Genomic DNA, 72,089 nt, shown 5'->3' with positions numbered 1-72,089 from the left:
CTGAGCAGAAATCACAGAGTAGATAGATCCTATCCTTCTCTTATTACTAAAATACCCCTATTATTAACATTTCATATTAGTTGTTAGATTTGATGAACCAAGCTGGATACATCATTAATTAAATTCATAATTTACATTAGGGTCCATTCTTTGTATTACATACTTTCATGTCTCTACCACCATGGTGTCATATAGAAAATTTACACTGTTGTAAAATACTCAGTGGTCAACTTCTTCATCATGTTCCAATCACATTTCATTTTTGAGACCCTAGCAATCACTTAATTTGTCTGGCATTCATGGATTGGTTTAGTATGTAGACTTCTTCAGATTGACTACTTCACTTAACAGGCAGATAAGCTTCTTTTGTGTCTTTTCATGGCTTCAGTTCTAATTTGTTTTAGTGATGAATAATATTCTATAGTAAAGAAGTGTCACAGTTTGTTCATTCGTTGACTTATTAGACATTTTTGTTGCTTCCAATTTCTGACAATTATGAAAAGTGTTTTCAGAAATACTTGTGTGGAGGTATCTGTGTGGACACAAGTTATCAACTCATTTGGATAAATACCTAGGAGTCCAATTGCATGGTAAGACTATGTTTAGTTTTGCTACAAAATTGTAAAACTGTTCCCCAAAGTGGCAATATTAGGCTCCATTCTCTACCAAACTGAATGAGAGTTCACATTGCTCCATGTCTTTGGCAGCATTTGACATTGTCAGTACTTTGAATTTTAGCTATACTATTAGATGAGTATTTTACTATTTCAATTTGCAATTCTATAAGGAGGTATGATGTTGAATTTGTGTGTGTGTGTTTATTTGCCATTTGTGTATCTTCTTTGGTGGGATAACTGCTCAGATCTCTTGATGACATTTTAATTGAGTTGTTTGTTTTATTATTGAGTTTTAAGAGTTCTTTGTATAATTTGGATACAATATTTTTAGATGTATATTTTGCATAAATATTTTTCTAGAATGTAGGAATGTCTTTTACTTCTCTTAACCTCTTAGTAGTATCTTTGGTAGCAAGAAGTTTCTAATTTTAATTGTGATTAATATCAGTTTTTTCTTTTTTGATCATGCTTTTGGTATTCTATCTAAAACCTTGTCATGAAATTCAAGGGTACCTAGATTTTCTTCTAGATTATGTTCAAAAAATTTTATAGCTTTATATTTTAGCTTTACATCTTTAATAAATTTTGAGTTGTTTTTGTGAAAGGTAACTAGATTAATTGTGTGTGTAGTTGCCCAGTTATTCAAGCATAATTTGTTAATAAATATCTTTTCTCCATTGAACTGCTCTTGCTTCTTTGTCAAAGATCAGTTGAATCTACTTGTGTAACCCTATTTATGGGGACCTTTTTTTACTCTATTGATTTTGTTGTTGATTATTTCACATAACGTGTTTCTTTGATTACTATAGCTATAAGGTATGTTTTAAGGTTGGGTAGTACCAGTTCACTATCAAAATACTACTTTTTCTTTAATATTGTGTTGATTATTCTGGTTTTCAGTCCTTCTCTAGAAACTTTAGAATAAGCTTGGACATATGATCAAAATAATTTTCTGGGATTTTCATTTGAAGTATATTGGATCTATAGATCAATTGGAAGGAAATGACATTTTAATATGATTGAGCATTCTTATCCATGAACACGGAATATCCATTTGATTTATTTATTTAAACTTTGGCACAATTTTTCATCTAGATCATATATATATATATATATAGGTACATTTTTCCTTAAGCTTTTCATTTTTGTGCTATTGTAAATGATGTCATTTATTTAACTTCAATTTTTGTTTATTTTTAGTATATAACAAAGTGATAGACTTTTGTATATTAATTAAACACCATTTTTTACACATTCTGTTATTTACACTAGTCACAGGGGCAGAGACTATGCAAGGTGTAAATATTGAGAGATTCTTTAAGTACCATGAATATAGGAGTTGACCATGTTGGAAAATTATAGATATGAAACAGAAAGCAATAAAAGCCTACTCATAGTCATAGCAATGGTGCTAAAGAAGAAACATTTGAAGTAATTTTTAGTGTGAGCAGAGAGACTTTGAAGCTCAGAAAGACTAGTTCCAACTCTGAAATCTTCTCCACATGTAAAAAGCCATGATTTGCAGCCTATCTCTCAGAAAGCTTTCTGATGGTGTCATGGTCATTTAGGGCTTAGTGACTTTCTTCATGTTTTCTTATTTTGTTCTCTGAACACATTTTAAATATGTTTACTCTGGCTTTTCAATTGTACATAAAAACAATTATAGTGGTAATCCAACCTAAAACACCTTTTAAACATTTAAAATAATATAGTCATGAGACTTAGGAACATTTTATTTCCTAAATTTATGAACTTATTTTTATTGCAGAGAAGTATGGGAGGGGTATCAATAAAAGGTTTCTAAAGAAATAGTATATTAAATTCATAGAATATACTTTGGCAGAAGTTGGAATGAGCATATAATTTCAAGATAAAAAATGATGTAAAATGTCTAAATGATAAAGAGGCTTTTCATATAGCAGCATTCATAACTTGCTATAAATTATGTCTTTTGCACCTCTTTAGGTTATGGGCAGCATTTCAGATGTTACCTTATAAATGCACCAGTAGCATATGATTATTTTTTAAAAGTTGTAGGTTTTCTCGATGGTTTTGTGCATCACCAGTCCAAAGGCCAGACTCTTTCCTTGGTGGTGCTGGGAGGTTTGAATTGCAGTACACTGCTAACTCCACATCTAGGACTATGGGACTAAAACAGAAACTCAACAGCACAACACTTCCCAGGAACAGAAATATGTTTCTAGCTTTTCTTCTGTAAGGCAAGAACAAGGCTGGAGTTTTCATTCCACATCCACACTAGGAAACACATGGCAGTCTTGAGGGAAGATCTAAGGAGAGAGAATGACATCATCAATTGACAACATGGGGATGGAAACCATTTCATTACAGTGTGAAAAAGAATCTGGCCTTAATTTATACCTAGTAAAATCTGATTTTCAACTGTTATCCCAATAGTGCTTGTAAATCTTTTTATTATCTTGGGCCAATTCCCACTTTTATCCATCTCAAAGGTTCTATAAACTTCATTCTGTCTCTCAAATTCAGTACTAATCCTACAACTTCCATCAGTTTTAATCTGGTATTTTTCCTTTCTAGTTCATAAAAGAAAAAGAAAAGGAATATTTTTTGGAACTTTTTGAATCCACATCATCTAAAGGACAGATTTGATATATCATTATTCTTTAATCTCCCTGTTATTTTATTCCTATCTTTTAGTTTTTTTTTAACAATCATACTTCACCAGTTACCCCCCCCCCTTTTTTATTCATGAATGTCTTCATCACTGATGGACCCATTCCCTGGCTTAAATCAGAAGATTCTCCCATGCTTAAAACAACCAAATAACCAAATACTTTTTATAGCCTTTCTTTCCCAACATACTTGTTTTGTTCTAATTTTGAGAGAGTATGGGCTCAGCATCCCCTTCACTCCAGTGATTGGCTTCTTCCTCAAACATTTGATGGTATACTTTTTCATTAAATTCATGCTGGAGTTTCTGATCAGGGTTTCTTCATGTGTGATCTATAGGCACTTAGGAGTTCTTAAGACCACAATGTCAAAACAGCTTCATAATAGTATTAAGATATTATTTATGTCTATTGCTGTTTGGATCAAGAATATCCCCTAAAGGGCTCATGTGTTCATAGGCAGGGCTTTTGGAAGGTGATTGAATAATGGGGAGAGATAGCTGACTTGCTGTTGGGGGTGAGGTCTTGTTGGAAGAGGCAGGTCATTGGAGGCATGATCTGGAAGGGTGTATCTCCTTCCCTGTCTTCTGCTTTCTCTCTCTGTTTCCTGGCTGCCATGACATGAACAACTTTTCTCTGAGGCAAGTACTTCCACCATGCCATTTCTATGTTGGAGCCCACCAAACATGGACTGTCACCAGGAGCCAAAATAAATTTCTCCTTAAAGTTGTGGGTATTGGGCATTGTGTCTCAGTGAAGAAGAAATGGACCAAAATGGGCTGTTAAGTGTGTTGTGATTTGTGCTGATTGTACAAAAGTGATGGATAAGACTATTGGCTATTTAACTTGAAGCAGTGTTGGTTCCAAACCGGACTGGTAGTCAAAATTATGAATTTTATTGAAGCTCAACTATTGAGGACATGTCTTTTAATATTGAGTTTGATAAAGTAGTACATATTTTTAAAATACCTTTTTAAACTTTTGAGACACAGATTCAAAGTAAGTTGTCAAAAACTGACAATATCTGCTGAACTCTTCCACCAGTTACTCCAATAGTAACATTTTTCATAGCTATAGTACAGATAGAAAAACCAGAAATTGATATTGGTACATTCCAAAAAGCTCTTCAAAAGAAGAAAACAGGACACTTGTTTAGAGTTTAAAGATGAACAGAAGTTCAACAAGTGGTCATGCTGGGAGTGAGGTGCACTATAGCAGAAAAAGTGATGCAAATTGTGATTCAAGAAAAATGAAAAATTTCATTGAGTCCTAAAGTAAAAATTGCCAGGAGAATTCACTCAGATGGAAGATGAGATTGGAAAGGGAAAATTGGCCAGTGATAAAAGCTTCTTGTGACAAAATGGAAGGTCTGAATTATTTCCCTGAAGACACTCAGGACATATAAAAGGGTTTAATGCAGATGGGTGGCATAGATGGATTTTTCCTTGGATAATTGTAGGGGTCAACAGGGAATAAAGAATGACAGAAACAAATTTCAAAGTATAGGGAGACTAGGAGGAGATAGGCCTCTAGCGGACACTTTAAGTCTCCATGGTTAACTTGCTTTTATTAAGGAGCAAAAGATGCAGCGGGGGAAAGGGGTTGATGTCATTTGGAGGAACAATAACAGTTGGAAAAATATTTTGAAAAACACAGAACAGGTTAAACTTTTAGAAGGGGAATGTATGTGAAACAAATGGGTTAAACATAACAAAAGGGGACCAAGTTAATGAAAAACTAGTTCTTTCATTTTTTCTGTAAATTTACAAGTGCCTCAAGATGCTATCTTGCCTCAAGAATGCCATGGTTACTCATTTTCCTCTCTCAGCCAAAAGACACAATTTTTTTTTTACTTTCTTTTCAAAATTAATTTTATTGGTACATTTTAGGTATACAATATAATGACATTCATCATTGGAAACTGGCACCTTTATATAATCTCTCTTGGTTCTTATTTTTTCTCCATTCCTCTGCCCTCCCTTCAACCCCTCCATCCCTCCCTATTTACAATGACTTTGTTTATATTTTTTCATTTTCTCCTATTAATTTCATTCCCTTCTTTCCTTTCCCCTACCCCTCCCACTTCTCCTTCCCCTTTCCCCCTTTTCTTCCTATTTCACATTATCTATTATACCTGTTAGTCCTTATTTACACTTTCAGTTTCTCACACTAGAGAAACTATTTGGTATTTACACATGTGAGTCCTATTTATTTCACTTAAGAGTATGGCCTCAATGTACATCCATTTAGCTATAAATGTTGCTAGTTTCTCATTCTTTATGGCTGAGGAATACTCCATTTTATTTAAAAAACCCCACATTTTCTTTACCCAGTCTCCAGTTGATGGGCAATTGGGTTGCTTCAAAGTTTTAGCTATAGAAATTGTGCTACTATGAACATGGGTGCACATATATCACTGTGGTATGATTCTTTTAATTCTTTGGGGAAGATCCCCAGCAGTGGAATAGTGGGATCAAATGGGACTTCCAGGCCTAGGTCTTTGAGGTATCTCCATACTGATTTCCACAGTGTTTGCACCAGTCTACACTCCCACCAGCAGTGGAGCAGTATTCCTCTTTCCCCACAGTCCCACCAGCATCAGTTATTGGTTGATTTCATGATAGTAGCCATTCTTCCTGGGGGGATGTGGAATGTCAGCGTTGTTTTCATTTGCATCTCTTGAATGACTAGTGATGTTAAACATTTTTTCATATGTTTCTTTGCTATTTCTACTTCTTTTTCTGAGAAATGTCTGTTCATTTCAGAGGCCCATTTTTGGATTAGGACTTTAAATTTTGGAGGTCTGATTTTTTAAAGTTCTTTATATATTCTAGATACTAGACCTTTGTCTAAGGAACAGAAGGAGAAGATTTTTTTTCCACATTGTGGGTTGTCTCTTCACACTGTTGCTGGTTTCTCTTGCTGTGGAGAAGCATTTTAGTGAAAAGAGATACCACTTGTTGATAGTTTGTGCTAGTTCATGGGCAGCTGAGGTTTTGTTCATAAAATCTTTTCCTACCCCAATGTCTTCAAGAGTTCTACCTAACCTCTGGTCCAGACAGTTCAGGATTTCTGTTTTAATATTTAGATCTTTAATTCATTTCAATTTTAGTTTAGTGCATGGTAAGAGATATAGGTCTAGTTTTAATCTTTAGTAAGTTGAAACCCAACTTTCCAGTACCATTAATTAAAGAAGCTATCTTTCCTACAGTGATGGTGTTTGGCTCATTTGTGGAAGAAGAGGTGGCTGAGTTTGTCTGGAGTTGTTTCTGCATCTTCTAATCTGTTCCACTGGTCCTCAGGTCTGTTTATTTCCCAGTACCATGCTGTTTTTATTATAGTAGCTTTGTATTATAGTTTTAAGTTGGGGATGGTGATACCCCCTGCCATGTCTCTGTTACCTAGAATTGCTTTTGCTATTCTAGGTCTCTTCTTATTCCAAATGAATTTTTGGATTGTTTTCTTAAGGTTCATGAAGTATGTTGCTGGAATTTCAATTGGGATTGAACTGAATCTATATAGCAGTTTTGGAAGTATGACCATTTTCACTATGTTGATTCTTCCTACCCAGTAGCAAGGGATATCTTTCCATTTTCTTATGTCATCCTCAGTCTCTCTTTTCAGAGTGCTGTAGTTTTCAAAGTAGAGTTCTTTGATTTCTTTTGTTAGGTTGGCTCCTAAGTATCTCAGTTTTTTGGATGCTATTTTGAAAGGAATTGTTTGCCCCATTTCTCTCTCAATGAATCTGTTGTTCATGTAGAGGTAAGCTACTGATTTTTGTGTGTTGACCTTGTATCCAGCTACTTTACTGAATTCAGTTATTAAGTCTAGAAGACTTTTGGTGGAGTTCTTGGAGTCTTCTGTATAGTATCATGTCATCTGCAGATAATGAGAATTTGACTTCTTCATTTCCTATCTTTATCCCTTTTATTTCTTTCTCTTCTCTAATTGCGGTGGCTAATGTTTCCAAGACTATATTGAACAGGAGTGGTGACACTGGACATCCTTGTCTTGTTCCTGATTTTAATGTGAAGGATTTCAGTTTTTGACCATTTGGTATGATATTAGCTATTGCTTTTTCATAGATGGCTTTTATCAGATTGAGGTAGAGACTGACTATTCCAATTTTGTGTAGAGTTTTATCATAAATGCATCTTGAATTTTGTCAAATGCTTTTTCTGCATCTTTTGAGATGACTATATGGTTTTTGTCCTTGGCTCTATTGATACAGTGTATTACATTAATTGATTTGTGTATGTTGAACCATGCTTGCATCCCCAGGATGAATCCCACTTGGTCAGGGTGTATGACCTTCTTGATGATCTTCTGCCTTCTAGTTGCCAGTATCTTATTAAGGATTTTTGCATCTATGTTTATTAGTGAGATTGGCCTATAGTTCTCTTTTTTGATTGGGTCTTTCTCTGCTTTGGGGATCAAGGTGATGCTTGCTTCCAGGAATGAATTCGGGAGTATTGCTTCACTTTCAATTTCATTGAAGAGTTTAAACAGTAGTGTCAGCAGTTCCTCTCTAAATGTCTTGTAGAATTGAGCAGTGAAGCCATCAGGACCTGGGCTTTTTTTAATTGCTAAGTTTTTAATTTTGTTTTCAATTTCATTGATTGATATTGGGTCATTTAGAAGTTTTAGGTCATCTTCACTCAATTTTAGTAATTCATATGCATCTAGGAATCTGTCCATTTCTTCTGTGTTTTCCATCTTATTGGTGTATAGGTTCTCAAAGTAGATATTGATGATCCTCTGGATTTCTACTGAGTCTGTTGTAATTTCACCCTTTTCATTCCTAATTGCATGGATTTGGGCCTTTTCTTTCCTTTTTTGGATAAAGTTGGCTAAGGGTTTGTCAATTCTGTCGATTCTTTTGAAGAACCATCTCTTGACTTCATTGATTTTTTATATTGTTCTCTTAGTCTCCGTTGCATTGATTTCTGCTCTGATCTTTATAATTTCCTCCCTTGTATGAGCTTTGGGTTTGTCGCGCTCTTCTTTTTCTAGAAGCTTGAGGTTCAGCATCAGGTTGCTTTATTGGGCTTGCTGTGTTTTCCTAATATGAACATTTACTGCTATAATTTTCCCTCATAAGACTGCTTTCATTGTGTCTCATGGATTCTGATATGTTTTATTGTCATTGTCATTTAATTGTAGAAACTGATTTCTTTTTAAATTTCCTCTATGATCCATTGGTTATTCAGAAATGTGTTGTTCAATTACCATGTGTTTATGAAATTTTTGAGGTTTCTTTTGCTATTGATCTCCAATTTCATCACACTATGGCCTGATACTATATAGGGGATAACTTCAATTCTTTTGCACTTACTTAAACATTTTCTATGAGCCAGTATGTTGTGTATTGTGGAGAACAACCCATGTGTCGACAAAAAGAATGTGTATTCTGATTCTGTTGGGGTGGAAGACTCTGTAAACATCTGTTAAGTTCATTTGTTCAAGAGTTTGATTGAGTTCTAGTATTTTGTTGTTTATTTTTTGTCTAGTTGACCTATCTGTTTCTGACAGTGGGGTATTGAGGTCTCCCACTACTACTGTATTAGTTCTTATTTGATTTTTCATGTCCATTAGTATTTGTTTTATATAGTTGGGTGCACTAGTGTTTGGTGCATAGACATTTATGATTGTCATCTCTTCCTCTTGGATTATTCCCTTTACAAGGATGTAATGACCTTCTTTTTTTCTCTTAATTGGTGTTGGTTTGAAATCCACTTGATCTGCAAAGAGGATAGCTACTCCTGCTTTTTTGGGGGGAGTTCCTGTTGCTTGGAATGTTGTTTTTCCCTCTGTAACTCTCAGTGTATGAGTTTCTTTTTGAATTAAGTGTGTTTCTTATATGCAGCATATTGTTGGATTTTGCTTCTTGACCCATTCTGCCAGTCTTTTTCTTTTGATTGGTGAATTGAGACCATTAATGTTGATGGTTATACCTGATACATGTTGACTCAACATTGTCATGACTTTTTCTTTTTGTTGTATTCCCCCTCTTTGTGTTCCATTTCTAGTTGTTTTTGATGGATTCATTCTGCTGGGCTTCCTGAGATTGTGATCTTCATTGTCTTTTCCTAGGATATTGTCTAAAATTTTTTGGAGTGCTGGTTTGGTATTCGTGAAGTTCCTAAGGTGCTCTTTGTTATGAAAGTATCTTATTTCTCCAGGATACATCAGTCTTGGTTGGAGGCTGTTTTCCTTTATGGCTTGAAATGTCACTCCAAGCTCTTCTTGCCTTGAGGTTTGTGTTGAGAACTCTGCTGTGATTCTGATGGGCTTTCCTTTGTATGTGATTTGTTTCTTTTCTCTAACTGCTTGTAGAATTTTGTTCTTTTGTTGGAATTTTAACTTTTTTTGAAATCTTTTGTTGAATCTTAACTATTATATGTGTATGTGTAGATTTTTTTTTGATCATGGCTAGTTGGAGTCCTGTATGCCTCACTTATCTGTATGTCAAGTTCTTTTCTACTGCTTGGGAAGTTTTCTGACATCACTTCTGTGAACAGTTTTTTTATGTCATCTTCACTGTCTCCTGTTTCTTCATTGACTCTGATCAGTCTTATGCTATTCTTCTTTGCATCATTTAGTAGCTGCTGGATTGATTTACTATTTTAAAGCAATTTCTCTTTTCCTGGTCACTAATTGTAATCTTATCTTCTATATCTGAAATTCTGTCCTCACATTGGCTCATTCTGCTGTTTAAACTTTCAATGGAGCTTTTAATCTCCTCAAAATCTGTTTGCATCTGTTTTGTTGATTCTATTTGTTTTCTATGTTGGGATTCCACCATGTTCCTCAGGTCCTCTATTTTTTTAATCTTTGTCCACTCTAGATTTATTAATCATGTCTTGCACTATGGGCACAATCTCTGCTGTTATCTGAGAAATTTATTTTTTATTTCAATTTTTCCAGATACTCTTTGTTGCCAGTTCAAGGAGTCCAGGTTCTTGAGTATCAGATTGTTCCATTTTGTTTCCCCTTGGGGTTGCCTTAGGTGATCTGGAAGTCTGGTTTGGAGACTTGTTTATGTGTCTTCTCATTTCAATGGGGGGGATGTGTGTTCTTCTGGCACCTCTGTTGGTCACCTCTTTGGTGTTAAGGGGGCTCTATTCCTCAGAATTTGAGGTAGTGGTATGGCAGCCCAAAAGGCTCAGCTCCTTGGCACTAGGGGTAGGGCTGTGGTCCTCCACCTAAAAGACACAATGTTTTCACTCCCCATATGCCTGCTCTGGGAGCAAGATGCATCAACCTTGATTCAGTGGGCCTGTGTCACATAGGCCCAGTCTCCAACAATGATACTTTCTAGTTTTTGGTAACTATGTGACCTAGTCTCTATTTCAGAGTCATGACTATGGATTTTTTTTGAGGATTGAATGGCTAGTGGTAGAAAGCCCATTAGGAAGTTTTGCAATAATCTAAGACAAAAGATTATGAACTTAATGCAATAGATGAAAGCATAGATTAGAAAAGGAATTTCAAAAGTAGGAAAGAAGCAGAAACTCTAAGGTTCACTTATTAGTCAGTGAGGCAGTAAAAAAGAGCACTGTAGATGCTTAACATATTTCTAGCTTCCCTGACTAGATTTAATGATAATTCCATTCCATTTTACATTGAATTTGGGAATTTTTAAATTTTATTTTTCAAGAAACATCAAAGGTATAGATAGTTGGTTTTAAAGGTATATATTCTGGTGAAGTCATGTTTTACCAGCATAAATTTGGGTGTCATCTACTCAAGAAGTTGTTCAAATAATGTGACTTCTTGAGTGAGAGAATTATTGATATAATAATAAGGGATAAAAGATAGAAATGGGAGAAAAACAGGTGGTGGAAAGAGAGCTGGACTACTACAGTGAGAAAGATGAGAAAAGAGAACAACAAAGAGAATGATCAGTATTTAAAGACAGCAAAAATGTCTAGTGGTACAAAGTTCAGACACTGTTCTTTCCAGAGTGTTTTATACTCTTAAGAATCTAAAATAGCTGTTTTTGTGCATTTTTATAATGTATTAGAAATTTAAACTAAAAGGGTTTAAATATAGATATTTAAAAATATGTAAAATAATATGTTAACTTTAACATAGCCATTTCATATTATAAATAACATATTTTATTAAAAATTTGTTTTACCACAAAACAGTTGTAAAAGAAGCATTGATTTACATTTTTGGAAATTTCTTTCATGTTGGACTTAGTATAATGTCTGGTTATATTTTTATATCTCCATGTGCATTCAGTCTGGAGCACTATATTGTTTTGATTGAAATATATGTAGAAAATCTGGCCTCACACAGGTAAGTAGTTAGAAAATAAAGGAAAAGTTTCATGGAATTTCCAATTAACTCTGAAATTCTGTCATAATACACAGAAACAGAAAATTGTTGGAACTGAGAAATTCCATAAATCTGGAGCTGTGCTTGGTGAAACATTACACTAGAATAATAATATAACTACATTGAAAAGAGATTTAAAGGAAACATCATTATCTTGGCTTAGCTGCTAAGTAATAAAGGTATATAATAAATTATAACCATGGAAAAGGAGTACTAGACATTTAAATCTATATTACCATTAATTTGAGAGCTGTCATGCTAAGAAACTGACATAAAAAGTAGTAAGATGATGCTCCAGAGTTCCAGGTAAAAGCAAACACAAAGCTGTTCTGCAAGGGGGATTCTCTCAGCCTGAACTACACAGATTTCCACTTCTGAAGATGAGTTCATAAATCCAAAACTATAAAAATTCATGGAAAAGATCTCCTAGGATAGTGGGTCAGTGAACAGCCCAAACAGAAAGGTTCAACTCTTCATCATCTCCGCAGGGGAGAAAAATATTTTCACTGACATAATAGAGCCAGTGTTAATAAGCTGATGAAATATATAAATATATTTATTGATCAAATATATTAATGATTACATAATCATGAACATAACAGTGGAATCAAAATCATAAGATATCCCAAAATGCAAAATGATGAATTTTCAGGAAAGACAAGACAAAGTGATAGAACAAGTGGGTGAGCTATGGGTAAATCAACAATAGTCAAGGTCAAAGGTGTCTCAGTGGATGAGGCCTCATATATCTTAATTAGAAAATGGATAACCAAGTTAGAATAAGTCCAGACTTATTCTACAGCCAATAGAACAAAAACTTCCTACATCTTATCCTTCCAATCCTTCTTTCATAGTTACTGAATTGGGAAGTAATACATTTCCTAAATAGAAGTCTTCAAAAATAGTGAATATGCCTGAGTGATATATTTTTACCTCCTTCTTGCTGATGCTACTTAGCCACCTAGCACCTCTCCAAGTGGAAGGTAAGTCTCACGAGAAGAGCATGTCTTCTGCTAATCATCATTTGCAAAGCTTCCAATTGCTCCCTAGGCCAGTGGCTCACTTGGTACTGAAAGACCGAATCCTATTCAACCAGGTGAGGAGTGCTTTTTAGTTCCAGGTGGGTAAGATCTGGAGCCTCTCCTCCTGAGTGGGAGTCTATGAGACACTTTAATGTTGTGCTGGTTCATCCACACCTGGGGTCATGAACCAGCTTGTTTTCAGAAACTGTCAGAGTATAATCTTGGCTCTTTTTTTGGTAAATTCTGAGGCTCATATTTGTACTTAGCAGGAAGAATCAACGAGAAAGAGTCCACCCTATCTTGTCTGGACTGGAAATTCCTCCTTTATTTATAAGTGCCAAATATACAATAGTATAAGAGGTATTCTTTCTTTTTCTTTATAGTATAATATTTTTAACAAGAAAAGATACCCTCAGAATTTTATAGAGAGCTTGTTTGGTTGGGAAAAGGCAACAAGTGAATAAAAGGAGGATATATAAGTAAATAGATCTAGTGAGCCTTGGAAACTGAGTACTAACTGACTCCAGATCTTGCTCAGCTCCTAAGCTACATATTTGGTTTTGTCAACTCCAAGCTTTCTTTTTATCCTTGTGTAAGATGAGCAGTCTGACTTAAATGAACTTTGGGTACTTTCCAGCTCATTCCTATAAGCTTAAATATATATTTAACACATAGCTAATTGTGTATGTGAGGTCAGATTTCCTCCAGAAATTTCTCCCAGCAGTGAGACAATTCAGTTTGTAGCAGACAAGGCAGAGAAACCAGTTCTGGTACACCTACTTTGTCCAGAACCACAATTTGATCATTTGTATACTAATAATTTATTTGTTCATTTGGTTCATTATCACTGGTTAATCAAGTATATTTTGCATGCTTACTTGGTGCTAGTATCATCCTGTAAAATGTAAAATGAGCAAACTATTCTCATGTTTCTCAGACACTCATTCAGCAATATCTGCCAATAAATACACATTAAATAATGTGAATACGTAACTTGAGATGTCAAGACATCAAATGTGTTTGGTCTATGTGTGTGAAATATCCGTGTTGATTCTCTATGAAGCTTCCCAGGAGATCTGGGCCCATTGTTTAAATACAATGATCCCCAAAGCCTTAGCAACCATTTTACTGTTTGGCTTCCATGAGCAAGTGCCAGTTACTGTGCAATCTTTTGTTCTTTAATACACAGGGCAAACATGAATTACAATTGCTGTCACCTTGTCTCTGTTCATTGCACTGTATAATTGGAAGAAGAAATTCTAGCTTGTTTCCTTCCTGTGAAGCATCTAGTTAGGCAACAGACCACTCATGGAACTTGCTCCTAGGGCTGACAGAATTTTGGGATTTAACAACATTTTGTGGGGTCTTGCTTGGTTAATAGCACAGTATCTAATTTCCTAGAGGCTACAGGCTGATAGTGTAGGCTGTGAGAAGCAAATAAACAGAGTCCTCTTAGTTCCAGCATTCAAGACTATTGACACCAAAAAAGACCCTATAAGCAAAATGAGCACCAGTCATAAATTCAATGACAACATAACCTTAAGGGGAGAAAAATGAAAGTTTATTAACAACTTAGAAAGAATGAGTGGCTGAATAGCAGCCTCTGCATGAGGCCAGTTTCAGGCCTCAGTGAATGGTGGTTTCAGGCCTCAGTGAATGGTGATTCCAGGAAAGGAAAGGAGTCTAGAAAATTGTTCAATGCAAACTGCTTTTGTTTGCCACTGAAGAAAATGAGGCTGGAAGAATTTCACCAAGATTGCCCAGGAAATGGAACCAGCAGTCTGACTTCAATCAGACCAAACAGAGGAACAAGGTCTCAGCCTCCAGAACCCAACTGAAGGCTGTTGTCTAACTTTTTTTCTATTTCCCTTCAGCTCACACATATTCTTGTCCTTGGTGTGTGTCTTTCTCACACCATGCACACCCCCACATGCCTTTGCCTTCCATTAGGACCCCTTCACTTTGATTCTAACACCTTCCTCTCTTCTTTCCTTGGTATCTAATGGAAAATTTTAGTGTCCTTATCTTTATTAAATCTGGTACTCTGTTTTGAACCCTTTTTATTTTATAGCTATACATATCAACAATTTTATATTTATCTCTCTAAAAACAGAGTACATTAACTAATTTGCTCTATGACCTTGTTTCATTTACTCTCTGATTTAAATATCAACCATAAGAGGAACCAATTTTCACTCTGATTCATTCCTCCTCTCTTTCTTTCTTTTTCTTAACCTTTTTCTGTCTTCCAGTTTCCCTCTACCTCTCCCTCCCATCCTTTCATCCATTCTTTCTCCTTCCCTCCCTTATTACATCCTTTCTTTGCTTCTGTCTTTTGTTGCTTCCCTCCCTCCTGCTTCCTTCATTTTCTATTCTCCAGTTAAGACTGTATAGTATAGACAAGCCTCAATAACAGAAACATGTAACTCTCACTGTTTCCTGCTCTCTGCTTTATTTAGTACAGAGTGGCAAGCTAAAAACAACCACCCAAATGCCTATCTCCAAGTAAGTTTTTCTTTAATAAGTTGAACTTTGCCTTCCCATCCTGCCAAGGCAAACACTGAAATGGAATCTTCACTGGATCATGGAAACAGAGGGGTGGTGTCAGGATAGCACGAAGAAGGGTGAAATTTTGAGAGACTGAGAAACTTAGAAATTACATCAGCCTTTGTACATTTGCACCAGGATGTTTTAAATCCCTAGGTCTATCAAGGCAATGGCTTAATGGGGTTCATAGGAAAGAAGGTCAGAGAGGCCTAGTTTTTTTTTTTTTTTTTTTTTGGTACCAGAGATCGAACTCAGGACCTTGTACTTGTGAGGCAGGTGCAGTACCACTGAGCTAAAGCCCCAGCCCAGAGAGGCCTAGCTTTGATGGCTAGTGCAATTGGGGCTGCTGGACCCTCCCCTCCCCCAAATCCTGGCAACACCTTAGGCCACCTCCCCACCGTTGTTCTAAGGCCTACTACTCTACCTAAAGGTAGAGATAAGATAAACAAAGACCCCTAAGGCTGCCCTGAAAAATTCTGAAATCCCAAACCAAGACTCATGAATGCTTGATTTCCTTGCATGACCTATAGTAACCTTTTCTCACTTGAAGCTCATTAAAGGTGCATGCATGTGATCTACATCTCATATATCCAATTATAATAGGACTTGTGCAATAGACACAGTCAACATGACTCAGCACCCTGTCAATCATCCCCTGGAAGACCCAATGAGAGATGTCCTGGATCCAGTACAACATTTAAAAATTCTTAAACTCTATGCCCTTAGCACTTATGCCATTTTCCTTTCCATCAGCACTATCCCAATCACTATAAGCATGCTGTTGCTTAATTAATCTTTGCTGCTGTTTCTTTTTCACAATGTGCCATGTCCAATTCTATGTTTGTGTCACACAAGTGAGAAACTGAAAGTGTAAATAAGGATGAAAATGATTAAAACAAATAATTGATAATTTGAAATAAGAAGAGGTCCAAAGGTGTAGGGGTGGCAGGAGGGGAAGGGGAAAAGGAAGAAGGGAAAGGAAAAATTATAAGAAAGAAAAAAAATGGAAACAAAGTCTATGTAAATAGGGAAGGGTGGAGGGGGTGAAGGGCGCATAGGTAATGGGGGAAAAATATGAACTAAGATACATCATGTTCAGGTACAAACACCCAGTGATAAATGTAAATGTATTGTATACCTAAAATGTACCAATTAATATATATTTAAAAAATTTTAAAAAAGAGCCTAGCAACCTGTCTGGGACCCCATCACCTACAGTAACACCTACACATTATATTTCACAACAGACCCCATCTCCCATTGCTCTAGAGAAGATATAAGCAAAAGGCCAGCTGACTGAGGGACTAAACCTCCAAGCCAGACTGCAGGGTCTGTAGGTGCCAAGAGAAGTGTTTCCTAGGATAAATGCTTTCCTAAAGCTGCAAACATGATACCAGTATGGAGGAAAGAAACTTGCTTTTGGTCCCACTAATGCAGGTGCTATATTGAAAATCTGAAGTACACAAGGAAGCTCAGAAATTTCTACAATTAATAAGTGTTTATCTATTACTATCTTTATTATTTATACATTTTTGTAACAGCATCAAGAATCATCTGGAACCATGGCAAAGGAAGAGTCAGAAAACCTGCATTTGCAAATCAATCAGTTCCAGCCTCCAGTACACCAATTCCTACGTGTTGCTACAGGAAAGATCCCCATGGCGAAGACTTTGTTATGTTCCCTGCTGGTTGTATGCATCAGGCTGGAATAATACTGGGCATGTAGTAGGTGCCCAAATACTGGTGGGATTCCAACTAAGACTAATTGAGTTCCTGGTGAGGAGGAAGTACAAATTAAGCCAAGGATCCATCATATACCACTTTAATTTTGTTCTATATGTTTAGGTTTGACAATTAAATGTTCTCTTTTATCAGAGTAAGATCAGCTAATTCTTCACTCTACTCCAAATTCCAGACACTTTCCTTTATACCTGCAGCTGAGATACTGCTTAAATGGGTGGCATTATAGCAGCACGTTTGAGCAAGTTTGATTTTTTTAATTAAATAGGGTGATTGAAAAATATAATGAATATTTAAATTTTAGAGATTTATTATAGTAAAAGTCACATTGCCATTTATGCCCCTGAAAATACTCCCCCTTGGTCCAAAAAAACTATCCCATCATTTTCTTAAGCAATTTTGGAAGTCCTCTTTTGTGAATATCCTTATGAGGTATGATAAAAAATCAGTGAATGCTGCTGCTGTGTGTACCATCTATGGGAAAGGGAGGTTGGTAAAAACATTAGGATATGTAATAATAACCCTTATTCACTGGATCTAGCACTGCATGGCTTTTGGTGCTTCTTAAATTAAAAATAACCATGAAAGGTAAATGTTTTTAATAGATTCAGGACATTGAGGTAGCCACTGTAGCTCAACTAAAGACATTCACAGGAGTATTTCTGGAACTGCTTGAGAAAGTTGCAAGAAGGTGGGATAAGTGTGTTTGAAGCAAGGGAAAGTCATCTCAGTAGGGCTTAATAGCAGTGTGTCTTTTACTACAGTAATTTTTTTTTATATCAGGGATCAAATTTAGGACCTTGCATTTGTGAGGCAGGTGGCAGAACCACTGAGCTAAATCCCCAGACCACTACAGTAATTTTTTTATTTAAACACACACCATATGTTTTGATCACACATTGTAATTATACTTTCTACTTGCAAAGTGGCAAATATAGAGAAGTAAAATAAATCATCTTTTTCTTTATTAATTTTCATTTACTTGATGTTTTACTTACATTTTGTTGTGCTATGTTTGTGATAAGTATCCCTAATAAGTCCTTGTTGTAAGGGCTTTGTTCCTATCCTGTGATGATATTGTCAGGTTGTGGACCTTTTAAAGATGGTGTTTAGTTGGAAGTCTTCCAGTCACAGGAAACATGCTTTTGAAGAGAATATTAGAAACCTGGCTGCCCTTCTTTCTCTCTCCATTTCCTAGCCAGCATAAAGTGAGCAGATTGCTCTACCATGGGCTCTCAGCCATAATGTACTGCCTTGCCAAAAGGCCCAGAGCAATAGGCCATTTGATCATGGAATGAAATTGGTGAATCTGTGAGCCAAAATGAACATATCCTAAACCCTCCTATATTATTCACAGAGAAATAAGCTACTATGATCACTATGGAAATCATATGGAGATTCTTCCAAAACCTAAAAATAAAATTACCATTTGGTCTGCATATACCACTCCTGGGTATATTCCAGAAAGGATTAAAGTGAGCATACCATAGTGATATCTGCACACTGATATTTATTACAGTATAATTCACTGTAGTAAAGCTGTGGGGACAGTCTTGGTGCCCCTCAACAGGTAAACAGATGAAGAAACTGTGATACATATGCAGAGAAAATATTTGTTCAGCCACAAAGAATGAAACCATGTCATTTGCAAGAAAATAGATTTAGAGACCATCATATTAATGAAATAAGCCAGACTCAGAAAGTAAATTCTGCATGTTTTATATTATGTGAGAAACCAAATAAGTAAATAGGCAAAAAGGAGATGGGAAGACTGTAAGACTTAGACTTTTGGAGTTGGGGAAGTGAACAGAGGGAGGGAAAACATGGGGGGGGTGGAGAAAATCTGATAGAAAAAGATAATTTAAATTTTTGTGCCAATTTCCAAAATTAACCTCACCATTCTGTATTTCCAACATGCATTAACAATGAAATAAATAAAATAAAAAATCTTAAATGAACTTTTAAAAAGTTGATTATTTTAGGCATTTAGTTATAGTATCAGAACTCTGAGCATTGTAACACATACTCTAAATCAAGCAAGCATAAATGTTAAGTCCTAACATAAAAACCAATTTATTTGTAAGCCAGAGTCACAAAATCCAACAGAGAACAGTGGGGATTTTTTTTCTGCTCAGTATGATTATCTTCTATGTTTGAGAAGTCAAAGCTCCTTAACTCACAGGTCTGGTGATAGCTCTGCTGGAGAACTTAGGCTGGTTTGGGGCTGGCTACTGTAGGAGACCAGTGCAAGTGACTGAGCTTCTTACTTTTGGTTGGCTCTGGGTTTTTCTCTGTTGTGTCAGGGTCTATTCCCTTCCAAAGCTACCTCCGTGTGGTCTCTGCTTATGGCCTGTCTAGTAAGGTAGTAGGATATCTATGTGGAGGCTATTTGCAAGAACACAAGTCAAAGAAACTATGTTTGCTTAAAGTTAAGGCCTAAAATAGGCCCAGTATTATTACTTTTTAAAATTAACTAATTTTTTTGTAGTTGTTTTAGACTCAGAGACAACTTGAGCAAAAATCAAGGTATATACATATCCTTTCCACTCTTACCATGAGAGTTCTTCAAATTATTAACATCTTACATTAGTGTGGTGCATTTGGTTACTTTGGATGAACCAGTATGGATATATCATTAAATTAATTCATAATTTACAATAGGATTCATTTTTTATAAAAGCATGGACATATATTGACAAAAGAACTAACAGATTTTGTGAAAGAAAGGTATGTAGTTGATTTAAGTAACTTGTTTAGAAATTATTACCAATTAAAATCTTAGAATAAAGTAAATCAAAATTTTTTTATCTGATTTGGAATAAAGTAAAAAAGCACTTCTAAAAAGCATTCTATATTACATTTTAAAGTTGTATTTTATTTTTATTAATACGTGTTTGTAGGACACAAGCATTACAATCATTGAGAGAAATTTATACAGTACATAACACATCTTAATTCTTTTTTATTCCCTTCCTTTCCCCTCCCTCTACCTACTCTCAATCTCTTGGTGCCCTTCCCTTTCAAAAAACTCAATTTCCCTATTTCCTATAATCTTTCTTTTATTTTGTTCTTTATTTATACCTTGATTTTCTCATATCAGAGAAACCATCCAATATTTAGGCTTCTATGTCTGATTTATTTCACCTAACATTACGGTCTCAAGGTGCATCCATTTTTTTCCACAAATGATTCAAGTTTATCCTTCTTTAGCACATGTAATCAAGTGGACCCTTGATTACAAACTCAATTGGTTCTTGAGGGCTGGTTTTAACTAAGTGAATACAGCTGAGATCTGGATGGTTACCTGGGCACGTGCTACAGATAAAACGAGCAGGTGAATCTTCCATTATCCTAATTAACCTAAGTTCGTATGTCAGGCTGGTCATAACTTGAAGGTCCACTGTACTCCTCTGTGTATAAATGGCACATTTTTATCCAATCATCTGTTGATGGACATTTGAACTACTTCCAAGATTTAGCTATAATAAATTGTGCTACTTTAAACATGGATATGCAAGTACTGCTGTAATATGATGTCTAACTATTTCAGGAAGATGCCTTGAAGGGTAATAGCTAGATCAAATAGAATTTCCATTTTTAGTTTTCCTGAGGAATCTCCATACTGATTTCCATGGTGGTTGTACTAGTTTACATTCCCTCCAACAAAGTAGGTATTCCTTTTTACCCACAGCCTACTTGTTATTTGTTATGTGTTGTTATTTGAGTTATTATTTGTTATTATTTGATTTCTTAATGATAGCTCTTCTTTTTGGAGTAAGTGGATTCTCAGTGGGTTTTTTTTGTATTTTTAAAGTACCTGTCTGCAGTACATGCATTTTACAATCATCTTGGGAAGTGGATGTATGTACATAATACAACTTGCTTCCTTTTTTAAAAAGCCCCTTCCCCATCCTTCTCCCTTCTTCCCTGCTCCTCTAATTCCGTTTTCCACATTCTTATTCTTATTGACTTTTTGCTTGATGACTTTTTTTGCTGGCTTATAAATTCTACTTGAAAAGCTATTATTGTGCCATATTAAAAAATAACCCAGCCAGTCATGGTGGCTCACATCTGTGATGCCAGCACTTGGGAGGCTGAGGCAGGAGGGTCACCATGCGTTTGAAGTCATTCTGAGCTACCTAAGTGAGTTCAAGGTTAGCCTGAACTGCATAGTGAGACCCTATCTCATAAAAACAAAAAACACAAACAAAAATTAACTCTAACCCTAACACCATTTGAAAGTTGTTTGTTTTATTTTCTGGTACCGGCAATCAAACTCAGGGCCTTGATCTTGCCAGGCAGGCACTGCACTGCTGAGCTACATCCCTGGGCCTGAAAGTATTTTTTAAAAATAATCATATTGAAAAGGAAGAGCAGAGTAAAAAATATTAGTCAACCCAGTTTTAATTCAGATACAGATGTAGTAGTCAAGACTGCGTCGTATTGGCAGAAGTGTACTCACAAAGATTAACGAAACATAATGAAAAGCCCAGGAATAGACCTACACAAACATGCCTGGTAGATTTTTGACAGAGGTGGAAATGGCAAAAGGATAGCTTTTTCAACAAATGGGGTACAGAAATTAGAATTCAAAGATGACTCCCACTCAGCTGAACACAAAACAGTAACTAAATCTTCATCTAAACTTCATACCTTTTGTAAAATTAACTCAAAATGGATTGTAGATTTAAATGTAAATGTGAAACCATCGAACTTTTAGAAAAAATATAAATTTATAATAATATTTTAGTATAAAATAATTGAGATCTAGAGTTATGAATGAATTCTTTGACTTGACAGCAAAAGTATGAGCCATAGAAGGAAGTATTGTTAAGTTGCACTTTAGCAAAATAAAAACATTTTTCTATGAAGGAGACTTCTGTAAAAAAAAAATACAAGGTATCCTCAAAGAACTAGTTACTAGGATATGTAAAAACTTCTCAAAACTCAATATTATATAACAAGCAACAAAATTAGAAAATAATTATAAAAAATTAAGAGTTGTTTCACCAAAGAAATACAAGGAGAAAATAGAAGATTTCATTATCCTTTAGGGAAATTCAAAGTAAAACTACATTTAGTTATCCCTACACATCTATCAGATGGCCAAAATTAAAAGTATTGACAATCCCAAATGCTAGAGAAAATGTAGATACAGAATAACTCACTCATTGCTGATAGAAGGTGAAAAGTTACAGCTACACTTGAAAAAGGATTTAAGTTTCTTAAGAAATACAATTACAATATGACTCACCTTAATTTATAATACCCACAAACTCTAAGTAATTCAGATATCTTTCAACCAGAAAATGGTTAAACATATCATGTTATGTCCATGTTATGAGACACTACTCAGAAATAAAAAGTCAAGAACTACTGATAAATCCAGCAGCCTGAATAAATTTCCAGAGAATTGTGCTGAATTAAAAACCCCCAAAGGTTACATACTTTGATGGTTAATATTGATTTTCAACTTGATTGGCTTCAGAGAGTCCTAGGTGATTAGTAAGGCAAATTTCTGGGTGTGTCTAGGTAGTTTATGGAGGTGTGATTTTTGATACTATACTGGTTCCTAGCTCCTTCTTCCCTGGTTCTCTTTCCTTGTGCTCTACTTCCTTTAGACTATGAAACAAGCAGGTTTCCTCTATCATGCCCATCTGCCATGATGTTTTTACTTTAAAGCCAGCTGACCATGGACTGAAGCCATTGAAACCAAGTGCCAAAATAAACTTCTCTTTAAATAGGAAGGTATCAGGTATTTTATCCCAGTGAGGGAAAATTAATATGCACATTGCATAATTCTATTGATTTGACATTGTTAAAATCACAAAACAATGAACATGAACAGATTAATGGCTGCCGAGATTTAAGAATGGTGGTAGGGTAGAATAGATGTATGAAAGAGTGGCATGAAAAGTTCTTCTGGTGATGGAAATATTTTATATTTAACGTTGTTAAAGTCAGTTTCCTTGTTCGGGCATGGTATGATAGTCTTGGAAGATGTTACTACTGTAAGAAACGGACAAAAGAGTTATTATAAATTGTGCTGCTATAAACATGGATATGCATGTAATCTTGTAATCTGATGATTTTAACTCTTTTGGAAAGAAACCTAGAAGAGGATTAGTTGGGGCAAATGGAATTTCTATTTTTAGTTTTTTGAGGAATCTCCATATTGATTTCCATAGTGTTTGTGCTAGTGTTATTTGTTGTTTCTTTTTTCTAATAATCTCTTTGATTTATGTCTTGTACTCTGAATAACTACTTTGAACCTGACATGACAGAGTATATTAACTGTTTTTCTTATTATTGTGTTATGAAATTTTGTTTTATTTTTTAATAAAATAAATGAAAATAAAAAAGAAACTGACTAAAGACTACACAAAATCTCGGTATTATTTATTAAAAGTGCATATGAGTGTCAGACCCTCGCCCAGGCAGAAGAGAAAAAATCTTCCCAGGCAATGCAATTACACATACTGCAAGGTACAAAGGATACTAGGAAGCCAAGACCTGGGTTCAAGATAAACGGCCTGCCCCACGCAGCAACACCTGTGGGTCCAGACACCGGTGAAGACTATCAGACTTCCTCAGCCCCAGAACAAAAGATTTCCTCCACTCCAAGGCAAAAATTTCCCATTCCTCCTGGCACTCCCCCCACCCAGCCAAACTCCCCTATAAAGCTTCCTCTTGTCCAAGCCCCCAGAGTCAATGGCTTTCTTGCCCTTGACTCACCTTCATCCAGGCTGAAAATAAAACCTCACTTGTTACTTCATCTTTACCTGCCTGGTGGTCTTGGTCATGCTTTGCTTTACCCTAACAATGAGTTAATCTATAATTATAATTAAATGCATATGTAATCTTTGAAGAACAGTTTTCCAAAGTGACTGAGCACTGTAGAAGAGTTCTGGTTTTTCTTTTCTTTTTTAAAATTAATTTCATTGGTACATTTTAGGTATACAGTATGATGACATCCATCATTGAGAATTTATACTTTTAGATAATATATCGTGGTTCTTACTTTTCCCCATTCCCCTGCCCTCCATTCAACTCTTCCACCCTTCCCTATTTATGAAGACTTTGTTTCCATTTTTTCCTTTTATCATATTTATTCCTTTCTCTTCTTTCTTTTCCCCAACCCCTCCCACCTCCCCATGCCCTTTGGACCTTTTCTTTCTATTTCGCATTATCTATTATACCTTTAGATCCTTATTTACACTTTCAGTTTCTCACACCAGAGAAACTATTTGGTATTTACACTTGTGTGCTATTTATTTCAATTAAGAGTATATCCTCAATGTGTATACATTTATCTATGTCTCTAATTTCTCACTTTTATGGCTGAGTAGTACTCTATTTTATTTAAAAAACGATATTTTCTTTATCCAGTCTCCAGTTGATGGGGAATTGGGTTGTTTCCAAGTTTTAGCTATTACGAGCTACGGCACTATGAATATGGGTGCAAATGTGTTGCTGTGGTATGATTCTTTTAATTCTTTGGGGATGATCCCCAGCAGGGGAATAGCTGGGTCAAATGGGACTTCCAGTCCTAGTTCTTTGAGGTATCTCCAAACTGATTTCCACAGTAGTTGCACCAGTCTACACTCCCACCATGGAGCAGGGTTCCTTTTTCCCCACAGCTCTGCTAGCATTTGATATTGGTTGATTTCTTGATAGCAGCCAGTCTTTCTGGGGTGAGGTGGAATCTTAGCATAGTTTTCAATTGCATCTCTCAAATGACCAGTGTCATTGAACATTTTTTCATATGTTTATTTGCTATTTCTACTTCTTTGAAAAATGTCTATTCATTTCAGATGCCCATTTCTTGATTGGATCTTTAAGTTTGGGTGATCCTCTGGATTTCCGCTGAGTCCATTGTAATTTTACCCTTTTTATTCCTAATTGAATGGATCTGGGCCTTTTCTTTCCTTTTTTGATAAGGTTGGCTAAGGGTTTGTCAATTTTGTTTATTTTTTTGAAGAACCAACTCTTGGCTTCATTGATTTTTTTTATTGTTCTCTTAGTCTCCATTGCATTGGTTTCTGGTCTTATCTTTATAATTTCCTCTCTTCTATGGGCTTTGGGTTTGTCCTGTTCTTCTCTTTCTGTGAGGTTGAGGTGCAGCGGTGCAGCACTAGGTTGTTTATTTGAGCTTACTTTGTTTACCTAATATGAGTATTCACTGCTATGAATTTTCGTTGTAAGACTGCTTTCATTGTGTCCCATGAATTCCTATGTATTGTATTGGCATTGTCATTTAATTGTAGAAACTGTCTGATTTTTTTCTTTAATTTCCTCTGTGACCCTTTGGTTATTCAGAAGTGTGTTGTCCAATTTCCATGTATTAATGAAATTCTTATGCTTTCTTTTCTTATTCAACTACAGTTTCATCACACTATGATCTAATAATATACAGGGTATGACTTCAATTCTTTTTCATTAACTTAAACATATTCTATGAATATGTTTAAGTAAATGTATGTGGTCTATTTTGGAAAGAGCAACCTGTGTATAGCTGAAAAGAATCTGTATTCTGATTTTGTGGGGTGGAAGACTATAAACATCTGTTAAGCTCATTTGTTCAAAAGTTTGAGTTCTAGTATTTAATTGTTGATGTTTTGTCTAGTTGATCTATCTATTTGTGACAGTGGAGGTATTGAGGTCTTCCACTGCTATTTGTGCTATTTGTGTATTAGTGCTTATTTGATCTTTCATGTCAGTTAATGCTTGTTTTATATAGTTAGGTGCGCTAGTATTTGGTGCATATATATTTATAATTGTCATCTCTTCCTCTAGGATTTTTTCATTTAAAAAGATGTAGTGGCCTTCTTTGTCTCTCTTAATTAGCTTTGGTTGGAAATCTATTTTATTTACAAATAAAATAGCTGCTCCTGCTTTTTTTTTTGGGTTCCAGTCCCATAAAGTATTGTTTTCCACAATTTAACTTTGAGTCTATGAGTTTCTTTTTTAATTAAGTGTGTTTCTTGTAAGAAGCATATTGTTTGTTCTTGTTTTTTGACCCATTCTGCCCATCTATTTCTTTTGATTGGTAAATTGAGACCATTAACATTGGTGGTTGTAACTGATATATATTGATTTATCCTTGTCATGATATTCTGTTGTTGGATTCTCCACCTCTGCATTTAATTTCTTGTCATTCTTCTGGGCTTCCTGGTGTTGTGATCCTCATTGTTTTTTCCTGGGATATTGTTTAAAAATTTTTGAAGTGCTGATTTGGTATTCATGAAGTTCCTCAGGTGTTCTTTGTTATGAAAGTATTTTATGTCCCAATCAATTTTGAAGGATTGTTTTGCATGGTACATCAATCTGAGTTGGAGGTTGTTTTCTTTTAAGGGTTGAAATACTTTACTCTGGGCTCTCCTTGACTTGAGGGTTTGTGTTGAGAAGTCTGCTGTGATTCTGATGGGCTTTCCTTTGTATGTGATTTATTTCTTTTCTCTAAAGGCTTGTAGGACTTTTTTCTTCTGTTGAGTTTCTGGAATCTTGACTGTTATATCCCTAGGTGTAGATTTTTTTTTTTGATCATGTCTAGTTTGTGTCCTATATGTCTCACTTATCTGTATGTCAATTTTCCACCCCCTGCTTGGGAAGTTTTCTGCCATTATTTCTGTGAACAGTTATTTCTCATGTCATTTGCACTCTCTCCTGTTTCTTCACTGACTCTGATCAGTCTTATTCTTCTTTGTATCATCTAGCAGCTGCTGGATTGATTTCTCATGGTCCCTTGCTATTTTTAAGAAATGTTTCTTTTTGCGGTCACTAATAGCAATCCTGCTTTCTATATCTGATATTCTGTCTTCACATTAGCTCATTCTGCTGCCTAAACTTTCAATGGAGTTTTTAATCTCCTGGATAAATGTTTACATCTGTTTTATGGATTCTGTTCATTTTCTATGCTGGCATTCCTCCATGTTCCTCAGCTCCTCTATTTTTTTTATCTGTGTCTGCTCTAGATTTATTAATTGTGTCTTGGACTATAGGCACAATCTCTGCTGTTATCTGAGAAATTATTTCTTATTTCATTTTTTCCAGGTCCTCTTTTGTTGCCAGTTCAGGGAGTTCAGGTGGTTGAGTATCAGATTGTTCCATCTCATTCCCCCTTGTTGTTGCCTTAGGTGATCTGGAAGTCTGGTTTTGAGTCTTGTTTAAGTGTCTTCTCATTTCAACAGATGCAGCCTGCTGCACTTTTGTTGAGGTGACTATTTGCTCGCCCAGTGTGCTTCAATTCTCAGCAAGCCTCATAGAGGCCTTCTCTCTGCTGCTCACTGCTGAGCCAATTCTTCAGTTCAGAATGGTGGCCTTCTGGACCCTGGGCTTCACTGTTTTTCAGGTTGGGTTCTGGCTGGAGCTTATGTACATTTAGTGATGCTATCCAGGTGGGCCTCTGGCTGAGGCCTGCCTGCCTGTGTAGCTGTTGTCTGGGAGAGCCTTTAGTTGGGCTGTGCACCCACATCACTGTTGTCTCAGAGGGCTTCTGGCTGGGTCCACAAGCACTTACAGATGGTTTCTGGGTGAGTCTTTGCCTGGGGCCTGCACTGCCTAGGCTCTGGTGTCTGGGCGGGGCCCTGTCTGGGACCTGCACACCAGCATGGCTGTTGACCATGTGGTCTTCTTGCTGGGGTGGTGTGCACTTATGTGCTTATAGATGGTATCTGGGTGGGCCTCTGGCTGGTGTCTGGGGAGCTGTTTTCCAGGTGTACCTTTGTGTGGGATCTGTGCCATCCAAGCTGCTGGTGTCTTAGTTCTGGTTTTTCTATATCCTTGCCAATTTGAGGTAGTCATTCTTTCTCCTTGATTTATTCTAATGGCTGTGACAAGGTATGTCTTTGTGTTTTTAAGTCCCAGTATTCTAATGACTAATGATATTAGGCATATTGTTATGTGCTTGTTTGTTATTCACACATAGTTTTTCAAGAAGTAATGGTAAAAATATTTTGCCTATTTCTTCATCTTTAACTTTGTAAATTGTGGTTCTTTGTATATTCTGCATACAAATCAACTTTAAAATCTACACTGTGACTATCTTCTCCCAGTCTGTGGATCATTTCTTAGTTATGCCTGTTGATAAATTTTACAGGACAGTTTTATAAGGCCAACCTTCTCTTAGTTTACATTTTGAGTACTGGATACCTCTTGATTTACTGAGAAAGATTTTTCCAAATGTGTAGGCTAAAGTAATGAGGCTCATGCATGGGTTGAAACATCTATCTTTCTGTGATTTAAAAAGGCTCATTGTAGTTGAAGAGCTGTCTCCCTACCTCCTGGAAAATAAAATAGTGGCATTGTTGATTGTGTATTTTACTTGGGCCTGTGCCTCACACACTTGTGCTCTTTTTTTTCTTGCAGATTGGATCTCTTGAGCTTTGTTCAAGTCCAGTCTGAACAAATGGAAAGTGCTCTGGGGGTTTATTGTTTTAAAAATTCTTGCTTTGCACATGACATGATGTTCTTTAAAATAATTTCTTTGTTCATGGGAAAGTAAGAGTTGTAATGTCTCATTGAAAAAATCTTAAGTTTTAAAAAATGTCCTGGCATAAAATGGTGAAACTTTTGCAAAAAATGGAGGTCAATTATGGGGATCACATTCCAAGCTTCTTGGGACACCTGAGAGGTAGAAATTGCAAATGCCAGTGACATACAGCATATAACATAGGACCTCCAAATAATCCAATAATGTAAGGGAAATGTAACTCTCAATTGCTCTATATCTGAAACACAGAGTTCATATTCTCTAAAGTTGAAGAATAAATTCTAGGAACAATAGAGGTTAAGAATAGGGAATATATATTGAGGGAAAGACAGCTCCTGCTTAAGAGGGACGGGAGGGGACACCCTGAAAGTGGGTTGCCTGAGACCCTGCTCTTCAGAGGACTTTTATAAAGCAAAGCCAGGAGGTGAGGTGAGTGCAAAGTGGGACAAATATAGTCAACTAATAAGATCCAATGAAAAATCACAAGGTGGGTATGAGGTGGGACAAAACTGATCAATGAGTAAGATTACAAGTATAGTTGCTTGGGTAATATTGATTAAAAGGGGATCAAGTTGGGAAGCAAGTCATGTAGTAAGCATGCATGGAATGAGCAAGAATTTCTGGGGAGGAATGGGCTAGGGAGGTTTTGGTCCCCGCCCATGGTTATTGATACCTGTTTAGAATATCAATTACCACTATTCATCCCTGGAGGAAGTTTGTGGGTGTAGTTGTTCCTATTTTGAATCTTGGCCTTCAGTAAATGGGCCTCAATTGTCTTCTGCATTGATTCCCTTAAGGCCCAGCCATGTCTAACTGACTATAATATATTCAACTAACTTAGCTGTCTACAATACCAGCAAAATATGCTTGCTAGCATATCACTCTCACTTTACTAATAAAGTGTCATTCCATCCTAAGTCAGCAGCTATCCTTGACCAAATGGGAGAAAAGCTAATAGAAAATTCTTCCCCTATTATTTCCTCTGGGTGGACAGATCTGAGATATATTTCATAACGTTCCTAGGAAGTCCAAGTTGTCAGGTGTTAGGTATTCCAAAGCCCCCACAGAACAAGCTCCTTCCCCCCTCCCCTTGTCCTCCTCCCTAAATGGCAGGGACTTTCTACATAACTAAGGCTTGACCCCTCCTAGATAATGACCTCCTACTGAGGGGCTTTTCTGCCTCACTGGTTTTGTGACCAAATATTCCCTTAAGATAGGGACTTCCTGGAGCCTGTCACTCCATCCCACCAGATATTCCCATAAGATAGGGACTTCCTGGAGCCTGTTACTCCTTCCCCCAACCAAAATTTGTTGCTATATGCCCTAACCACAATCACCCAGCTCCATCAAAGGACTACATGCTCTCCCACATGCAAAGACCCCATATAAGCCTCCAGCTCAGCTCATGCTGTGGCTGGTCTCCATTTTGTCAGTCCCAGCAGGCTGCAGACTGCTGCCCCAATAAAGCTGGCTTGAACATTTGTGTGCCCCTTCCTTTTCAGGACCCTTTCATCAGGTACCAGCAGTCAACTTATAACAAGCATTGTAGTGCTTTTTCCTTCTTTTCTATTTTACTGTTCCTTCTCTCCTACATTGATTCCCTTTGATCATTTCCCAAATAAGCTACATCCTTGTGAAGCATTGTCTTTGACACTGCTTTCAAGGAATTCAGGTTATGTCCTTAGGGCAGGAGTGAATGAGAAGAAGGTAAAGCTATGCAAAGAGTTATGTTAATGGGCATTCTCCCACTTGGAAGGAAAAATGTTTTCAGTTCTTTCCTAATAGGGAAAATAACAAAAAATGCAATCTAGATCAAGGACATGAAATGACTTTTGCTAATGAATTTAATTCTTAAGCAGCAAGAAAGTTAAGAAATTCATTTTTTTCTTATGAGGATGTCAAGAGAGATGAAAATGTGAGACCAAAGTGACTCCATTTTGATAAAATCCACCATTCCCCTAGCCTCTCAAATTAATGGTTAAAATGTGTTTGCTCTGGGACAGAAGATACAATCTGTAATAAACCAAAGTTCCTAAGTTAATTACTCAGCCATCTGTTTGCCCAGGAAATGAATGTTCCGGGCCCCCTATCCATAGAACAATCTGTAGATGTGCTGACTGTCAGTATGTAATGGTCGTGACTAATAGTCAGTGTGTCTGCTGACCATCAGTACGTGACAGTTGACCACCAACCTTTGCCCCTCATTTCCCTTGTAAAACCTACATGTAACTGCCCCTCAACCCCCCCGATGCACCTGGCCAATCAAAAATGTACACTTCATGCTTGCTAATTGTCAACCAGTCATATAACTGCTAAATGGAAAATCTCCAAACCTTGCTGTAACCTCTATAAAAACCCCGCTAATTTGAAATTCAGGGCTCTTGATCTTGATCCGCTGCATCGGTGACAATTGAGAGTCCCTACTCGAGCTTGAATAAATGACCTTCATGCGTTTGCATCAGAATTGGCTCCTTGGTGGTCTTTGGGGACTTTGTGATCTGGGCACAACATTTGGGGGCTCGTCCAGTATCCCCAAAACCCCAGGATCCCCATACTGGAGGGTCAACACTGGCTGGTGAGTGTCTGATGTCTCTTTGTTTGTCTGTAATTCGGGGGCCCAATTTCTGGTTAGGTCAGCAGATGGTCTAGGCGGACACGCTGCGAGGGCCGCCGATCCGGGATCCTGGAAGACGTTCCGGATCCTTCTGGAGGGGACAGAGTGTCCCATGGGTATGAGTCTGTAAGACTCCTGGAGGGACGGTGCTGGTCGCTCCCGTGGTACAGCGTGAGGCCGTCGTCCCATTTCTGGTACTGCCTCCGATTGGGCAGAGGCTGGTTTTGTCTTTTTTTTTTGTTTTTTTTGTTGCGTTTGTTTGTCTGTTTATTGTGGTGACTTGGACTGAGACGATGGGACAGACTATGACTACCCCTCTATCCCTCATGAGGAACCATTTTAAAAAGGTTAGATAGCATGCTCATAACTTAAGTTTAGAAATTAAAAAGACTAAATTCATCACCCTTTGTAACTCGGAATGGCCCGCCTTTGGGGTAGGTTGGCCACCTGAGGGGACCTTTGATCTAGGGACCACAAAGAGAGTCTGGGAGGTCATCTTCCATTCTCATATGGGACACCCTGATCAAGTTCCCTACATTGTCACTTGGGAGAGTCTAATCTGCAACCCACCCCCATGGGTCAAGCCCTTTTTGCCTCCACAGAAACAGCAGCTGGAGGTAATCCTGACAGCCTGTGAGAAGATTCCCAGAGGGCGTGACAACAAAAGGCAAACTGAAGCCAAGCCTACCGGGCCGCTTTACCTGGTCCTCCAAGGAGGGACCGAGGAAGATCTCATTCCCCTCCCCCCTTACTCTCTCTCTTCTCCCCCATGACAGCAGGCAGAAAGAAATGACCTGGCCCCAGCCAGAGCTGGGGAAGGAGGGCTGGCCCCGGGTGCTGGCAACCATGGTGGCCCTGCCCAGAATACTCACCACTGGCATGCCGCCTCACTGGCAGGCCCACCGGACTCTACTGTTTGTCTGCTGAGAGCAATAGGGCCCCCTGATGAGCATGGTAACCAGCCTCATCATTACTGGTCCTTGGCCACCAGTGACCTTTATAACTGGCATACTCAGCACACCAAATTCTCTGATAACCCTAGGGATTTGATTAACCTGTTAGAAACTGTCTTGTTCAGCCATCAGCCCACCCGGGATGATTGTCAACAACTTCTCCAAGCCCTTTTCACCTCTGAGAAGAGAGAAAGGATCCAAGGGCAAGCCATAAAATCAGTGTTGGGAGAAACAGAGGGCCCACTTGATGAGCAACACTGGGCCCATGTTAAGGCACAACTTCTGTCCACCTGTCCCCCATGGCAAATTAATTCCTCAGGCGGGAGAGAAGCTCTCCAAAACTACTATCAGCATCTCCTAGCCTGGTTGAGGGGAGCCGCTCAAAAGCCTACCAATTTGAACAAGGAAAGCGAGGTCCTTCAAGGACCTGAGGAATCCCTTCTGCCTTTCTGGAGCATCTGTTAGAAGCATACCGTATGTGTACTCCAATTGACCCAGATGCCCCTGCAAATCGACAGGCAATTAATTTGGCTTTTGTTACTCAGTTGGCCCCAGATATTAGAAAGAAACTGCAGTGGATGGAAGGATTTGAGGGAGAGAATAGGAAAAAGTTGATGAGTGTGACGATGAAGGTGTTTAACAATAGGGATCCTTTTGAGGATAGAATGGCTAAAAAGATAAGAAAGGCAAACATTACAGCCTTGGCAGATGGAGGTTTTATTTGAAAGGAATACAGAGAAAATAAAAAAGAGGATAAAAGTAAAGTATGGCCCTTGTTAGAGAAGGATCAATATGCATATTGCAAAGAGAAGGGCCATTACAAGAGAGATTATGGAAAGTTAAAAAGAAAGAGAGAGAAAGAGACTAAGAAAGAAAGAGATGGGGTTCTTCTAGTAGAAAAAAGGTTGATGAGGCCAAGGTGGGGATCTCCAAACACATCCACTGACTCCAGAAAGCCGGCATCTTGATCCCTTGCTAGACAGCCTGGAATACATCACTGCTTCCTGTGAAAAAGCCCGACACCTCAGACTTCAGACTGGTACAGGATTTATGAAAAGTAAACAGCCAGGTGGAGACCGTTCACCCAACAGTACCAAACCCCTATACTCTGTTGAGTCTCATCCCTCCCGGTCATGTGTGGTACTCAGTATTAGACCTTAAAGATGCATTTTTCAGCCTGCCTCTAGCATCTGTGAGCCAGCCCCCCTTTGCCTTCAAATGGACTGACCCAGACACCAGAACAACCAGACAGCTGACATGGACCCAGCTGCTGCAGGGATTCAAAACTCCCCCACTCTGTTTGGCGAAGCTCTCAGCAAAGATCTGCAAGAGGTAAGAAAAGTGTTTTCCCAGGTGACTATTCTTCAGTATGTTGATGACCTCCTGGTGGTGACTTCAACTGATAAAGAATGCATTGCAGCCACTGAGGGCCTCCTGGAAGCCCTCCAGGAACTGCGATATCGGGTGTCCTGGAAGAAAGCTCAACTCTGCTGGACCAAGGTAACCTACTTGGGCTATATTCTTGAAAAGGGAAAGAGGAGGCTGGCAGAATTGAGAGTATCTGTAATTCTCCAGATTCCGAAGCCAGGCTCAAAGAAACAGGTGCGAGAGTTCCTAGGGGTGGTTGGCTATTGCAGGATTTGGATTCCTGGCTTTGCTGAGATTGCTAAACCCCTACACGAGGCCACTGTGGGAGGAAATACACCCCTCGAATGGACTGAGGCTTGGCAGCAGGCATTTCAAATGCTTAAGACTGCACTTGCATCGGCACTGGCCCTGGCATTGCCAGACTTAAACAAGCCCTTTACCTTGTATGTGACAGAGAAAAATGGGGTAGCTAAGGGAGTGATTACTCAGCTTTTGGGGCCATGGAAGCGGCCTTGGCATACCTCTCAAAGAAGCTCGACCCAGTGGCCCAAGGGTGGCCTAATTGTTTGAGGACAGTAGCAGCAGCAGCTGCTTTAACCTGAGAGGCTGACAAATTGACCTTTGGACAGGATTTAACTTTGATCACTCCCCATGCCATTGAGCCCTTGTTGAATAGCTCACCTAGCAAATGGCTGTCTAATGCCAGACTGTTACAATATCAAGGACTCTTATTAGAACAGCCATGCATTAAGTTTTCCACCACCACTGGCCTCAATCTGGCTACTCTACTCCCAGAATCTGACAAACAAATGCCCATCAATGATTGCCTCGAGACTCTCAAAAACTCGAGGGGAGGATGTCCAGACTTGACGGACCAGGCCCTCCCCCTCACAGAGATAATGTTCTACACTGATGGGTGCAGTTTCATTCGTGATGGTGTGCGGTATGCTGGAGCGGCAGTGGTCAACCAGGACCAACAGGTGGAATGGGAGCAGGGGCTACCTCAAGGGACATCAGCACAGAGAGCTGAGCTGATTGCTTTAACTAAGGCTCTGGAATTGGGGGGAAAAAAAAGGATGATGGCTGCCTTATGACCCCATTTTGTCAGCCAGGGATTAGCCCAAAAGGCCCAGGACATGGTGAGACGATGCCCCAGCTGCCTCAAGGTAAATGCTAATCGGGTAACCGGGCCCCCTGGGGTCCGACACAGAGGACTAACTCCAGGAGAACATTGGGAGTTGGACTTTACTGAAATGAAGCCGGGCATGTATGGGTACAAATACCTGCTAGTTTTTGTGGATACATTTTCAGGATGGGTAGAAGCATACCCCACTAAGAAGGAGACAGCAGAAGTAACAGTTAAAAGGCTACTGACAGAAATAGTTCCCCATTTTGGTTTGCCCTTAGCTCTGGGGCCCAACAATGGTCCAGCCTTTGTGGCTAAGATATCTAAGTTAATTAGTAATATCCTTGGAATAAAGTGGAATCTACACTGTGCCTATAGGCCTCAAAGTTCAAGACAGGTAGAAAAAACAAATCGAACTTTAAAGGAGATTCTGACTAAATTATGCTTGGAGACTGAACTAGGTTGGGTAGAGCTTCTCCCTTTTGCCCTCCTCCAAATGAGGTACACTCCCAAGCCTCCCCTCAATCTGTCCCCCTTCCAGATTGTTTATGGGCTATCTCCCCCAATCATTCCATTAATAGATATAGAATTGAAGGAAAAATTTTCCCACCTTTGACTCCTTAAATCCTTAAAAACAGTTCATCAGCTTCAGTCAGAGCTACATGAGACATTATGAAAAAAACCGACTAGTCCAAATGAAAAACCTTTACAACTTTTACCCTATAAGCCAGGAGATTTGGTTTTAATTCGCAGGTTTGATTCCAAGGCCCTGGAACCTCGTTGGAAGGAACCGGTTCCTGCTGTCCTGTCAGCTCCCTTGGCAGTGAAGGTGGCTGGACATTCTGCCTGGATACATTGCAACCATCTGAAAGCAGGACCCCCTGTGGATGTCAAAAAGGACAAATGAAAGGTTATCAGCCAACCAGGTGACCAAAAGCTAAGACTGGAACGGGTTGGAGATGTTTCACCTTAATGATAATATTCTCTGAGACACTGGCATTATTGCCCCCAAGAAGACTAGATCACACAAAAAATGTATGGATTCAATTGGCAAACTCACTTAACTTGTCTGAATTCTGCTTAAATGTTGATGTAAATTTCCATTATGTGCTGGAAAGCTGTCTCATTCTGGTATGCACCTCTTTAGAATTAATATGACCCTATACCCTATTTAAAGACATCCCAGGAAAAAATCTTACTTACCTGGATAGTTATAACTGGGGGCATGACACCTGCCACAAATCTAAAAATGCTGTCAAATTATATACACCCAAGGTAATTATGTCAAACAAAACTGAATGTGCTATGTGTGAAAATTGTACAACCAAATGTCTGAGGATAAAATGGTCAGAAGGGATGTCCTGCCATATAAAACAAAAAATTGTGTGTAACAATTGCCATATCTCCCTGCCCACAGGATGGTTTTATACCTGTGAAGGAATAACCTTTGATTATATTCCAGCAAATTTAACCAAGACCCGTTGCTGTTTGAGTCGTCTAGGTGTAGTGTTGCCAGAGTCTCCTTCATCAGAGAACGCATTAACACTGTACAGCTGATGGTACTCAGGTCCCAATACCAGCCAGTCTCTACAGACCTAATAGAATTAACCCCCAGAGGCCCATGATTGGTCCTCTATAGCATCATGAGAAGGGGGGAATGTGAGACCAAAGCGACTCCATTTTGCTAAAATCCACTATTCCCCTAGTCTCTATTGTCCTCACAAATTAATGGTTAAAATGTGTTTGCTCTGGGACAGAAGATACAATCTGTAACAAACCAAAGTTCCTAAGTTAATTACTCAGCCATCTGTTTGCCCAGGAAATGAACTTTCCAGGCCCCCTATCCATAGAACAATCTGTAGATGTGCTGACTGTCAGTACGTAATGGTCATGACTAATAGTCAGTGTGTCTGCTGACCATCAGTACGTGACAGTCGACCACCAACCTTTGCCCCTCATTTCCCTCGTAAAACTTACATGTAACCACCCCTCAACCCCCCCCCCATGCACCTGGCCAATCAAAAATGTACACTTCATGCTTGCTAATTGTCAACCAATCATGTAACTGCTAAATGGAAAATCTCCAAACCTTGCTGTAACCTCCATAAAAACCCCGCTAATTTGAAATTCGGGGCTCTTGATCTTGATCCGCTGCATCAGTGACAATTGAGAGTCCCTACTCAAGCTTGAATAAATGACCCTCATGCGTTTGCATCAGAATCAGCTCCTTGGTGGGCTTTGGGAACTTTGGGGACTTCGCGATCTGGGCACAACTAAAACAAATCAAAAAGTAGATGATCAGCCGTCACAGTGGACATAAGCCTTCCAAACCATGGAGTCACCAGCTGAACCTGACTCTTGTCAGACAAATTATGCTCTGAACAGAAAGAGACTGGGAGATAAGAATCCCTTTAGGTCTGTGTAGGTGCTTGTGTACATTTATTTTTATGAGAACCTATTAGGACCATAATTTTAGATTCAGGCTTTCCAGTTTTCCTGTCTTGCAGTACAGTTTAATTTTGACTGATAGAAGACATGTGGCATGCTGAGAATGAAGAGAAAAATCACAGCTGCATGGGACTATCTCTTCTCATTGAACATAGTGCAGTCTGCCTTCACTGTTTAAGCCTGGCTGTGGTATTGAACAGGGAAGTTATTTCTGACCAGAAGGAGCCTGTGCTGCAGCTGAGTAGCAAACAAATGGCTCTTTCTAGCTCTGACCCCTCCTGCACCTAAAACATGTCCTTCTGGGTCTCACTCAGACTTGGCAGACATGTTTTCCTCCCCTGTCCATTGTTCTCAGTAGGGTTTCTATGACCCCTGCTTCCCACCATATGTAAATAAGATAAATCCTAATGTATCTTTCTATCCAATTGTATAAGCTAAATGTATCTACCTCAATCAATGAACTAATGTTAAATGTCTTGCCACTGCATCCTTACCCCTCCTTTCCAAGATCTATATAAACCCTGTTCACCCCCAAATGGGTCTGATTGGTTTTTGGAGAAATCCTTCATTAGTCTGCTAGCAAAATAAACCTGCCCCTAACTTTCAGGGTGTGTGTTTGATCCTTCTTGGCCTGACTCTGTTAAACTGCCTAGAGCTACAACATTATGAGTTATATTTTCTACAATAGTATCATCCTGAGAAGCTATGCTGTGTGTGGCAGGGATAAGACTGACCTTTGGGAAGCTGGGCTTTTCTCATGAGACAAAAAAGTAGGGCGTGACTAAAACTGCCTGGGACCATGTCACAGCACACAAGTGCTTTACATTTGTCTTGACCAATTCTTTGCTCAAGACAGAAAGAAGCTAGAAATCACCTTCAAAAGAAAAACCTGGTACCTCCAAACTCAGTAACAATAATGATGATTCTGGCTACTGCACACCCAGACATTTTTTGTCTCCAGTTCTAATCCTTTCTTCTAGTGTAATTTTTCTTTCTCGCTTCTGAATACTGTGTCTCAGGTGTAACCCTCGCTTAGGTAGTGGTGATTTTGCTTCTACCAAGCTGTTAAACTGAAACCACAGAATAAGTGCTGCTTGAGTGCACTCTTGTGTTCTTTTTGTGGGACAGGATTTACCTGCTGGCAGACTGCTGAAGCTCTGCATAAAAACCATGTGCAAGAGCACTGTAGATTTTGGGATCAATGTGCCTCAGGCTAGGAAGCATTTATCATAACTGGAATTTTTCCTGTTGAGTAGCTTTGTGTCATGTACACTGACATTGGCAATCCCTGGAATTCTTAACATGGATGGCACTGTCAACATAATGTGTTGATGTTACTCTAGAAAGACAGCTTGTCATTCCTGATTGGAGGCTAAGCTTGGTTACATTTCCTCAGTAGTAGCAGAAGGAGGTTAAGAATTAGGTGCTTCTCCAAAAATTGGAGCTGGCCATCCTGAGTTTCTCTAAAATTCTCAAGGCCTTTAGAAGGACTTCCTCTTTGGGGCTGGGCTTTTCACCCAGCAGGTCAGGAACTGAATCATTAAAGACACAGATGGAAAAGGGAGGGGCAAAAAATGAAGGCTTGTATTTCCTTTGAGGGACACAGCTCCAGTCTAACCTGCCAAACTGTCCACATCACCACCAGAAAACAGCAAAGGTAAGGAGAAATATTTCTGTAATTTACATTATCTGAGCTTGTTGTCAAAACAAGAGTAAAACATGGCTTTTGAATAGGTGTGTACTGAGCTAAAGGAGACAGAAGTTTACTATTGAAATAAATGTGGGTTTTGCTGGCCCTTGGATGAAACCATTAACATATTGAATGTCATTAATAATGTATGTTTTCAAATCTTTGAGGTGGGCTCACTTGATCTCAATTATCTGATTTGTGTAGTGAAATGGAATGCTCTTGCTATTTTCTACTTACTCACTGATAATACTCATTCAACACAGAGCTAGTCACACAAGGCTGTGTTCTCTGTGATGAAGCACTTAGCTCCTTAGAGGTTCTTAATTCAATTGAACTGGACTTATTAATAGGTATGTATTGGAAATAATTTATTGGTTTTGTGAGGTTTTTTGCTTATGGCTATAAAATTAGTTTCTTGATTAATATGTGTTTTTGTGTACATGGATATAAACTGTCATGGTTTGTATTTGTGTGATGAGGTTCTGAAATTTCTATTTCTCAACCTATCCTGGCTGTTTCAGGTTGTAAGAAGTTGGTGTCTTAACACTCTTGGAGACATATGTTCCCTAGAAGAACTGACCTAGACCCTCTGTCTCCTTGCAATCTTTTTGTGTCATTATCTCCTTCTGAGTAATACTCCCCTCTTCATGTTTCCCAAGCTATTTATTCCAGAAACCCATTCTTCCTATCTCAGGAGGGCTAAAGCTGGGCATCTTCCTTTCTTTCCCCTCCCATAGCAATCTCCAGATGACACATTCCATTTGCTTGAGAGAGGTTTTCCTTTTCCTAAATATTAGGCAGAAAGGACCACTCAAGCATATTTTCTATGCCTCTTTCCACTTTGGTATTCTATTTGTAACACTTCTACTTTTAGTACATTTCTAGCTCTCGCTCACCACCTGAGTGGGACTTTCTTGGGGTTCTGTGCATCTTTGATAAGATTTTGTGTACACTGTCTTTTCTGGGCTCCTTTTCTCTTCCCTGAAACTGACTGAGAAATATAAACTTGTCTAGGAGTTGTAAAATACTCAGACTGTTTATTTCTCTGGTATGGATCGATTCTCATGTGAATGTGGAAAACACTGATAACTCCACAGGTGCATTTTCTCTGCCTTCAAAGTGTGTACAATCCAGTAAGGAAGACAAATAATGCAATAAATCCAACTCTGGACATTTATCCACACTTTCCTTTGTACATGTAAAGACAATTGCCCAAATGGAGAGAATTTTTTGTAAAGGTTACTGCATAAAATTGGTTGAGTATAAAATTAACCTTGGAATGAGTTGTGAAAGGATTCTATTCCTATCTAGAAAGGTATAATTCTGGCATGGACACAGTAGTCATCTTCAGTGCCTCATGTATGATAGTTAAAATTCCATCTTCCAATAAACCTGTCATATACCAAAGTTCATGAATCAATTATAATTATATATTTTCAATATTTTAGAAAAACCTGAATCTAAAGCGTTCCTTCTTTGTACTATGAAGTGAATTCCTGAAAAGCTATAGGATCTAACTGTGAAGTGGAGCAAATAAAATTACATTTATTAACTGATAACTACCAAATTAAGCCTATTAATGTTCTATGTCTTAGACAAAAGTTTTTAATGCTTCTGGTAAATCACTATCCTTAGTAAATAGGGATGATAAAGACAGTACAATAAAATAAAATCATTCAACCTCAAATAATAGCTTCTCTGAATAGTATCTGGAAGCAAGTGAGAGGAGTATAGGGTTTGGAAGAGATGAACTCCTACTCAAACTCCTACTCCTCCACCTACAGTTTGTAACCTCCCTAGACCTTACTTCCTCCTCTGCAGAGCTGCAGAAACAGGCCCCATAATGCAAGATGTAAGACTCAGAGCAATGCACATACAGTGCTTGGCACATACATGAACCCTGTGATTCAGTCATTTCCTTTACGAAGAAATTCTCATACAGTCGTGTTAGTAGGTATGTATGAGCATGCTCATCACAGCACTGTTTGTGATGTTGCAAAGCAGGAGGTCATTTGGGCATCTGCTCCTGGGAAGTGGAGAGACAAAAATGTGATGGAAGAACCATAATTCATGTTTCCAGAGTAATACAATCAATCTTGAAAAAATCATACTAGGTGGAAAAATAAGCCATTTAATAGAAGCTGCTTTATGAAAATTAAAAAGTATAAAACAAAATTAATATTTAACATGAACACATATTAAAAAGGGTATACATTAAACAAATTAAAAGTGTTGTCTATGGGGGTGGAGGGAGAGAATGTATTAGATCCAAGGCAATAAGCAAAGGAGAGAATGACTTCTGTAAACCCAAAAATGCTTGTACCAAAAGTCAAGGGATATGGTTACTTCAGCCTTCTACAATTGTGGTTCTCAAAGAAGAAAAAAGTAGTTTAATAAAAGTGTTGCACATAGTGGTCTGGCAGTTCTTAGCTGCCTCATAACTATAAGGCTTCAGTAACTATATATGGGAAGTCAATTTTAGAGTAATGATGTGCAATTAATTTAAGAAAAATATATTAGCATTTATGTGTGAATCTAAATCTGAAATTATATTCCAGAATCTGACTCCACTAGCTAACTGCATCTACTACAATGCAGAGTACAGTATGAAGAAAATCTGGCTTAGACATCCTTCATTAGTAGGTGAAATTTCATTATTAAATCATGTAATAAAGGACACTTATTAGTACACATGTCACAGAGAAATGCATTAAAATTAACTTGAAAGACAGTATCCTAATGAAGGCAGAGGATTATATTTGAGTTTAAATAAGATTAGCAAACCCCTTTTTTACATCTTAAAAAAATGAAGATCAAAAGAAAACATTATCCAGACTTGTTTTAGTGTAACTGCTGAGTGGTTTAAAAACTGGAATGTCGTACTTCTTAGTGACAAGTTTAGGGCAACCAGTTTGATTACAAGGATGGGTTAGAATAATTTTTATCCATATAAATCTCATAAGTGACACATCTCCTTTTGATCCTTCTCTGCCTGAGTGTGTATGAGCCACATGCTCTCCTCTGAGGGCTGTGCTTACTTGGCTCTGTTTGACAGTCTGGGCACAAAGCACTATAGTTTGGTGAAAAGCATGCTATAAATGCCTGAAAGCATGACAAACAGAGTCACACCCCAGGGAGCACACCTCACCTCAGTTATGCACAGATTGAAAACAAGTTAATAACCAAAAGTATACACAGGTGAGGATAAATATCAGTCAACTGTCATAAATGTGCTAGGGATTATAGGCCTAGACTAGGATGACAAAAGAGGGCAAATCTGTCATCTAGAAGATCAGAGGTAAAAGAATGAAATATTTTCAGATCCCTGAAGACTAAATAAGAAAATATGTAGCTACCCTAGAAAAAAATGTGACTATAGGAGAAGGGGGGTAAAGGGCCTTAGTGGAGAATGAGATATAGAGAAATTCCTGAAGTAAATTAGGATGCTTTTGTCTGTAGGTAAGACAAATCTCAACTGAAATGGCTTATTTCAGTAATAAGGAAAAGCTTTCATCTGACATAACAATTCTAAAGTAGGGTAGATCCAAGGTTGTTAATCCAAGTGTCATCAAGGGCTCAAATTTTCCCCAACTTTTCTCTCTAACATCCTGGTTGTTCCTTTTTGGCTGTCTACTCCATGATGCTGCAGTAGTTACACATAGATGACACAACTCTGAGAGGAAGAAGAAGGCTGATTTCCTCCTGTGTGTCTCTTCTTATTAGAAGGAAGTCTTTTCCAGAAGCCCATCATCAGCTTTTCTTGCTGTTTTACTGGAATAGATTATGGCATCTTTTAAGTCTTAAGTCATTCATTGACATGGCATAAAGAATTATCTTACTTGGTTTAGGCCAAAAACAAGACTTACTTCATGGAGCTGGAGGGGGTTGGAGGCATCTTCAAAATCTGCATCAAAGCAGATTCTCTTAGCTCAGAAGAAGGAAATAGAAAAAAAGGGATGAATGGTATACAATCAAGAGTTTAAAAAATGCTCTCTGGGAAGATTTTGAAGGCACCTGAAAAGAGAAAAGACATGTTGAACAAATTGATTATGGAAAGGAATTCCAGTGGTGGCCCATACTACAATCTGAGAGTAGGAGGAAGGGAGACTATTGAGAAGAAAATCATACAAAATGAGTTTATATGTATAGAGAGGAGAAGGATGAGAAGAAGGAAAGAGGAGGACGCAGTAGGGACGAGAAAAAACAGGGGGGGGGGGAGAGAGAGAGAGAGAGAGAGAGAGAAAATATCGTGAAGATGGTATAAACATGGGGCTCCAGCTCCGTCATGAGCTGTCTGGTGTTGGCTGTTTCTCCTCTATGGGGTGTGCGAAGCTGCTTGTCTACAGCCCAAGTTACCAATGCTTTGGCTTCCTGTTTCATATTCTTGTAATATGAAGTTTCTCTTTCAGGTGTTTAAGTTTCTACTTATGCTGTTCCTTCTGTAAAGAATGATTTTCCTACATGTATATGCCTGGATGGCTCTTATTTTATAAAAAACAGCAGGGATCTCACCTCCTCCAGGAAGTCTATCTGCACCCTCAGATTGGCTCAGTGTCCCTCATCTGTGCTTTTATATTATTCTGCATACACTTGCATATCATTGTACCTATTGGACTGAAAGATCTTCCTTCATTTCTTTCATAGCTTTTTATTGATTAACTATTTTATGGCCAGGGCTGGTCTAAGGGCTGGAATGAAGCAAAGAAACAAAACAAAGTCTGTATTGGAAGTGGTACTCTAAAAGGAGGAGAACATATCAGAAAATACATACATGTACAGTAAGTCAGGAGGTGATATGTGCCAGAAAGAAAAGTAAACTAAGGTAATGAGACGGAGGGACATGTGCTGATTTTTCAAATAGAATGGGCAAGGAATATTAATAAGGGGATGCTATCTGAACAGAGCGATGAATAAATTGCTGGAGGGGGCCAGCTGAATATCTTTGGAAAGAGCATCCCAGAAGAAGGATAGACCTGAAACAAAAGACCTGAAGTGGACATACTTGCCATGTTGAGGAAGTGGAAGGAAGTGACATATGAAAAGAGCATGAGCTGGTGGGAGAATGGGAGGAGACAAGGTCTGAGAGGGATCTGAAGCCAGATCAGAAAACCTTGGTTTTCCCATATCTGAGAAAAAGGGAAGCCACTAGAGTCTTTGAGGAGAGCATCACAATTGGCCTTTAAAAATATCATCATGTTGGAGGGTAAAGACTGAAGTTGGCAACAAGCAAGGAGACTGTCTCAAAGTTCCAGGAGAGGAAGGATGATACCTTTGAGCAACTGATGAAGCAGAAAGCCTTGAGAAAGGGGCACATGATGAATATTTTTGAAGCTAGAGAAAACAAATGTTTTCAGAGATTGTATGTGAATGAGAATTATAAAGCCGTTAAGGATGACTCTAAAATTTTAGCCTGAAAATATGGAAAGCTGAAATTGCCATCTACAGAGGTGATGAAGTACGTGGGAGAGGAGATTAGAGAGAGGAGCTAGGAAAACAAGTGTTTATTTTTGACGTGTTAAGTTTGAGATATCTATTAGACATCCATGGAGATATTAGTAGGCAGTGGATGTAGGGGTTTGGAATTCAGAGATGTATAAAGGAAGAGTGAATAGCTTGTCAAGGACACTTAAGGCATAATGTTGGATGAGATCACAGGGTCTGTGAGTGTAAATATATAGGATGCCAAAGATTTGAATTCTGAGGTATTATGATTCACAGATGTTTAAAATGGCAAAAAATTCTGCACAAGAGACTGAGACACAGTCACCACAGAGGTCAGTGTAAACCAAGAGAGAATCTTCACCTGGGAGTCAAAATGAGAATGTGTTTAATGACAGTGAGACTTCTTAAGAATGAAGCCTCTGGTGCAGGTCTGGAGCAGCGTGCAGGATGTCTGGAGGCCCTGCCCCTTCGTTGCAGAGGAGCAGATGCACCCACATACCCCCACCTCTGGCCAATGGGTCAAGCCAGTACTTGGATCCACACCACAGAGGGGCAGGGGGTCAGAAAAGACATTGATCTGAACTTGAGAAGATAGAACAGAAGTGAACAAGAGAAGAGGGCCTCTCTGAGGCTCCTAGATGAAAATTGAGTTTTCCAGAAAAGTGAAAAAAATCTCTGCAATAAAGGCACACCAGACCCCCTTAGTTGGTAAGTTGCAGGAACACCACCTCCCATCAGAACCTGGACTATCTTCAGGGGAAGGACAGCTGGAACCTGCAGTAGAACCCAGTAGAACCTTGCAGAGTTCAACCTACCAGGAGGTCAGAGGTTTCAACTTGGGTCTTGCAGGCAGAAATCAGCCTGAACCTCAAGGGATAGTTACTGGCTTGCTGAGACTAATTGACTTAGATCTGGACACTCCTGCCCACGCTGTCTGTACTGACAGCAGAGACATACCCTGAAGGAGGCCCTTTATTTTTATTTTTTATCTTCAAAGCAATTTCTTGTCTTATTTTCAATATTTTTTCTAATTTTTATCTATTCTTTTCTCTTTTCAAAAATTTCCCTTATTTTGCCTTCTTTTCTTTTTTCTTTTCTTTCTCTTTCTTGCTCTGTCTCTCCCACCTTGTTCTTCATTTCTCTCCCTTTTTATTCCTGTTCCTGTCCTAATTCAAATTTCTTTTTTTTCTTACTTTTTCTTTTCTTTTTCCTTCTCTCAGTTGTCATTAGTTTTAAAGGAAAGTGAATACAGTTTCTAGACTCCCGATTGCTGCTAGGTTGTTCTGTTTTTGTGTGTGTTCTTTTGTTCTGTCTTCTCCTCTTCAACGGCTTCCTAGAGTTTGTGTGATCTTCCTCTGCCCTCTGGTATCACTTCTAACCTTTCTCTATCATACCTATCAATCCCTCCCTCCCCAACTCCTTCAAAGTCCCCATCCCAAAGGGTAAAGAAGAGTTTATTCACTATAGACATAGTTTGGCCTGGTCCTTGATTTTGATTTAATTAACATGTTTACAAGTAATAGATTAACAACCACCACAAATCATCATTTTCTAAACTGTGCTTGATGCTATTGTTGTTGCTGATTGTATCACTGGGCTAAGGTGTTGTGATTGATCGAATCAGTTGTCCTTCCTGGTATACTGAAAACGTGATGGCCTAAGAGTCATTAGAGACTCAAAACCTAAAGGCCAGATACATCTGGAAGACACTTCTGAGAAACAATCATTCCATAAAAGTTCTGAATACAAGCAACAATGGTACTTACAATAAGGAATATTGAAGTAACAACCCAGGAATTGAACCAAAAACAGTACCAACAACAAAAATAAAACTGAGAAGACACCTAAGCAAGACACAAAATCACGTTACCAGCTTACCAAAGCAAATTCTGGGGTAAACAAGGTGGAAAAGTCTGATAATCAATCACCTGGATACCCTACACTGATGGCACAGGAGGTAACGAAACAGATAACTGAAGCTCTAGAAAAATTCAAAACAGAAGTAATTTCCCAGATAACCACAGAGATGCTGAGCTGAATGAAAGACATGATTAGAGACTCTAGAACAGAAACAGATAAAAAATAGATGAGCTCAGGACCATGATGGAAACCATGAATGCCCAGCATAGGAAAGAAATGGAATCCAAGAAACAGATATCCAGGAGATTAAAAATTCTATTGAAAGCATTCACAGCCAAATGAGTGAATGTGAAAACAGAATATCAGATATATAGAAGACAGGATTGCAGTCAGTGACCACGAAAATAGAGATCTCTTAAAAATAGTAAGAGACCATGAGAAATCAATCCAGCAGGTCATAGATGACACAAAGAAGAATAATATAAGACTGATAGTAATGCATGAAAAATCAGGAGAAAGTACAAATGACATAAAAAAACTGTTCACAGAATTAATGACAGAAAACTTCCTAAACAAAGAGAAAGAATTTGACATACAGATAAGTGAGGCTATAGGACTCCAACTAGCCATGATCAAAAAAAATCTACACCTAGATGTATAATAGTCAAGATCCCTGAAATCCACAGAAGGATAAAATACTACAAGCATTTAGAGAGAAGAAACAAATCACATACAAAGGGAAGCCCACCAGAATCACAGCAGACTTTTCAACACAAACCCTCAAGTCAAGGAGAGCCTGGAGTGACGTATCTTAAGCCCTAAAAGAAAACAACATCCAACCTAGATTGATGTATCCTGCAAGATTATCTTTCAAAATTGATGGGGAAATAAGACGCTTTCACAACAAAGAACACCTGAGAATTTTCATGAATACCAAACCAGCACTCCAAACAATTCTAAACAAAATGCTAGAAACATAAAATGAAGATCACAACTCCATAAGGCCCAACAAAGCAAAGCCACCTGGCAAGGCAAGAAATTAAAGGGAGAGGGGGGAAAATAAAAAATAAAACAGCCAACAACAGGAAAATAACATGACAAGGATAAGTCAATACATATCAGTTATCACCATCAATGTTAATGGCCTCAACTCATCAACTAAAAGAAATAAACTGCCACAATGAATCAAGAAGCAAAATCCAACAACTTGCTGTATACAAGAAACAGACTTAATTCACAAAGAAATTCATAGACTGAAAGTAAAAGGACAGAAAACAGTTCTCCATGCAACAGGAGCCCAGAAAAAAGTGGGGGTAGCTATCTTATTTGCAGACAAAATAGATTTCAAACTAAAAGTAATTAAGAGAGATAAAGAAGGCCATTACATCCTTGTAAAGGGAACATTCCAAGAGGAAGATATGACAATCATAAATATATATGCATCAAATACTAATGCCCCCAACTATATAAAACAAATATTAATGGACATGAAAAACCAAATAAGCACTAATACAATTGTAGTGGGGGACCTCAATATCCCACTGTCACAAATAGACAGATGATCTAGACAAAAAATCAATAATGAGTTAATAGAACTTAACCAAGCTTTTGAAGAAATGGACTTAATAGATGTCTGCAGAAGTGTTCCACCCCACAAAATCAGAATATACATTCTTTTCAGCTGCACATGGGTCATTCTCCAAAATAGACCACATACTAGCTCATAGAACATGTTTAAAACTGCAAAGGAATTGAAGTTATCTCCTATATATTATCAGATCATAGTGCAATTAAAGTGGAGATCAATAGCATAAGAAACTGCAAGAACTGCAGAAACACATGGAAATTGAATAACACCCTCCTGAACAACCAATGGGTCACAGAGGAAATTAAAGAAGAAATTAGACCAGTTTCTACAATTAAATGATAATGCCAATACAACACACAGCAATCTATGAGACACAATGAAAGGAGTTCTACAAGGGGAATTCATAGCAGTAAATTCCCATATTAGGAAAACAGGGAGAGCTCAAATAAACAATCAAATGCTGAACATTAAGCTCCCAGAAAAAGAAGAGTGCAACAAACCCAAAGCCATACACGCGAGGAAATTATAAAAATTAGAGCTTAAATCAATGCCATGAAGACTAAAAGAACAATACAAAAAAATCAATGAATCAAAGAGTTGGGTTTTTTGAAAGAATAAATACAATTGATAAACCATTAGCCAACCTTATCAAAAAAGGAAAGAAAAGGCCCAAGTTCATGCAATTAGGAATGAAAAAGGTGGTCACAACAGATCCAGCAGAAATCCAGAGAATCATCAATACCTACTTCAAGAACCTGTACTCTAATAAAATGGAAAACAGAATAAATGGACAGGTTCCTAGATATGTATGAATTAACAAAGTTGAACGAAGAAAATGTAAAAAGTCTAAACACCCCATTTACAATCAGTGAAATTGAAAATGTAATTAAAACTTTACCAACAAAGAAAAATCCAAGTCCTGATGGCTTCACTGCTTAATTCTACAAGATATTTAGAGAAGGTCTATTGCCACTACTCTTTAAATTCTTTAGTGAAATTGAAAGGGAAGCAATACTTTCAAATTCATTCCTTGAAGCAACTGTTAGTTTGATTTCAAAACCAGGGAAAGACCTTACCAAAAAAGAGAACTACAAGCCAATCTCCCTAGAGAACATAGATGCAAAAATCCTCAATAAGATACTAGCAAACAGAATACAGAAGGTCATCAAGAAGGTCATACACCCTGACCAGGTCAGATTTATCCCAGGGATCCAAGGATGGTTCAACATATATAAATCAATAAATGTAATACACTATATTATCAGAGTCAAGGACAAAAACGATATGATCATCTCGATAGGTGCAGAAAAAGCATTTGACAAAATCCAATACCCATATGATAAAAACCCGACAGAAAATTGGAATAGATGGTCTTTATCTCAAGCTAATAAAGGCTATCTATGAAAAACCAACAGCCAACATCATACTAAATGGTCACAAAAACTGAAAACCTTCACACTAAAATCAGGAACAAGACAAGGATGCACACTCTCACCACTCCTGTTCAATATAGTTCTAGAAACATTAGTCACAGCTATTAGACAAGAGAAAGAAATAAAAGGAATAAAAATAGGAAAAAAAGAAGTTAAACTGTCATTATTTGCTGACAATATGATACTGTACATAGAAGACCCCCAAAATTCTGCCAAAATACTTCTAGACTTGATTGACAGATTTGGTAGAGTAGCTGGATACAAGGTCAACATTCAAAAATCAATAGCCTTCTTGTACACAAATAACAGACTCACTGAGAGAGAAATTAAGGAAACAATTCCTTTCACAATAGTATCCACAAAAAATGAAATAGCTAGGAATCAATCTAACAAAGGAGACAAAAAGACCTCTACAGTAAAAACTACTGCACTTTGAAAAAAAGAGACTGAAGGAGATATAAGAAAATGGAAAGACATTCCTTGTTACTAGGTAGGAAGAACAAATATAGTGAAAATTGCCATACTTCCAAAGCTGCTATACAGATTCAATGCAATCCCAATTGAAATCCCAACAGTATATCTCACAGACCTAGAGAAAACAAAGCAAAAATTCATTTGGAACCAGAAGAGACCTAGAATAGCAAAAGCAATTCTAGGCAATAGAGACATAATGGGGGGTATCACAATCCCCAACTTGAAACTATACTACAAAGCCACTGTGATAAAAACAGTATGGTACTGGCAAAGAAACAGACCTGAGGATCAGTGGAATAGATTAGAAGATACAGAAACAACTCTAGACATATTCAGCTACCTCATCTTTGACAAAGGAGCCAACCATCCTCACTGGAGGAAAGATAGCCTCTTTAATAAATGGTGTTGGAAAAACTGGATTTCAGTCTGCCTAAGATTAAAACTAGACCCCTATCTTTCGCCATGCACTCAACTAAAATCGAAGTGAATTAAAGATCTAAATATTAAAACAGAAACACTAAAGTACTGGAAGGTAAGTTAGGAAGAACTCTCGAAGACATTGGCATAGGAAAAGACTTTATGAACAAATCCTCAGTAGCATGGGAACTTGCACAAAGGCTCAACAACTGGGATCTCAATTTATTAAAAAGCTTCTGAACTGCAAGAGAAACCACCAACAGAGCTAGGAGACAACCTACAATGTGGGAAAAATTTTTTACCAGCTGTTCTTCAAACAAAGGTCTACTATCTAGAATATATGAAGAACTCAAAAAAATCAGACCCCTCAAAATATAAAAACCCAATTCAAAAATAGGCATCTGAAAGGAACAGACATTTCTCAGACAAAGAAGTAAAAGCAGTAAATAAATATATGAAAAAATGTTCAACATCACTGGTCATTCGAGGGCTGCAAATGAAAACAACAGTGAGATTCCACCTCACCCCAGAAAGAATGGCTGCTATCAAGAAGTCAACCAATAATAAATGCTGGCAGGGCTGTGAGGAGAAAGGAACCCTTCTTCATTGTTGGTGGGAGTGCAGACTTTCCTCCTTTAAGATATGGGTATTAGGTATTGTGTCTCAGTGACAAAGAAAGGAACTAAGACAATGACTTCCTTTTAAATATTGCCTTACTTTCTTATAGAGATAGAAGGAATGAAGATCATTAAGAAGATAAACATGTGCAGAGAATTTTGCCCAAGTTTATTTTATTATGAATTTGTGTGTGGAAGAATGGTCAGGATAGAAGCATTCTCTTTATGGGAGACTGTGAAGACAGCCACTTGAGTGGGAAAATATCATTTGTCTCAGTTTGTGTAGCTCAAAAATTTTTTTGCACAAATTCCAAAATAAGAAATGTCTTAAAGTATGGAAATTAAGTGCATAAAGATTCAATTACTTCTGCTTTTTTTTTTTTGCTCAGAAACAGTTACAGATCACCTTTAAATGTACACAAGTGATAGTCAGATAGCTTTGAACAATTAGTTAAAGGAATAGTAAGTGTTCTATTTATTAGAATTGAAAAAGGTGGCTTCTTCCCTCTAGCATTTATTAATTTCTTAGAAGCTGTGATAAGGGCATGTAATTTTTCATGAAACAGGGTGCTCAGACATTTGAATTTGTGAAATTTAATAACTGAACTCAATATTTCGGTGACGTTCTGATACTTATTTTCCTTTTCCATTCTTAGACAGTGATTGGCATAAAAATGGGCTCCCTCAACACAGCAAACGTTGAATTTTGCCTTGATGTGTTCAAGCAGCTGAATAATAATAATCCAGGAGATAACATCTTCTTTTCTCCACTGAGTCTGCTTTATGCTCTAAATATGGTCCTCCTTGGTGCCAGAGGAAACAGTTCAAGGCAAATTGAAAAGGTAAGGGATGCAAGAAAGATTACTGTGGAGCCCCAAAGTCTTCATATGTCTCCTCTGATCTGCCAAATTACTGCCATCTTCATAAAAAAAAACTATCATCATGTAAAAGAAAAAATATATTTGGCAAATGACTCTTTTTAGAAAGGGAAAATAGTTTAAAGCAAATAAAAAATTTTATCACAAAAAAATACAATACCTGCAGTACACAGTTTCTTCCTACCAGGGATATCACAAATAAACCTCTGCAGAAAATGTGCAGCCTTCTTCCTTTCAGTGATTTAAGAGTGCTGGAGATCACATGTATGGTACTGTTCTTGTCCTTTAGAGGTTTAGACTTAATAATGAAACTTAATGATGTTGTAGACATTACCCAGTTGTAAAAAAAATCATTATAATATTTCTTCATAACAACTGGGTGTAGCAGGGAGGGACTGTGATTCCCATTTTCAGGTGGTATAGACTAATGTTGATCTTAATAATTCTTAAGTGACATAAATGCTGCTGTAAAATATCTAGAAGAGTATCACTTACTAATTCTTAAGATATTTGGTTTATTGTTTGTGCTGAAAAAACATATACGGTTTATCTGGCCCCAAAATGGGCCTGGTTGTAGTTAATAGCTTGGAAAGAGTAGGAGAGGAGCCAAAGATTCTAGTGACTAAGGAGCTCAGTGCCCAGAGCCTCACAGACTGTCTGGGCAAAGTACTTCATCTTTTATAACTCAATTTTCCTAAAATAGAATGAAGATAACAGTATTCATAATTTATTGGGAAGGTTATATAAGATATAAAAAATTAATTTATGATTTGCAATTTAACATTATTAGCTATCCCTATTGGTTTTTTTGAACTGAAATGTAAAAGTAACTATTTATAATTTTCAACTTTATGGAATTTACATTATTTTTGTTGTCAACTGATCCCTTTTTCCTTTTCTAGGCACTTCACTATCAACATACTGGAGAATTTTTTAAACCAGAATTTAAGGATTCATCTAAGGTATGATAATATCATGGCTGAGCTGTCAAATGCTTTTTTAACATAAGAGCATCTGTAAGTGATTGTCCAGGGATAGAATAGAGTTCCTTCTTTGTCTCATAAGGAAGCTACTGTAGCAGACACCTTTGTTCAGTATTAGCAGCCTATAGTGGCACAAGCTTCTTGCCCTTCCATAATTCGGCTGTGTTACATTGGAAGTAGCAGAGCTTGGCTAAGTTCACCCCCAGTCAAGGTCAACTGACTCCAACTAAATTCTTCCCCTGTGAATTAACTGTTTGTTCTCTTCAGCAAAGATATGCTTGTGTCCTCATTCTACAGTCCTGCCTGCTTGATACTTGCTATCAGCAAGTGTCCCAAGGCCTGCCCAGTTTCCCTACTTCCCACACTTGTATTGAATAAACACTGGATGTCCTGGGAGTTCTTTGTCTTTGCTGCCCAGAGCAGCTTATATCAGCCCAAGACTCAGTCTCTCTCAAGTCTCTATCTCTGTTTCTTTTAATTCCCACTTTTCTATCTTGCAGATGTTGTACTGGCTTGTGGGAGGCCAGGACCACTGCAGGGGTCTCTGGCAATTCCCACTACTCTTTCCCTATAAGCTACCTTTGTCTCCTTTAATCATCTTTATAACCAATAAAGCTTATAGTTTAACACAATGATAATGATGATAACAGTAACAATAAAGTTTTTCAGTATTATTAACTGATTTGTTGCCACCTTCACTCGTATTTTTATGTTCTGTGTCTCTTGTTGAGCCCACCAGCCTTATTTATGCAGTGTTAGAGATTTTTCAGTCTACTGAGGGGTCTGATAAAGGACCATGAATGATGCTTTGCCATATAATCATATAGTGGACTTGATGCTCCCCCATCCACAAACTCTGACAGTGGCATCCAGTTCTATCCAGGAGGAGCATTCATTTTGACATCAAAGTAACATAGAATTCCTATATGAAAATAGCTGTTTGACAGTGCTTGAGAATACACATAAATACATACAGGTTCATACAAAACTTGCTTCACAGAATCCTGCTTATTATTAGGAGACAAAAGTTGATAGTTTGGGGATCACTGGTTTAGGGAATATAAAATAGCTCCTCTGATGTCTGTGAATTCTCAACTACCTTTCAGATGCATCACTGATGCAAATATAGCATGATTACTATCGCTAAGGGACAAATGAATATGTATTTTCTGTTTAGGGAAGGGCTGGAGTGTTTAAGTAGCCACATTGAAAACTGAGACATTGAAAAGAGTATGGTAGAAAAGAGAAATTATCTTACAAGTATAAAGATACAACAAAACTTGGACTGTTGCCCTAAATACTTCATTAGGATCTCTTTATTCAAGTGAAAATGTCAGCTTTTGTATTAAACTATTAGAGCCAACAAAAGCATATGATTCTGCCCACAGTCTACAACCAAAGTCACAGAGTAGTGAGATTACTGTACTGAAAATATATAGAAAGAATTCCTTTATTCACTTTCATTTTAATCAAAGGCAAACACCTTGCTCTCTAGATACTGTTTTCACATTATTTATGACTCTCCAGTAGCAAGAAGTCATGCAATTCGATATATTGTTTTGTGTTTATTGATGTCAGTGCAGCCAAGCTGGAAGAATACATTCAGAATTTGGAGTCCTTGTCTCTCAAATCAACCAACCAGACTCTGACTATACCCTCAGCATTGCTAACAGACTCTATGGGAAAAAAGCAATGGCATTCCATCAGGTAAGCATGTCTAGCACCCCTAAATTTCACACTATAAAATCAGTTAAGATTGAAAAGTGTTGCATGACATTTGTCTCTAAGAGGTCGATCTTGAATTGACTTAGAGTTTCAGAGAATGGTTTTACTAGAAATTTAGAATTGTGAAATGTCATAAAAATTGCTTATTATTACAAAATTCCTAAAAGCCAAAGATGAAGTACAAAACAAAATTGGTAAGAATTATCCCTTGTGGACAGGAAGAAAAATTAAATATATCTTTTCCTATCTTCTTCAAAGGACTTAATGGCAGACTATCAAGAAACAGTTGAAAGAACACTGAATTAGGAGCTAAGAGCTCTGTATTTTATTTCCACTTAGACATACAACTCTGGGCAGTAATTTCTATCTTTAAAATGAGAAGATTAACCTAAATTTTTTCTAGCTCCAAATTTTTAGCAGTATTCATGTCCTTTCCCCAAAATATTACAAGATGTAGTTTTATCGAGTGTTCACTATGTACCTGTTACTTTATTTAACACATTACAGATAGTATCTTATACAGTCCTTACATTGTGCTATGATAGAGATACAAAATTGCCACTAATTCTGCAGACTGTGAAGCAAATTCTAAAAAGTCAAGATGATAAGGCATAGAGATAATTAAATGGCAACACCTAGATTTGGCCTCTACCTAAATCCATCTTCCTGTGTTTAATTGTTGGATCATCCTCATAACTGAGGTGAAATACTAGCATTAGTGATGTAACTTTTGACTAATATTGATTAAATATCAGCTAGGACAATTAGAATGAACCCTTGGATTTCCATTTTTCTCCCTCAGCCCTGTAGGGTGGGCTGAATCTTAGATGTGACATATTTCTAATAGAATTTGTATATGTTAGGGTGGGCAAACCACCCCGATACTGTAGACATTTCAGGAACATTTTCTTCTACTTCCCCAGAAGCATATAGGAAATGTTTCATGGAGATTGCCTTTAAAATGATAGGGATTAATGATCGTGGTCCTTTGAGTTTGAATGATTTTTCTTGCCGCTTTGCCTCCTCAAAACAGTGATGCAGACATAGTAGACATAAATGTTAATTTAAAATGATAATGATTGCATCAGTTCCTGGAGCAAGGAGCTCCTCATTACTATGATGAAGGTTGTAGTGAACTATATCATGAGACTGACTTTATTATACCAGGATTCTGCCTGGAAAAGCTACCATCTTATGGGCTATGGAGAATTTCTAAAGGATGTTCCAGCCACCACTGTACCCAGCTGAGGACAAAAATCATCCTGACTTAAGAGTATGGTCTCAAGGTCTATCCATTTACCTAGAAATGATACTCTTAAGTGAACTAGATCAGACACACATGTTTAAATATCCCATTGTTTCCCTGGTGTGAGAAACTGAAAGGGTAACTAAGGACTAAAATGTATAATAGATATTGAGAAATAGGAAGACAATGTTTAAATGGGAAGGGAACAAGGGAGGTGAGAGGGGGAAAGGAAGAAAGGGAAAAGATAATAAAAGGAAAAATGGTAACAAAGCTTTTTTAAATAAGGAGGGAAGAGAGATTGAAGGGATGGGATTTGGGGGAAAAGAATCAAGGTGTATCAGGTGCAGGTACAAATTCTCTATGATGAATGTGATCTCTCTCTCTCTCTCTCTCTCTCTATATATATATATATATATAAAACCAATAAAATTAATTTTAAAAAGTCATTCTGATACCACTGAGCTATTAGTTAAGCTTTGCTTTTCTTCAACCTTGGATTTAGACACAAAAGAACCTAGTGAGGCAATTGAAAAGCCAGATCCCAGGCAGCCACTTGCACACCTACCATACTTCTAAGTTTTGAATCATGTGTCCTGAGTGCTCAAGAATGAAACCATGGGCAACTTCATTTGGGTCCATGAAGACTTTGGCTACTGCCTTGCAAATGAGGAAATAGAAGTTCCTGATTTTAGGAATCAAGAGATATGAATTATAATCAGTGATGGCTCAAGGAGCCTACATACACTGGGTTTGTGAGTGGAAATTTGGGAAATGGAGACAGCTAGGTTCTTGACACTGAGTTGGTACACTACTTTCAATTGGATAATATGCTATGGGTGAAAATAGTGAATATCTTAAAATATTTTTGTGGTTTCTGTATAAATTTTTAAAAAGTCAATTATCTACATCAGATATCATTGTTAATTTTACTTATGAGGAAGGTGATACACACGCTATTCTGGTTATCAGATTTGTTTGGATTTTTTATGTGCATTTATTTTGTCTATAATGTGTCTATAATGTGAGAGGAGTAACTTGTTTTTTTTGCTTTGAAGGGGAAAGAATAGGAACAGAGTGAAAAGGTACTCATTATATTGTCATTTTAGATCCAAGAAAGCCAGTTATGACAGAAGTGACAACCAAACATATTAACGTTATTGGGTGGAAAAGGTTTCAGATGTTGTCAAATTTATTTTTTATTAAAAACAAACAGATTTTTCTTCCTTTCAAACTTGTATACATGAACTCTTTTGTCTGTATATTAGAATTTCAGAATATATTGAGCTGTAAGATTTTTGTTTTCTTTACATTATTTTTATATTGTTAAATTGTCCTTTCTTTTGCAGCAGTTTTTAAGCTGTTCTGAGAAACTTTACCAGGCCAGACTACAAACTGTTGACTTTGCACAATCTACAGAAGAAACAAGGAAAATTATTAATGCTTGGGTTGAAAAGAAAACTAATGGTAAGGATAAGGCAAATAAGTGTCTACAAGGTGTGTTGTTATGATAAGCTTTCTGAGTTGATATGCTAATAAGGAAGCTGAGTAAAGTCCAAAACCTGAGATAGACCAACAATGAAGGAATTGGGGCTGTATTTTGAAATATTACTTACAATCTTTTGTCCTAAGTAATCTATGATCTGTGACTCTGAGAGTGAGAATGAACACTATTTCTACTTTGTAGAAATATTGTAAATTGTACCATTAAATTTAATTAAAACTAAATGTACCTTTCACAATTTAAAAGCTCCTATACATTGTTAAATATTTCTTCTTTAAAATGGCACTTTAAATATTCCATACAAAGGTATGTTCATTTCTTTAAAGATATTTAGGTAAGGAAATACTTAAAGATATATGCACAAGTAGAGAGAATATACCGTGAGTTTTGTTTACCCATGACTCAACTGCAGAGATCACTGATAGCCTGCCTTACTGGCCTATACTCTCACCCTATTCCCAACACCTCTTTCAGATTATTTTTTTAAAGTTATACCTATGTTATTTCTTTTTGTTATTCATTAAGTTTATTGGTACATTTTAGGTATACAATGTGATGACACTCATTATTGAGAATTTGTATCTTTACATGATATATCTTGGTTCTTATTTTTTCCCCATTCCCTTTCAACCCCTCCACTCCTCCCTATTTACAAAGACTTTCTTTCTGTTTTTTCCTTTCTTCATAAGCAAATCCCAGATATCATCACTTTCCTTATATATGTTTCATTTTGTTTCTCTCATAAATGTAGACTTTTTAAGTATGAACACTATTATATTTACATAATTGAAAATAATCATTTAATGTTAGAAAGATTCAATGAACTTTCATGTTTTCCCAGTTGCCTGTTTTGGTTTGAATCAGGATGTAGACAACATTTATGCATCACAGCCTGTCAGTGTGTCCCTTGAATAGTGACATTTTTTTTCAAAATTAATGTGGAAATACACATGTTTTTAGAAAAGTAAATTCTTGTTTTAAAATATTCTATAAATTATCACAAAGTGAATATATTCATTATCACCACTGAGATCAGAAAAATAAAACCTTCATTCCTAAGTAGAGGCACTGAGAGGCCACACTGACATCCCCTCCTGGAAACTAACACCCCTTCTCCCAAGTGCTAAGACTTCTTTCATTTAAATTCTCAAATATATGTTCCTCTTGTCTTAAAATTTCATCTTACTGGAGTCATAAAGCATGTGTTAAATTATTTTTAGGTCAATATTATGTTTATGAGATTCGTGTGGTTACATGTTGCCTGACTTGTTCATTTTCATCAATATATGCTTTGTTTTCTGAATATCCCCAGTCTATTTACTTTAACAAACATTTGGAATATTTTTAGGTTGGGTCAATTATATATACTGTGATACACTGATGAACATTTTGATACACATCTTTTGGTATAAATATGTATGCAGTTCTATTGGATATATGCCTAAAAATGAAGTTGCTGTTTGTAAGGTATATACATTCAATTATAGTTGATGCCAAGCATTTTTATTAAGTGGCTGCATCAATTTATATGCCCAAGCAATAAGGAGATTTTCATTTGATATTCATCCTTGCCAACATGTGTTATTGTCAGTCTTGTTAAATTTAGCCATTGTAGTCATTTCCATTTATATTTCCCTTAGAAATTTTATGGTTGAACACTTTTCCATATGCCTCACATCCTCTTTTATGAAGTGGCTGTTAATCTCTTACCCATCTGTAAGGATGCTGTACCTGTTTTTTTCCCTTATAACATATAAGAGATCTTTGCACATATAGAATACATATGCTTCAAGTAACTTCTACCATTGTCATTTCCCTCTCTTAATGCTGCCTTTGATGAATACAAGTTCCTAATTTCCAAGCAATAAATTTATCAATATTTTCCTTTATAGTCAGTGTCCTTATGTATTTTCAAAGAAATATTTGCCTACTTCTACTTGATAAAATATTTTCAAATTTTACCTCCTATAAGCTTCATTATTTAATTATAATTAAGATTTATTTTGAATTCATTTCATTCCACATGATCATCTAATTGACATAGCATACTATTTAATAGAGGATACTTTCACCACTATACTGCAATGTAAACTTTATTATAAATTAGATGACTATTTGTGACTTTGTACTTGAGCTTTCTATTCTGTTCCATTTGTCTATTTGTTTATTTTCATGACAATGCTACAATTATAGTAGCTTTTTAAGAAGCTCTGATAGCTGAAGTGGAAGTCATCCAACACTGACCATTTTCTGGAGCTGCTTTGGCTATTCTCTATCTTTGCATTTCAAGGTATATTTTAAAATTAGTTTGTGGTCTTTGATCTTCCATATCAATTAAAGTTTTAATTGGAATTTCATTGAGTCTATGGATTTCAAGAGAAAATATCTTCAACTTCTCATTCATGACTATAGCATTTATCTCTATTTATTTAGTCTTTTAAATTTTCTTTCAATACCATTTATTGATTGATCAATTGACTGACTCATTTCTTCTTGGTGATATTGAACCCAGGGCCACTGTGCTGAGCTATATCCCTAGCAATTTTCATTTTGAGACAGTCTTGCTAAATCTCTCAGTTTCCCAGATTAACTTCAAACTTACGATCTTCCTGCAACATCCTCCCAGAGTTCTGGGATTATAGGTATGCACCACTGTGTTCAGCTCTTCTAACAATATTTTACATATCTCTATGCTAAAGTTTTGCATATTTTGATAACTTCTTTCTAGGAATGTGAGGTGTTTCTTGAGTTCTATCTAGTATCTATTATCATCTCATCTGAAAAATTCCTTTTTATACCATCATCAATATTTTTGCACAGCTACCTCATCCCACAATACACACAATCTCAAGATGAAAAAATCAGCAAAAAAGTCAACAGGGATATCTTAAGATTTTTTTTTTGCAGTTCTTTTTGTCCTAAAGGTAGATTCACAAGATGTGTATAAACTGTTATGTACCTCCTTGTGCCACTAGTTTCTGTGTTTTGGAAGTTAGGCAATGATTCTCTAATGTAGGACATAATTTAATGTATTAAATAATAAATGAAAATTAGGATTAAATTACATCAAATTACTAAATCAAAGTGAATTGGATTTGTAGAGACCTTGTCAATTATATAAAATATGTCTCTGAGCATAAAAACCATGTATATGTATCCCATTATATCACTTAACAGCAGTGAGCTTTTAGTTTATTATTTAAATTAATTTTATGGGTACATTTTAGGTATACAACATAATGACATTAATCATTGGAAATTTGTACCTTTACATAATGTATCTTGGTTCTTTTTTTCCCTATTCCCCTGTCCTCCTTCAACCCCTCCACCCCTCCCTATTTACAAAGACTTTGTTTCCATTGTTTTACTTTTCTCATATTAACTCAACTCCCTTCTTTCCTTTCCCCAATCCCTCCAACTTCCTCTTCCCCTTTAGACATTTTCTTCCTATTTTACATTATCAGTTATACACTTTGATTCTTATTTACACTTTCAGCTTCTCACAACAGAGAAACTATTCGGTATTTACACATGTGTTTCCTATTTATTTCACTTGAGAGTATCACCTCAATGTGCATCCATTTAGCTATAAATGTCTTTGATTTCTCAATCTTCATGGCTGAGTAGTGCTCATTTTATAAAAAAAAACCCATATTTTCTTTATCCAGTCTCCAGTTGATGGGCAATTGGGTTGTTTCCAAGTTTTAGCTATTACAAACTATGGCACTATGAATATGGGTGCACATGTATCACTGTGGTATGATTCTTTTAATTCTTTGTGGATGATACCCAGCAGGGGAATAGCTGGGTCAAATGCGACTTCTAGTCCTAGTTCTTTGAGGTATCTCCATACTGATTTTCACAGTGGTTGCACCAGTCTACACTCCCACCAGCAGTGGAGCAGGGTTGGTCTTTTCCCACAGCCCTGCCAGCATTTGATTGGTTGATTTCATGATAACAGCTATTCTTTCTGGGGTGAGGTGGAATCTCAATGTTGTTTTCATCTGAATTTCTCAAATGATCAGTGATGTTGAACATTTTTTCTTATGTTTATTTGCTATTTCTACTTGTTTGTGTGAGAAATGTCTGTTCATTTCAGATGCCCCTTTTTGGATTGGGTCTTTAAATTTGGGAGGTCTGATTTTTTTAAGTTCTTTATATATTCGTGATAATAGACCTCTGTCTGAGGAACTATTGGTGAAAATTTTTTCCTACATTGTGGGTTGTCTCTTCACACTGTTGGTGGTTTCTCTTGCTGTGCATAAACTTTTTAATAAGAAGAGATCCCACTTGTTGATTGTTTGTGCTAGTTCACATGCAACTGAAGTTTTGTTCATAAAATCTTTTCCTACACCAATGTTTTTGAAAGTTTTACCTAACCTCTCTTCTAGCCAGTTTAGTGTTTCTATTTTAATATTTAGATTTTTAATCCATTTCTACTTTAGTTTAGTGCATGGCGAGAGCTACAGGTCTAGTTTTAATCTTTGGCAGGTTGAAGCACAATTTTTCCAACACAGTTTATTAAAAAGGCTATCTTTCCTCCAGTGAGGGTGTTTGGCTCCTTTATAGAAAATGCGGTGGCTGAGTGTGTCTGGAGTTGTTTCTGCATCTTCTAATATGTTCCACTGATCCTTGGGTTTGTCTCTTTTCCAGTACTAAGCTGTTTTTATCACAGTATCTTTGTAGTAGACTTTTGAGTTGGGGATTATGATACCCCCTACCTTGTCTTTGTTGTCTAGATTTGCTTTTGCTATTCTAGGTCTCTTCTTGTTCAAGATGAAATTTTGGATTGTTTTCTCAAGTTCTGTGAAGTATTCTGCTGGAATTTCAATTTGGATTGCTTTGAATCTCTATAGCAGTTTTGGAAGTATGGCCATTTTCACTATATTTGTTCTTCCTACCCAGAAACAAGGGATAGTTTTCCATTTTCTGATATCCTCTTTGATCTCTTTTTTCAGAGTGCTATAGTTTTCAAAGTAGAGGTCTTTGATTTCTTTCATTAGGTTGATTTCTAGGTATTTCATTTTTTTGGATGCTATTGTGAAGGTAGTTGTTCCTCTAGTACCTCTCTCAGTGAGTCTGTTGTTCATGTATAGGAAAGCTATTGATTTTTGTGTGTTGACTTTGTATCCAGCTACTCTACTGAATTTGGTTATTAAGTCTAGAAGACTCTTGGTGAGTTCTTGGGGTCTTCTATATAGAGTATTATGTCATCTGCAAATAGTGACAATTTAACTTCTTCATTTCCTTTCATTTATTCCTTTTATTTCTTTCTCTTGTTTAATTTGTGTGGCTAATGTTTGAAAACTATATTGAACAGGAGTGGTCATAGTGGACATCCTTGTCTTGTTCCTGATTTTAATGTGAAGGATTTCAGTTTTTGACCATTTAGTCCTTCTTTGTCTCTCTTAATTAGTGTTGATTTGAAATTCATTGGTTCAGCAAATAGGATAGCTACTCCTGCTGTTTTTTTTGGGTTCCTGTCACATGTAATTTTGTCTTCTACCTTTTAACTGTCTTTTTGAATTAAGTATGTTTCTTGTATGGAGCACATTGTTGGATCTTGCTCCTTGACCCAATCTACCAGTCATTAATGAATTGAGGCCATTAACATTGATGATTATAACTGATATGTATTGATTTATCCTTGTCATGACTTTTTCTTTTTGTTGCATTCTCCCACTTTTCATTTAATTTCTTTTTTTTTCCCATTAAATTTATTGGTACATTTTAGGTATACAATACAGTTACATTCATCATTGGGATCTTGTACCATTACATGAGTCTCTTGGTTCTTATCTTCTTTCCCCTTTCCTTGCCCTCCCTTCACCCCCTCCACCCTTCCCTATTTGCAAAGAACTTGTTTCCATTTCTTTTCCTCTTCTCATATTTTTTCCTTTCCCTTTTTTCCCTTCCCCTACCCATCCCAATTCTCCTGCTCTTTTAGACCTTTTCTTTCTGTTACACAATATCAGTTATACATTTTTAAAATTACAATATTAAGATCTAGGAGACATTACCATGGATTTTACAGAATTTAAAAGGATATAGAAAGCATATTACAAAAATCTTTTTTGAAATAAATTTGACAACTTCTAAGAAGTAACTTAGAAGACAAATTAATGAAACTAACTCTGGAGGAAATATAAAATTTGAATAGCACCTATTAAAGAAAGTATATTCCTAGCTTGAAAACCTACCTATATGACAACAGCTGGCTCATAAACATTTTAACTGATACATTATATCAAACAGTTAAAGCAGAAAAAAAGAAGGAACAATTCACCCCTCATTTTAGGAACTCAACATTGTGCTAATCCTACAAGTGGATAAAGATAATAGAAGAAAAAAGTATGAACATAGATAGAAATTTGTTTAACAAAACAAACTATTAGAAGTCAGACCTGGCAGTATGGAGAAAGTGGTTTTGTTATAGGGATGGCAGGGTTGGTTCAGCATTGGAAGATCCACCTCCAAAAGTCATCATTTTAACAGAGGAAAGGAAAAAGGCATATGATCCTGTCACTAGTTGGAGAAAGAGTATTGGACTAAATTCTACAGCTGTTCATGGTAAAAGCTATCAGGAGACTAGAAGTAGAACAGAACCTTCTCAACAGATCACAGACATGTACTCCATACTTCCAACAAAAACTCCTTCTATGAATGGAGATGATACAATGCTTTTTCCCTAAAGTGGAGAACAAGGGCATATATGCCTATTATTCATCTGTCCATTAGACTTTGAAACATAGGTCTAAACCAAAATAGTCTGGCAATAAAATGACACAACTAGGATAGGATTGGCACGGCAGAAGGAAAATCTTTATATGTGGATGAAATGATCATCTACAGAGAAAATACTAAGAAATCTCTAGAAGCCCCTAGACCTTGTACTTGAATTTAGCAGGATTAGAAAATACAAGGCATATTTAAAAATTCAGGTCTGTGTATACTTGGTATAAATGAAGAACTGGATATTGAAATTTTAAAGTTATGTAGGAGTACAAAGGACCCAGAAAAGCAAAAAACAAAAACAAAAACAGTGTTGGAAGACATTTAGCACCCAATTTTAAGATTTCTTCTAAAGGTACAGTAATCAAGGCAGTGTTGGTGGAAGGAAAGACATATAGATCATTGGAATAAAACAGAGAATCTAGAAACAGAACCACACATATATGTTCCACTGAGTTTTGAAAGATTATTTAACATTACCATTTTATAGAATATAAACTCAATTCAAGAGCCGAGGAAGAAATAGTGTCTTCAACAAATGGCACTAGAACACCTGGTATCCGTATATAAAAAATTAACCTCAACCCTTTTTTTCCATACATGAAAATAACTTGAAAGGATCTATGAACCTAAACATGAAAGCCTAAAAGCATAAAACTTTAAGAAGAAATTATAAGGGAAAATGTTTATGAATTCAGGGTAAGCAAGAACTACCTAGGATACAGAAAAAATGATGTATAAAAGAAAAAAATTGATACATGAGATTCCATCAAAATTTAGAACTTTAAATGACATCGTTAAAATGAAAAGTAGCCCTTAAACAGACCATATTTACAATGCATATAACCTATGACCAGAATACATAAAGAATTCTTAGAGCTCATTAATAGACAACCCAATTAACATGTAGACATAAGAAGATGATGAATAGCCAGTATAGCACAAGGAATGGTGTGCAACTCTAGAATCAGAAAAATACTAATCAGTACAATAATAAGATTGAATTATACACTCATTAGGGAGATGAAGTCAAAAGTTTTAAAAGCCTTGTCATGACTTTTTCTTTTTGGTGGATTCTCCCCCTTTGCATTTAATTCATCACACCCAATGGATTCATTCTGCTGGGTTTCCTGGGGTTGTGATCCTCATTGTCCTTTCCTAGGGTATTGTCTAAAATTTTTTGGAGTGCCGGTTTGGTATTCATGAAGTTTCTGAGGTGCTCTTTAGCATCAAAGTATCTTATTTCTCCATCCATTTTGAAAGATAGTTTTGCAGGGTACATCAATGTGGGTTGGAGGCTGTTTGTCTTTAGGGCTTGTAATATATCACTCCAAGCTCTTCTTGCCTTGAGGGTTTGCATTGAGAAGTCTGCTGTGATTCTGATGGACTTTCCTTTGTATGTGATTCATTTATTTTCTCTCACTGCTTGTAGAATTCTATTCTTCTGTTGGATTTCTGGAATCCTAACTATTATATGCCTATGTGTAGCCTTTTTTTGTTTAAGACTAGCTGGAGTCCTATATGCCTCACTTATCTGTATGTCAAGTTATTTTCCCCTGCTTGGGAAGTTTTCTGCCATCACTTCTGTGAACAGTTTTTTTATGTCATCTGCACTCTCTCCTCTTTCTTCATTGACTCCAATCAGTCTTATGTTATTCTTCTTTGCATTGTCTAGCAGCTGCTGGATTGATTTCTCATGTTCCCTTACAATTTTAAAGCAATTTTTCTTTTCCTCCTCACTAATTGCAATTTTATCTTCCATATCTGAAATTCTATCCTCTCATTGGTTCATTCTGCTCCTCAGACTTTCGATGGAGTTTTTAATCTCTTGGAAATCTGTTTGTATCTGTTTTATGGATTCCATTTGTTTCCTATGTTGGGATTCCATAATATTCCTCAGATCCTCTATATTTTTATCTGTGTCCTCTCTAGATTTATTAATCATGTCTTGCACCATGAGCAAAATCTTTGCTGTTATCTGAGTAATTATTTCTGATTTCATTTTTCCCAGATCCTCTTTTGCTGCCAGTTCAGAGAGTCCAGGTGGTTGAGTAACAGATTGTTCCATTTTGTTTCCCTTTGTGGTTGCTGTAGGTGATGTGGAAGTCTGTTTTTGAGGCTTGTGTACGTGTCTTCTCATTTCCACAGGGCGGGGGTTGGGGGGGGTGCTTCTGGCACCCACACGGCTCACCTTCTCTTCCCTAGGAGCTTGGGATGGCAGCAGGGGAGTTTCCTTCCGGGTGCTGGGACCAGCTCAGCTTCTCTGCCCTAGGAGCTTGGGATGGTGGTGGGGAAGCTTCCTTCTGGGTGCTGGGACTCGCTGAGCTTCTCTGTCCTAGGAGCCTGGGATGGAGGCAGGGAGCTTCCTTCTGTCTTCATTTAATTTCTTGTTGTGCCTGATGGATTCATTCTGCTGGTCTTCCTGGGATTGTGATCTTCATTGTCTTTTCCTAGGATATTGTTTAACAATTTTTGGAGTGGTAGTTTGGTATTCATGAAGTTCCTCAGGTGTTCATTGTCATGAAAGTATCTTATTTCTCCATCAATTTTGAAAGATAGTTTTGCAGGGTACATCAATCTGGGTTAGAGGTTGTTTTCCTTTAGCCTTTGAAATACTTCACTCCAGGCTTTTCTTGCCTTGAGAGTTTGTTTTGAGAAGTCTGCTGTGATGCTGATGGGCTTTCCTTTGTATGTGGTTTGTTTCTATTCTCTAACAGCTTGTAGAATTCTATTCTTCTGTTTGGTTTTTGGAATCTTAACTATTATATACCTAGGTGTAGATTTTTTTTTTTTTTGATCACAGCTAGTTGGAGTCCTATGTGCCTCAGTTATCTGAATGTTAAGTTTTTTTCCCCTGCTTGGGAAGTTTTCTACCATTACTTCTGTGAACAGCTTTTTTAATGTTGTTTGCATTATCTCCTGTTTCTTCACTGACTCAGATCAGTTTTATGTTATTTTTCCTTGCATCATCTAGCAGTTGCTGGATTGATTTCTCATGGTCTCTTACTGTTTTTTAGAAATCTTTCTTTTTCAGGTCACTAATTGCCATCCTGTTGTCTATATCTGATATTCTGTTCTCACATGCCTCATTCTGCTGCATAAACTATTAGTGGAGTTTTTAATCACCTGGATATCTGTTTGCATCTATTTTATGGATTCCATTTTTTTCCTATGCTGGGATTCCACCATGTTCTTCAGCTCCTTTATTTTTTTATCTGTGTCTGCTCTAGAGTTATTAATCATTTCTTGCACTATGGAAACAATCTCTGTTTTTATGTGAGAAAATGTTTCTGATTTTATTTTTTCCAGATCATCTTTCATTGCCAGTTCAGGGAATCCAAGTGGTTGAGTATCAGATTGTTCCATTTCATTTCTCCTTGGGGTTGCCTTAGGTGATCTGTAAGTCTGGTTTTGAGTCTTACTTATGTGTCTTCTCATTTCAATAGATGTAGCCTGCAGAGCCTTTGTTGAGGCAAATTTTCAATTGCCCAGTTGTCTTCAATTCTCAGGAAGCAACTGAGAGGCCTTTTCTCTGCTGCTCACCACTGCACCAATTCCTGGGTTCAAAATGGTGGCTTTCCGTATCCCTGCTCTGCCCTCTTGTCTGGGCTGGGTTCTGGCTGGGACCTGTGCACACTTGGAATGGTATCCGGGCCTGCCTCTGGCTGGGGGCCTACCCCCTTGCATAGCTATTGCCTGGGTGCCCTTGGATGTGGTCTGCATGCAGTTACCAATGATATCTGGGCAGAACTCTGGCTGTTACTTGCTCACCTGTGTAGCCCTATTCAGGTCAGAGCCCTGGCTGGGTTCCATGTGCCCCCACACAGCTCTGATCCATGCAGGCTTTTCTCAGGGATCTGCAAGCACTTACCAATGGAATCTAGCAGTGAGCTTTTAATAGTACTTTATTGACTGATGAACTGATAGATCTTATTCAAGTTTAGTAGCAGCTGATCAGATTAAAATTCATATATATTCAACTCTTTTTATTAAGTCAGAAATGCTTAGAAATATTTATTCATTTTTAAGTCTTTTAATTTACTTAGCACCATGTTAAAATGTGCTTTGTGTCATGTGGCAACTCTGACCAATTGGTAGTGGTTGGTTGGGAACCTTGTTCTGAGGAAGAGTCTGAGGCTTAATCTTAGTTTCCCTGGAAAGGCCTATAATTGAGATGCTAACTTCACAAAGGTAGAGAATTTTGTCTGCTTAGTTGAGTGTTGCAGTTTCAACTTACTGTTACACTACCTAGAAAGGTAGTTGGCACATACAAATCATTTAAACATTTTTAGCAATGAATGAACAGTAAATAGTATTGTCTCTCAGTAGTATGCATTAGGAATATAATGTTGTGGATTTATTTAGAATAGTTATTATTAGTTCACCATACATTTATATATTTACTTATCCATTCATTCAGAAATATAGTTTGAGACCTAAATTTAATATAGTTTGAGACCTAAAATGAATATTTTTATCAAATGCTAGTTATTATTAGGTCCAGAAATTCAGTGAAAAATAAACATATCATTAAACTTAGAATTTTGTGTTCCAGATATCTCTATGCTTTATATCATATGACAGATTATATTGCAAAAAGTTTGGGTAAATTTCAGTGCACTGAAATGTACCAAGATGGCTGAGTGTTATTTATAAAGCCAATAACTCTTGGTATCTTTTTTATTAATTCTTCATTGTTAGATGCTCATTTACTTCAAGTGCTGTAGTATATTTATGATACACTAATTCTAGTACATTGCAAGGATGAGTGAATCTTTTAAAGTACTTAACCAGTTTGCAAGTTGAGAGGTGTTGGTAAGTACAAAGACCGATAGTTAATATGGGCCACAAGAAATCATTAAAGAATTTTCTATATAAATCATAACATATAGTAATACATTGGATAAATCTAGGTATGAGACAATTTGATTCATTGCTAATATAACAGCTATGCCCTGTCTATTATCTTCTGAAGAGAAATAATATAGCACTTAATATTCATTGAAATAAAATCCTTTGACAGGGAGCCCTGTGTGGCAGGGAGACGAAGGAGGTCTTCCGACATCTCAATTTACAACTTGTCTTAAGAAGTGTATCTAAATTTCTTTTTTATTATTAGACTCTCTGTTATCATTAAGTTCAGAGCCAACTTTGTTTTGTTTTAATGCAGGAAAAATCACAAACCTCTTTGGAAAGGGCACCATTGACCCTTCCTCTGTAATGGTCCTGGTGAATGCCATATATTTCAAAGGACAATGGCAAAATAAATTTCAGGAAAGTGAGACAGTTAAATCCCCTTTTCAACTAAGTGAGGTAAGTACTTCATTTTCATACTGATGACACATTTTGGAGAATACAATAATCATTAAAGGATAATTTAGAATATTTAGTGAAAACATTGTTCTAAGTTACCCTCGGTTCCTTTAACTGTGTTTTCTATGAATTCTTGTTTTTCCCTTATTAAGTGACAGTAAGTAGCCTTTCTCACAAGACACATAACCAGAGCCTATGTATACTAAGATTCTCTGACAGAGAAGAAATCTGTTGCTTTCCTAGTATTTAATCTGTGCCTTTTTTCTAAATTTCTGTGGTATTTTTTTTTAGCATCATAGGAAAACTATCTGTGTTGTTTTTCTTCTGGAGTGTCTAATTGGATTAACAAAGAAAATGACCCTGTGATTTTATCTTCCCACATAAATCATTGTAATTACAAACTCTGGCTTTGACTTTGGTAGAATTACTATACATGTATATTTTTGTAATTATTCAACTTTTAATTTTGACTTGTTTTAGAATGAAAATATTGATAACATGTACAAAAGAAAGTAATAAAAGGAAATGTTTTATAATTTATATTTCACTCATGCCTTTAGTGTTAATACAGATATTTCTGTTATACAAGAAAATCAATATACTGTATATACGTAGGCCCTTGTACATGTCTCTGTACTATCTAATGACAGTCTTTTCTTTTAATAGGGTAGAAGTGTAATTGTGGAAATGATGTACCAAATTGGAACATTTAAGTTAGCCATCATAAAGAAGCCACAGATGCAAGTTCTTGAGCTGCCTTATGTTAATAACAAACTGAGTATGATTATTCTGCTGCCAGTGGGCACAGCTCATCTAGGACAGGTAATAATACAAGAATGCCAGCATGAAGCTAAAGCATGTCTAACTCACACACACATTTTCTGTGCCCTTGATGTCTGTATGGCAGCCACTGATTTATAACCTAGGCTTTGTAGCATTGGCACAGGAGCTGTGAGAAGAAGAGAACACGGTCCTTGCCCCTCAGGATAGTGTATGTGGGTAGGACAGCCCATTCTCACATTGTACAATACATATCAGTCCTTTGGCATTTGGGAGACTTCTTTCTATGGTAAGGAAGTTATAAGCCTGTTTGAGCTCCTGGTCCACAGTAACCTGATTAAGACAATCAAGGACAGTGTTCTGACTGAATTGTAACACACTTTCATGGGCTGATCATTGTTCATATCATGGTTTTGTGAAAGAAATGAGCACCACAATCATGAAGAAGATGTCATAGTGGTGGCAGGAATTTGAGTCCAACTCCCTTTTCCTGGCTACATCCAAAGTTTCGTAGCACACAGAGGCCTTGGAGTGGCTACACCACCTCCCCAACTTAGCTAGGACCTCACAAAGCTCAGAGAATAACAAACTATTTCTTAGGAAAACTGCAGAGCCCCTGGGAGCCTGCAAAAACTGAAACTCATACAGATAAGATTGCCACAGTTTTGGGTTTCTAAATCCACCAGCTTCTAAGTCAGCAGGAACTGGCTTAGCGGTAAAAGCAGTGAGGCTCAGTTGGGTGGGGGAGCATAGGCAAGCCTTCCTGAGAGAGTTGGGTTGGATATGTGCATTTTGATTAAGAAGTAAGATTGTGCCCATCATAAAGACAGAACTATAGTCAGAGAATCATGATCGTGCCCATGAGAACAGATGTGCTTATATATGAGGCCAATTCTTGGGGATTAGGCCCTGGGGACTTGTGGTCAGCTAGGATAGAAGTGGAACAAGGGGAACTGACATCTCAAAAGCAAAATTTGTGATTGCATGGTTCAGATATGAGCTCCAAGAAAAAATTCATCCAGGAAGCAGGGGCAATAAAGAGAGAAAAATCAGTATAATACCTGAAGGAATCAAGTGCACAGTGAGAAGTTTAATGATGAAATATAGATAAGAAGTAGACAATAGAGAAGGGAAGTTATGACTTAGCATTTTTTTTTCCTCAGAGAGGATGTGAGCATTCTTAAAAATAGAAAAGAAAGTCATGAACTTGAACCATTACCATTGAGAATTATAAAACAAATGCTTTGGGCTGGGCATTTAGCTCAGTGGTTTCGCTGCCTGCTGCGCAAGCACAAGGACCCACGTTCAATCCCCGGTATCAAAAAAACCAAAAAACAAAAAACCCCCACAAATTCATTTTTGAAGAACCCATGTGTTTGACTCTTTGGGACTCATCTGTGTTTCATCTTTCAGATAGAGAAACAGCTGAATGTGAGGACATTTCAGGAGTGGACCAACTCTTCTAACATGATGGAAAGAGAAGTGGAAGTACATATTCCCCGTTTCAAACTTGAAATTAAGTATGAGTTAAATTCTCTGCTAAAATCCCTAGGGATGACAAATGTCTTCAATCCAGCCAAAGCTGATTTCTCTGGAATGTCACCAGACAAAGGGCTGTATTTATCAAAAGTTATCCACAAATCCTTTGTGGATGTCAACGAAGAGGGCACTGAGGCAGCGGCAGCCACTGGGGACAATATTGCTGTAAAAAGACTCCCCATCAGAGATCGGTTCATGGCAAACCATCCTTTCCTGTTCTTTATAAGGGACACTTGTACCAGTATGCTTCTCTTCGCTGGCAAGCTCACCTCTCCATAAAGAGAGGGAGGTGAGGAACACCAGGGAGGTAGACGTAGGGGCAGATAAATGACCATAGATCATAGTGAACATACCTCTGTGCCTCAGTTTGTTCATCTGTAAAATAGGTCACTTCCAACTCATTGCATAATCTGGCTTTCTTATCTTTGGGTCCTCGTGTGAGTGCTGTCTGGGTAATATGATTGAATTAATGAGAAATGTTTTAAAGGGTTAATTTCTCTTGCGTTTTATACATTAGAGAGATTGTGAGTAAGTGGCTTCTTTTTCTTCAAAAAACAGCTTAAGGACTTCTACTTTGGTTGGATTTTTAAATATTATAATTTGCTTTGCATGCTTATATATATAATATTGTAAATCTTGGTTCAAAATTCTGTATTGACTAATAAATGGATAAAATGTCTTAACCTTTTTGAAAACTACATAATACACTCAGAAACTAAGTAATTTATGAAGGAAGATTTTGAATAAGGACAACTCAAATTCAGTGAGCATATTATTGAAATTTGGGCCAAATCTGTATTACGTATATTTAAATTTAATACTACTCTTCTTTTTTAAAAAAAATTCATAAGAGTTCAGAATAGCAAAAACAAAACAAAAACAAAAGCATTGGGGTGGGATGGGAAGGGACTTGCCTTAGTCACCTTCTTGTCACTGAGACAGAATATGTGA

At 37.1% G+C, this 72,089-nt stretch overlaps 1 protein-coding gene across 2 annotated transcripts; it reads left to right on the top strand.

Annotated features, from left to right (window-relative positions):
• Positions 1 to 38,277: 38,277 nt before the first annotated feature.
• Positions 38,278 to 71,821, top strand: Serpinb11 (serpin family B member 11). 2 transcript variants are annotated; one of them, XM_004858455.3, is made up of 8 exons: positions 38,278 to 38,577; positions 51,098 to 51,283; positions 52,222 to 52,281; positions 53,881 to 54,009; positions 56,620 to 56,737; positions 68,677 to 68,819; positions 69,486 to 69,641; positions 71,013 to 71,821. In XM_004858455.3, the coding sequence occupies exons 2-8, from the start codon at positions 51,116 to 51,118 to the stop codon at positions 71,415 to 71,417; spliced, it is 1,179 nt and encodes a 392-aa protein (XP_004858512.1). In that variant the 5' UTR covers positions 38,278 to 38,577; positions 51,098 to 51,115; the 3' UTR covers positions 71,418 to 71,821. The 2 variants fall into 2 exon arrangements, with proteins under 2 accessions (XP_004858512.1, XP_087047738.1); XM_087191612.1 differs by having other exon boundaries at positions 38,400 to 38,577; positions 56,623 to 56,737; positions 71,013 to 71,486.
• The last annotated feature ends 268 nt before the right edge of the window (positions 71,822 to 72,089 follow it).

Source organism: Heterocephalus glaber, unplaced genomic scaffold (assembly GCF_053883595.1).
Source record: "Heterocephalus glaber isolate CG9 unplaced genomic scaffold, H.glaber_assembly_v1.0 deba00000331, whole genome shotgun sequence".
Classification (NCBI taxonomy): Eukaryota; Metazoa; Chordata; class Mammalia; order Rodentia; family Bathyergidae; genus Heterocephalus; species Heterocephalus glaber.
The sequence above is the reverse complement of the archived record's forward strand: the minus strand, read 5'-3'. Positions and strand labels throughout refer to the sequence as shown.

What these genes read in the sequence shown, in the direction of transcription:
- Serpinb11 (XM_004858455.3), top strand. Translation starts at nt 51,116, where the DNA reads ATGGGCTCCCTCAACACAGCAAACGTTGAATTTTGCCTTGATGTGTTC. An exon ending in GGTTGAAAAGAAAACTAATG is followed by an intron (nt 56,738 to 68,676) that starts GTAAGGATAAGG and finishes GTTTTAATGCAG; the next exon opens with GAAAAATCACAAACCTCTTT. An exon ending in CCCCTTTTCAACTAAGTGAG is followed by an intron (nt 68,820 to 69,485) that starts GTAAGTACTTCA and finishes TTCTTTTAATAG; the next exon opens with GGTAGAAGTGTAATTGTGGA.